At 32.7% G+C, this 54,968-nt stretch overlaps 3 protein-coding genes across 5 annotated transcripts; 2 read left to right on the top strand and 1 right to left on the bottom strand.

Annotated features, from left to right (window-relative positions):
• The first annotated feature begins 308 nt into the window (after positions 1-308).
• Positions 309-1,214, top strand: LOC148620120 (E3 ubiquitin-protein ligase TRIM45-like). Its single transcript, XM_088577082.1, has one exon. It carries the CDS (start codon positions 309-311, stop codon positions 1,212-1,214), a length of 906 nt encoding a protein of 301 aa, XP_088433208.1.
• A 10,935-nt stretch (positions 1,215-12,149) lies between these two features.
• On the top strand, positions 12,150-14,526 carry LOC148620121 (uncharacterized). The gene has a single exon (XM_088580701.1). The coding sequence runs from the start codon at positions 12,519-12,521 to the stop codon at positions 13,794-13,796; it is 1,278 nt and encodes a 425-aa protein (XP_088436827.1). The 5' UTR covers positions 12,150-12,518; the 3' UTR covers positions 13,797-14,526.
• Positions 14,527-15,049: 523 nt separating this feature from the next.
• LOC148620122 (uncharacterized) lies at positions 15,050-45,097 on the bottom strand. 3 transcript variants are annotated; one of them, XM_088580700.1, is made up of 11 exons: positions 45,022-45,097; positions 41,155-41,269; positions 38,519-38,578; positions 37,547-37,597; positions 36,030-36,089; positions 35,058-35,108; positions 27,988-28,056; positions 27,210-27,260; positions 23,749-23,816; positions 20,682-21,835; positions 18,864-19,026 (listed from the first exon to the last, which is right to left on the bottom strand). In XM_088580700.1, exons 2-11 carry the CDS (start codon positions 41,193-41,195, stop codon positions 19,009-19,011), a joined length of 1,623 nt encoding a protein of 540 aa, XP_088436826.1. In that variant the 5' UTR covers positions 41,196-41,269; positions 45,022-45,097; the 3' UTR covers positions 18,864-19,008. The 3 variants fall into 3 exon arrangements, with proteins under 3 accessions (XP_088436825.1, XP_088436824.1, XP_088436826.1); XM_088580699.1 differs by having other exon boundaries at positions 15,050-21,835; positions 23,758-23,816; XM_088580698.1 differs by having other exon boundaries at positions 15,050-21,835; positions 45,022-45,096.
• Between the last annotated feature and the right edge of the window lie 9,871 nt (positions 45,098-54,968).

Genomic DNA, 54,968 nt, shown 5'->3' on the forward strand with positions numbered 1-54,968 from the left:
ACTGTGTTGTTTTCTATTGCAGTACTCGTACACTAATTCTTAATTTAGATATAACACTAGAAAATGACAGCCTTCATACAAAAAAAAATTATGACAAAAGAGACAATTTTTGTGTTATTCCTAAAGTATTTATGGGGGTTAAATGATATTGGGTTTCACAATATCTGCTCCTTTTTCATTGTAAAACATAACCCCATTTACATTGTGTAATACACGAAATTTCAGAACATTTGACTTATTGTGAAAAATACAATAAACACTGTTGTTATGCAAAAATATTTTTTTCCGTAACATTATAGGAAACAAATATGGACAACCTTATTTCGGAGATAGAACGGATATTGCTACAGTGCAATGTTTGCACTGAAGTTTTCGACGAAGAAGACCGGGTTCCACGTGTCCTACCGTGCCATCATACATTTTGTACAGATTGCGTGAATAAAATCAGAAGTAAAAAATCCATAAAATGCCCGACTTGCATACACAAAGACTCTGAACGATTGTTACTGGATAACCTTCCAAAAGATAACATCCGTCGGGATCTAACGACTCTCATGGAACAATTCAATTGCTCTTATGCAAAGCTGATTCAGTGTCATGACTGCTATAGATATTTCGACAGCTATCTTTATTGCGTTCATTGTAAAGAAAACTTTTGCGTTTTATGTGCCAAATCTCATAAACAGCAAATTTCACAAACAATACAGTTGGAAAGGTATGATGTAGGATCAACATATGGTTGTCCCTGTCACCAGTATACGCAGTGGAGATATGTGTGTACTTCTCCACAATGTCAATTTGTCGTTTGTCCTATCTGTGCAGTCGAGGATCACAGAAATGAAGAACACCATCATCTTCAGAATATAGACAAAGTATTTGAGTCTAGTAAATCAACCTTAACTCTCAATTTGGCTCAACTTGAATCTATCATCGATAGTGTTTTAATAACTAAGAAAGAATTAACAGAATACGATACATTTTTGAAGAAAAAGAAAATGGAAATATTGTCCATAACTGATGAAGAATACAGATCCTCGCTGGGACAGTCAAATAACCATACAGTGGTCAAAGATTTCATTGCACGTATCGAATCGCTCATTGCCGAACTCATGCAAAAGATAGAAGAGACCGACGAGTTCGTGTACCAATGCATGAATTTTAAAGAGTCGATTGAAAAAGTAATGAGCGAAACGGGTATTTTAACGTATGTTTAAGTATTCTTCAAACTGGAAAGTCAATTTAAGACAATCATCGCTTTTCCGCACAATGACTTTGAATACCAATCAAAGCTTGACGAGATAAACTAAGAGTGGTTCGAATACTTGGAGCATCCACGTCAGAGGAATGATTTAAGCGACATTGAGCTTGACTATCTGAAAGATATACGTACATTTGTTTAATCTGTATATCATGTATATATAAGTTCAAAATTTTGGCGTGTATTTATTAAGGTGTTTTATACCAATCTTACAAAAAGTTGAGCGGAGAAGATGGGCTGTTAGGGGCCTAATGACTTGATTCTAAATAACGGGAAATAGAATTCAAATCTTTTCATTTGTATGTATTCACTGAGAAGGACAGGAAGAGCATACGATTTACTTAAATACAATGTGTTGTCCTGTTCGTTTCACGTTCAACCGTCCACGGCTCTTTTATTAAAACAAATAAATGAAGCGTTACAACATTTGAATTAAAAACAATAGTTTCCATTTTGTTGAAAGAGTAATCAAGGGAACCAAGATTATAGTGGTAATCAAAAGAATGTAATCCAGGGACAAAGACCAGGCATGGAAAACAGACATACACAACAAAGTATATAAAGAGTAATCAAGGGAACCAATGTTATAGCGGTAATCAAAAGAATGTAATCCAGGGACAAGGACCAGACATGGAAAACAGATATACACAACAAAGAACATAAAGTAACATAAATCATACATACAAAGTAACAAAAGTAAATGAGCATTCGGACTTCACTAAAAACTGGGAGCATGGAAAAGGTGCCCCGGTAGGGTAAGCGTCCTCTGCTTTTCTAGAAACACCCGCCGAGTTGCTCATAAAAAGTCAAAGTCCGGGGTAGACAAACGAGGAAAGGAAAACTATGACCCGTTAAATAAATCAGTTTTCATGGTGCTGATGGATACACCATAACGATCCACGAGTTCATGATGACGACCATAAAACTTCTGTAGTGATGACTTCAATCTTGTTACAACATAACCCTGTTCCAGAAGCGTATTTGTTAGAGTTCTAGCGCGATACAAAAAAATCTGCGTAGTTTCGGCAAGCTCTGGCATAACGTATGAGTTGTGATATGAACACTCCATATGCAGGAGCCGAAGGGATGTTGCCACAAATGAAAGGAAAGTTGACAATTCTGAATGAAAAGTCATCACGTTTGTCATAAAGTTTGATCAATAGTTTTCCATTACCATCGATTTCTAAGTGTAGGTCCAGGAATGAGGCTGTCTTTACAGTGTTTGTAGTATCCTTTTGCTCAAGTTCTTTTGGGTAGATGCGATGTATCAAATCCCCGAAATTAGGATTGTTTAAAGATAATACGTCATCTATATAGCGGAAACTGAGATTGAAGGATCTAGCCAAACGATATTCTTTCTTTCTGATCAGATCAGCTATAAAGTCAGCCTCATAAGAGTAAAGGAATAGGTCAGCAAGTGAAGGAGCACAATTTGTTCCCATTGGAATGCCGACTGTTTGTTGAAAAATACGTCCACCACACTGGACAAATATGTTGTCGATTAAAAATTCCAGCATTTTGAAAACATCTTCCTCTGTTTTTTTGGAAGATGATTTTGAATTACTTCTTACAAAGTAACTAAAATCATGCATATAAAGTAAAAAAAGCAAATAAGCAACTCGGACCGGTAGGGTAAGCGTCCTCTGCTTTTCTAGAAACACCCGTCGAGTCCGGGGTAGACGAACGAGGAACGGAATACCATGACCCGTTGAATAAATAAGTTTTCATGGTGCTGATGGATACACCATAACGATCCACGAGTTCATGATGACGACCATAAAACTTCTGTAGTGATGACTTCAATCTTGTTACAACATAACCCTGTTCCAGAAGCCTATTTGTTAGAGTTCTAGCGCGATACAAAAAGTCTGCGTATAACGTATGAGTTGTGATATGAACATTCCATACGCATTTGCTGAAGGTATGTTGCCACAGATGAAAGGAAAGTTGAAAATTCTGAATGAAAAGTTATAAAAATATGCCAAAACTAACGTCGGGGATGGATCATTGACCAAATACGGCCGGATCAAAATAATTATCTGGAATTAATCTTGGGGAGTTGCATAGTTACATTTTCACATCATTAAGGTGGTCCGAATTTCTGTTGTTAATACGATCAGGTATTCTTCAATTGGTACTTTTCTTATTCAGTCTGCAAAACGCGTTTCCCGGTACGCGATGTTCTGAAATCGTACACCGTCTTTGTCGTCATTTGGCGAGGAAGTAGTGTAACAAGTCTTGATTTGGGACATCAGAGTACGTCGTACAACCTCGAACTATCCCTGTTAATTGTTCATGCTCATTTATGAGTAACCGTTGCACCCGATTCTTTGTTTGTTTTCCAATTTTAAGATAGCAATTTTTTTACCTGATGCAGTAATCCAAAATATTTACACCTAAGAAACTGTAAATTGAAAAATAGTGTTATATTGACAAATCTAATTCTGTGTTTCTTCTGTTGACTAGTGAGAAATGATTTTCTGGTACAAGTACTCGGGCTGATGTTTGCAGCAAAAAATGTTAGCTAAGCTCAATTCGAAAAAAAATGCTTCAGTGTATTTGCTTTGAAACTATACAATCTTTGCTACCCAAGGTTATCAGGACCATTACCATTTGCTAACGAAAATGTGGCCTCTAATGAGGCATAATAGTTTAACTAATAGCTATTTCGCAGTGAATGTTTGTTCTTTCTGCAATCGTGATATTGTATCAAGTTACTTGTACGTACTTTCAATATCTATGAAACAACATATGATATGTTTTATATGAATTCAAAGCTGCTCGAGCATTTCCTAGGTTCGAGTAAGACAGGTATTACTGTATTATAGCCATATTACTTGATCAATATCAATTTATAAATATTTATAAAGTACAGAAGTTTTGGTATTTGATACTGAAGATTTATGCTGGATGTGTGAAACGTCCCACGTTACCTAAGCAATGCAATGAAATCAAAATAATTTTCTTAATTTACCATTTACCATTTTTTTTTTATTTCCTGCAGATTTCAGACAAAATATATCGATAATGTTAATGAGACACTGCTAAGTGTTGCATGACTTCGATGAAACATGTCTAAGATAGTAAAGCATCTTTCATATGTAAATGAGTACTTTAATAGAAAAATTCCAACTAAACGGCATTACAAATATATACATAGTTTTCCTTTCCTCGTTTGTCTACCCCGGACTTGACTTTTTATGAGCAACTCGGCGGGTGTTTCTAGAAAAGCAGTGGACGCTTACCCTACCGGTGCACCTGGTCCATGTTCCCAGTTTTCATTGGAGTCCGAGTTGCTCATTTGCATTTGTTTCTTTGTATGTATGATTTTAGCTACTTTTCATTCTTTTTTTGTGTATGTCTGTTTTCCATGTCTGATTTTTGTCACTGGATTACATTCTTTTGATTACCGCTATAACCTTGGTTCCCTTGATTACTCTATCAGATACTTAGTCAAAAAGATTTTATTCATGTTGGACTTTCCGGTTTTTTTCTCTCACGGATGTGTCTAAATTAGTTATTTTTGTATTAAAATAATGAACAAACATGTAAAGTAGTAAAACGAAGGTAACAATTGTTTACCACCAATGTCGTCTTTGGCAGGTCAAGACTTCGGGTCGCTTTTATCTGTTTTCTTAGGCTTTGTAGTACAGATAAATGATTATTGGCTATGTGATATTGGCAATACATACATCGGGAACTAAGTAACATTTGAATGTGAAAAATAAATTAAGATTAAATGACATGTACAATAGAGTATAATGCAGAGATATCTGCGTTTAGCTGGTCGAATATTTTTCGATTTGCAATGTTGAATTATACTACGCGTCAAAAACTGCAAGGACCATTCAATTTTCATTAATTTTCAATATCCTAAAATCAACGAATAAAATAGTAGTCCATATATAACTTGATAGACCTTGTTCAGTTGGTGAACAAAAGATCTATTATATTTTTGTGTTACCTTTCATAATTGTATCACATTTCTAGTGACTGCGACTTACAAGACTAATAGAAATTCATGAGGGATTAAAATCGATCGTAGTGCCAGTCACTGCTGGAAGAGTGATGACGTTCTGGCAGTTTGGTATCTTTTAAAAAAGGATTCTTGTGAAGGAGGTTCACAGCATTCTTTATTTGAAAATGACAAGAATTTCACTGGGTTGTGAAACCTTTTAAGAACTTTATGTATAAAACAATATAAGTGGACAGAATTGATGGGTCAGCATGCATGTTTTAGAAATATAAGTATTTGAAATTTTAGCAGGAAAAGGATTCTCTGGATTTTCCATCGATTTTGTCTTAGTCGTTTTTTCCTATAAAATATCCGAAAGAAGTAACAAATATCCTAAACCAAAAATTAAGGTTTGTTTAATAAAATCATGAAAAGAAAAGTTGGAGTCACTGGGCAAACATATTAATGCTATGAAAGGGATAAATCTAGAGGAGTCCGAATATCTGTCAAGAATGGCTAAGCATGAACAGTAAATATATTTTAATTTAAAAGGACTTGAATTTTTCACAAACTTAAACTTTTGCTAAGCGTTTTTGGTAACTTGAAGTATATTTTAATGTCGTATACAACAGGCGCAATGACGGGATGTCTGCAGACTTTATGGAATAATAAGAAGTTTTATTGCATTGTCGTAAGATATAATGATGATATTACATTTATCGTAGCTTTTCACAAGAACAATTTGCTACAATAACAACTCAAACGAGACTATTGACAGTGAACTGAAAAGCACGTCTTTTGTTTCTTTTTTCTTTCTTTTTCCTTTTACTTTTTGTCAAGTATTGATATACACATTAAGTTAAACATGTCTCAGCAGAAACTGTATTCAGCAATAACCTTTTTTTAAACGTGTATGATTAAAATAACCCAATGTGGTGTATATTTGTGTAGAAAATCAGATAAATAACCAAACTCAAGAGGTATCGATGATAGCAGAATAATTATGTGGAGCCAATGACCTTAAGACAGCCATAAAGTAGTAATACACAATTTGAAAGAAATCTTTAGGGCATGTTCTTTGTTTAACTCTGATGATTTATCGTATAAAATTTATATGAGTCGATACAAAAAATTAAAACATCAAAAGGATGAAAAACAGACAATGAGGAAGTCAGTTAATTTTATTTCACATGTCTTTACAAAATAACCTTTAATCCTTTTTATCATATAAGTATTATTTAAGCATGCGATTTAACAAGAAAGTTTCACAAGGTAATCACATTTATCAAAACGGTGGAAGCATTTCCGAAGCGTATTTTTTGTAATTTTCTCAGCTCTTTCTTGTTTTGAAGACTTTGTGTCATCATGCCGGGCCAGACACAATACCCTTGACATGACTCCTCCTAGAAATTATTTTAGTGGTTTTGTGTATGATAGCGATAATTGCGTATCTCTTTATTAAACTTATACATTATAGAAGAATCATTGCGTTTCAACAGACTGCAGTGCGTCCAATGACAAACACGTCATGGTTGGAAACACTACAATGATTTCTGAGTTTTACTTGACATCAAGAGTAATTGTTGATCCTATGATTCTCGAGTATGCACTTCTTGCGAGTTTGTTCATATTTGAAATGTTGCCTCAGAAATATATGAACAATAGAGAACAATGCCTAAACGATCATCTGACTTCTTCGTACTAGTCAATAGATAAAGAGGAAAACAACGACGACAATTGTCCACACGGGGTAAATTTAATTTTACGCATACATTGTAATGATTGACGCAGTGGTTTTTTTTAAGATAAGAACATAAAAACGAAAAACTTACTTTTGACTCCGGAATTTTATCATTATTAAATAATTGATGAGTAAAAGGGATATACAATGTTGCCTTTTGCAATTCGACCGGCTTGGTTTACCTTAATTGATTACAAAGCCCGATATGCTGCCCTACTAAAAAGACTAGAGGTAATGTCTTAGCCTGTAATGCCTGTACCGGCCAGGACCGATGTAGAAAATTGATTAAAATATCTGTTAGTAATCAGTCTCCGTCATTTGACTTTTTTTCTTCTAGGTAAATAGTTGTAGATATATTGTCATTTTGTCGAACGTACATGATATAAGTCAAGATTAAATGTTAACTTGTTCACGTCACCCCAAATAGTTTTTTTTTCTAAATTAGCTGTTTTCCATTGAAGAGAATATCCTTTCAATTACGACAAATGAAGTATTTATGTAAGACTTCCGAAAACAAACCCTTATTTTTTATATCACTAAAAAAAGGGTAGTAACATGTACTAATTATTTAATTTGGTACGTATCTTGTGTATACATTTAAAATTGTTCCTTGTTTCTAAATTTGTCATATTTCGTTTTTTGTGAGAATAAGGTACAATGGACAAAAAAATAGGTAGCCTGCATGTCACGAACCTACCTATCTGACGGCATAATTTCAATCAAAGATGCTTTCTTTATTTGAAATGACCATTATTTGATCTCTGCATATCTACATTTGCCCAAATATTTCAAACACTTCCAGTGCATTTCAATGAAACTATTACTTAATTTACAAAAATGATATAGAAAAAGCTTGTCTTTTCTTTTTATTCTGATTGTGCAAATAGTCAAATTAAGCTTTCAAAATGGTATTTTTTCATGCCATGTTTCATCCTTTCAACGATGGCATTCGTTAACAATACGCATTTTACGGAGTTACATCAAGCACTGTTGTATATTGTGTTGCTTTGGCAATTTCTTCCTGTTAAGATTTTCTAATCAGACGAAAATAACCCAGTTAGAGGAAATATTTGTCACAACAACGAGAATGATGTATGTACATGATTTAAATTCTCAAGAGATACCAGAAACTTCCACTTAAAAATGTCCTAAATTAGGACTTGGATAATAATTTTTCACACCGTCTCCTAAACCTTATTAGCCTGATTTTACAACTTTTTTCATTACAATAGTCGATATATATATATTGATATATAGTACTTATAACATGTATTAACTATATAAGATCGTTGCACGTGTAACCTGAAGCATTAATTCATTATCCTCTAGAGCTTTTTAAGGACCGTTGTCGCATTATTAATTTTCATTTTATTTTATTAGTTAACCGTGACCGTCTTTGATTATTTAGACAGTCAGTAGATTTGTTCGAGGGCGAGACATTGGTCGAATCCCTCCAAAACATTTACTGACTGTCTAATTAATTACAGACGGTTACCGCTAATAATGTTTTGTACGACTTTGCTTCTATATTATTGGGAAATAAATGAGTGTTTGTATCGAACAATATTTCTTCAAAGTTATTGGGAAAATCAATCATGAATTACTAGGTAAAATATCATCATGTCATCATGAAGATCGAGATCGTAAAAGCATGCTGCAAAGTAACAATTATATTTACAGATTGCTGTTGGTCATTTATGGTGTCATGCGATTCCATGGGCAAATTCAAAAAGATATCCTTTTTCTTTCCACAACTAACTTAAAACTTTATAGTTAAACATAAAATAAATTACTCGACATAAAAAAAAAATACATTTGTACAAAGTATATACATATAATATAATTTTAACAATATTTCATTTTCATTTTACATGTACATCTACTACTAGACATTTTCGTTACCATAAAAATTATGATAAATAAAGATATTGAGAAAATACGACAAGTGCCATGATTTTCTCAGATTAAGTAATTAAAAAAGTGTATCAAAAATTTCTGTTTTAAGCATATGTGGCATTTTTGTCAGACCTTTAGATATAATTTGTAAAATGCAATGAAACTTTCAAAATGATAAAATATTACAAACGGAACCCAGAACTTTACAAATACAAAGCCCTTATTCCTTTGATCTTGATTTAATACGGGAGTGAAAAATGTAGATAATGCCCGGATACCAAAATTACATGTATAAAGAAACAAAAACGTGTTTTTAACAGAACAAAATGAATCTTGGTTCTGGGTTATTTTATAATGTCTGATTTGTAGTATAAAAACAGTCTGGTAGACTGTATCAATGACTCTGAAAACCGTATTTATTTTGAATAAAATATACCAAGACGACTTGCAAAAATATGGAAGATTTCCAAATGTTGAAATGATGTAGAACCCGCTTGTTGCAAACGAACTCGTCAAAAGAATTATCTGATTCAGGCCAAGTGATTTGGCCGCGTAAGTTTTTGGATTAAGCTGGTTAGAGAATCCATAAAAAAAATCTTGTCGTAATTGGAATTCTGATTTATTAGCAAAAGAGAAAACGACATTTAGAAAAGACCTATATAAACCTTTGTGTTCTTCATCAACATACACATGAATACTTTGTAAAATGATGATCAAAGCACTATAGAAACAGCTGATGAACAGAACATTGCATGAACGCCTAAGTAGATCTGCACTCAGTTGCGTTGATCGGATGAGATAGTAACAATGAAGTTTTGCTGTCGTTGCTATACTTATCGGAATCTTCTATAGATGTATATATTTCTTTTCCAGCTGTCTTGTCTATTCTTTCTTTCAATTTCTTCGGCCACACATCGGACAAGAATATCAAACCCAGTAGACTGTACTCAAGTAAAACAGGTTCCAAGTAAGGATGAAGTTTATCTTCCACTTTTGCAATATAAGTGCTCCTGTACACAAAGTGAAATTGTACATGTTATGATTAGAATTACTATAATCTATTCTTTCAGTCCATATTGATATATTTGTTATGAAAAGTACAATCATGATGTTATAAACACAGAGTATATTTGTGAATTGAAATTCCGAAAAATACTGAATGAAAAGAGTTTGGGATGTATGAAATATCCAAGTAAACACGACAAACAAAATTTCATAAGTGTCGTAAACCTTACATTTAATTCCTTGCGCTAAATCAATGACTTTATATATCACATTTCCAAAACAAAACAGCCACAGGAAGCCAAGTTTAAGTGTATCAGTTAAATTTCTCTTTCGATGTATGCGCCAGTCAGGTTGGAAGACCGTCGCTATACCGACGACTATTACAACAACAGCTAACAAGCATGTTAAAGCAATCAACATTTTTCGGGATGCGGTAACAGGAAGTGTGCCTATCAATTCAAAAAGTCATCATTATATGAAGCTGTTCCTAGACGACATATTCAGGACTGATAAAAATAAAATAGAAAATATTAAATCAATGTCAACAAGTTGTCAGCTTTAAAAGGAAATTTGCAAATAACTAAAATGCATTTTATCAATTATTATAGTTTAAATTGATATTTAAATATTTAACTTCATATAATATAATTATTTTTGTTTAAGAAATGACTTTTCAAACATATTACTTAATTTCTGAAATGGATTGTTGCCATTATTATATTTAGAAAATCAATATCAAAGCAAAAACGTTTAGAAGGTGTAAATAATTTTCTGTATCTCTAGATATTATCCATCTGTACCTTTAGATCTAATCCTTTTGTGCCTCGAGAAATAATCCTTCTGTACATCTAGATACATATATCGCAAATCTCATCTTTGTCTAATTATTCAATGATACCCAATTTAAACTTCCTAGCATTAAGGGTTTCACATGAATGATATTTCATTAGCCAAAGCATATTCCTTAATGATTTGTGATGTTTTTTTTTTTTTTTTGTTTTTTTTGTTTTTTGTTTTTTTTTTGTTTTTGTTTTTTTGTTTTGTTTTTTTTTATATATATTTGTTAACAAAATGAATTTAAAGTTCTCCTAAGTTGTGTGAACAATAACAATGTATTGAAATGAAAACAATGTACGGCCTCCGGTTAAAATGCCATATTTTTAATCTGATTCATGCCGAATTTGTATATCGTTTTTATTTCTAGTCACTATACTTCATTCCTAATCAATCCTAATCACTTCAATTCCTATACGATGTGTTAATTACATTTCTTTCCCACTAGTGGCTCCCAAAGTGACAAAACGATGATCAGGTAGTTAATGCAATAAAAGCAAAGTAGACGGAGCCAAAGAGTTATATACTGCCACTGACCGTGTATCATCGCTAAATATCCTGTCAATGTATTTCGTTTGCAAAAATTGAACGATTGCACCGTAAAACATGATTTTTTGCTTTATTTGCTTCATTCCTAAATAATCTGTGTGTAGATTTAAAGCATGATCTTCAAATAATCATTCAAATTGAAGCACGCCAAAGAACTTTAACCCCGTTGCATTTTTTGCTCTTGTCTTAAGTCTGGAATTTTTTATCTCTTGTGTGCATTTTCCCGTTTTCACTTTCAGCTTACTTACATGTTACTGGTTTTATGGGCAACTGTTTCGCCGTGCTTGTACATAATGTCGTTTGGGGCCAGCAGCTGCAGCCTGCCTTGTGATGTAAGGGTTTCCTCCTCAATCTTTGAAGACTGGTGTTTTATTACCAGTTCGCGTCTATTTGCTTTGTTTTTAAGTACCATTCTGTGTAAGAATCATGCAATGGGTGACACATCACATCATTACCTTTTTTGCCTTAAATATATTAAATACATCTAGAAAACAACTGAACAACTATTTAAATGTATCATGAAGCATCTGTGACATAGATATTTTTGGACTGATTATATAAGGAAAAAGTGCGGGAAAATTTTCCCGTCATTTTTCCATAGTGCATTTCAACCGAATTTGACCTATCAATGTCTTAAAAAGGCAAAGTTTACAAACACTTTAACGGTGATTTCTTGGGGTTTCGAGGTATAAATACTTGAATAATGCAATAAAATCTCTGTGTATTTTTTTTCATGTGCCACTCCTTATACACATTTTGCCTGATTCTTAGACGGAGGAGTACTTAATTTCTTGCTTTCATTTAATTTCATGTCGACGTCCAAATTTTTTATTTGAGGAAGAGGAACTTAGAATGTACTTTCTTTTTATAAAAGATAAGATAATATTTGATTAAAGAAAATGTTCATTTATACGTATTGAAAGAACATAGATTAGACATTAAACTATTAAAAATGGCAATCCGTGGAGGTTTAGTGTCAGCCATCTCATCAGGAGATCCACGTGGCGATGGACTTTACCAAAATCTTGGAAGCGTTTCTTGTTGTTTTGTTTTTTCGTAATGTTCACGTCATTTTCATGTTGTACCGTCTTCGTCTCATCGTACCGCGATAGACACGACATTGTGTCAATGACTCCCGCCGGAAATGAATTTCTGGTGGTTTTATGTGTGTTTGCGATAGCTGCATGTTGTCAAATTACATTTGTTCATAACAGAAGTTTTTGTGTTGCAAGATATACAAAACTTACTAAATCAATTCGGAGAAAACTTCGTGGCTTAAAATGCGATTTTTGTTCCTTTTTGGAACTGGAGGAATATTTCATCAAATTGTTAGCTGGATTTACCGACATCATTGTTCCCGAGACGGTATCGAGAAGGGTAACTATATGGCCATGCGAGTGGTACTCATTTTGTTTTTTGTGGTCCAGACAATTTTCATACGATTTATGTTTTCCGTCGTTCTTGCCAACAATATAGTTACAAATTACGCTCTAGGAATTATTCTCGTCACCAACATTGCTGTTTGGACCCATTACACAGTGACAGACTTTTACTATACCGAGAACTACACAGGTGTTTTGAATTTTACGACTTGTGATAATACAACAATGATTTCAAAATTATTCTGGACATCAAGAGTTATTGTTGACCCTATGGTTTTGGAGTATGCTCTTCTTTCAACTTTATTCTTATTTGAAATGAGGTTTAGAAAATATGAATTTAAAGAAATTTCAAAAAATCTGGAAACATGTGAACCCAATGAATCAATCCTTTTGACTAATTTTGGTCAGAAAGTGAATAATGAAGAGGAATGTTTTCTCGAAGATGACCCACTACTGTCCACGAGGAAACATATGATATCGCGAAAAACAAGTATCTTCAGGGCACTGAAACGAAATGCGTGTGTGATTGCTGGATTATTGATCACAACCGTTGCTATACTTACCACCATATTTAATATATTTCTACAGCCAGGAAAATACACTACATTCTTAAATATTAGTTTTGTATTCAGAAATGCGTTCATGTTTGCTATAACTGTTTATGCTTTTATTCCTATAAATAGAGACTTCAGATTAAAACAAACTGCATTGACACCCAATGTCAGCGGTAATCTTCTTATTCATTCGCTTTTTGGATTGACATTCTTCATGACTTTATCGGTGTTAGCAAACATTTACAGAACTGATGATGTGGCCGAGATAATAAAAATTTCTGGTATTTGCCACGAGGTAACTTGTATTCTGACATTTTCTCTTCAAAAAGGATTCATCATTCAAATTAATAATTGTAGATCGTATAGGAGAACACAGGGCTGGTTCTGCCTGACAATAGATAAAATTTGTTTGACACTTGCTCTCATGCAGATTGCTATTTGGACAAATGCGTCATTTGTAGTCCATTCTTTTCGATGGGCACATGGATTCGAGACACAATATTACGGAGAGGAAAATTATGATATTCTATTTCATGTTTTCTGGCCCTTCGTTTTATTCTTTTACTTTAAAAGTTTCGTTTCATTTTATGGAATATATATGGAACAATCACTGACCAATTAGACAAATATACGAGCGAATAAGTTTTGCGTTACAACAATAGTTCTCAAAGACAGACGTTTGGAAATATGATAGACCATTGAAGTTTTTTCTATTACTATTTTGAACAAATGTTTATCAGGCAGGTCTTTCAAAATTTAACTTAGTTAATATACTTAAATGGAAATTAAATGGTTAAATGATACAAGACATAACTCCGTTATAAATATGAAAGGATCTGTTATGTGTATTATTGATTGATGTCTTTTTTCGGTTAATTTCACCGTTGAGCTGCCTTTAAGTAAACTTTATTGTATGCACTATGTTACCAATTCAAAATTCGGAAGGTGGGTACAGCACCTGCTGACGGAGCAGATCAATTCCTCTACCGTCTGTGAGACCGTTTGTAAAAAATTGGACATATTACTATCTTTTTGTACAGTAAACCATTTTTTCCAAACCCTCTTTTACCCTACGCTAACCCTACCGGTGCACCTGGTCCATGCTCCCAGTTTTTAGTGGAGTCCAAGTTGTTCATTTGCGTTTGTTACTTTGTATGTATGATTTTAGTTACTTTATGTTCTTTCTTGTGTATGTCTGTTTTCCATGTCTGGTCTTTGTCCCCGGATTACGTTCTTTTGATTACTCTTAATTAAAAGATTACTCATTCATTATGCTTTACGCCTTTTCCAAGGAGTAATTTCTAATCAGGTTCTTTCGATTCTTCAACTTTAAACAATGAAGGACAGACAGACATAACCATATAGTCTTTGCCTGCATATTAGAACCTGCGTAATTAGATTCAAACGTGCTGTGAAAGATTCTTTGATAGATAGTAAAATTGCATAAAGTAAAAAGACCTGTCGCATAAAGCCAGAGAAGCAGGATATAAATAAAAAAATAAAAACCTAACAAACCGAAGAATGGTCGTATAAGTACACATATGGTTACGAAACAGGTGGAAATCAACTTTGCAACAATAAATTTGGTTACATATTTAGTTCACTAGTTTAAGAATAATTTAAAGAAACATTTCATACTAATACGTAATACGCAAAATCAGGGGAACCGAAATTCGAACAGTAATCAAAAGAATAGAACCAAAGGATAACGACTAGACAGGGAAAGTAGACACATTCAACATAAAGCACGATACCATAATAACACGTTAAAAATGAGTTAATATGCAATCTAGACTAAACACTGAGAACATAGACCAGGTGAACCGGAAGGGTAAGAGTCTGTTTAAAAAAACATTCAGTCATATGATAAGTATGTTTTCCTTGAATGAATAACAACATTATTTTTTTATTGAATAATCCAACAAATTACTTAACTTAACAAAATGACAACTACAAAACAATTTTAAATAAATGGCACGTGTCAAATATCACATATCATATTGTCCATAATTGCTTAAAAAACACATATTAATTTCTAGTACATAAATTTCAATACAAATTTCAGGCAACAATTAGCTAAGTTTGGTTAACGTTGATATGATATCACAATATTTTTTCTGACGTCATGACTTCCATATAAGTTAGGTCTATCTTAATCATTGCGGCATTTCAAATCTAACCTACCTTATTAATAAATAATATAAAGTGTACATGAAGGTACATTGAGGCGACAATAAAATTGCTGCTTTTGCTCTGGAATACAGCTATTCAAAAATATGTATTTCTTCAGGAAAATATTTGTCTTGCGAGTTTGTTAAATATCTATAATCGTAAATATATAGAATACATGTACACAAAAAAAAATCTAGCAGTGTTTAGAATTCTAGAGGTTGCAATAATTTTGACCAAGGAAATCATAAAAATTATCTACCATACAATATACAGTGTAAAAAAGGCAAAAAGTTCATCTTTGCTCTAAGAATAAAATTTAATATCCAGAAGATATTTTAATAAAAAATATACTTTTGAATTGCAAAAATACTCTCGTCTTCATTTGATCGACCAATCGACTTGTTATTGAGAGCAGTGGAAATGGTTGACAAAATACTCTTCTGATTCAAACATATTTAAACAAGAGCTGGCGATAATTGAAAATCAACACTTTTACCAGTTAAATACAAATAAGAAAAAGGACAAACAACACTGCCATAAATGATATATCTACAAAGTGAGTGTCATCACTATATGTATTTGCCTTTCTTATACAATATCATGGGTAAACGCATTTTCATATCTTTGTCATATTTTAGAAAAAAATGAGTTAAGCATATATGCATTTGTAAATAACGAAAATATACAAATTTGTTTGATAAACACTGTTTATGAAACGAGAAAACAAATTAAAGAACAAAACATAAGACAATAGGCGTACTGTATGATGTCTTATTATTGCGCGTTCGCAAATAAGGCAAATAAGCGTATTTATACTTAAGTGGTATTTTATCTTCTCGTTTTAAAACTTGGTTATTGCATGTATAAATACAGCGAACCTTCAACAAAAAAATTCTTTCACAGACAACCTGAAGATTCAAGAAAACTTAACGATGTATTAAAACAAAACAATAATATATAGAAATAACATTAAATGTGCATGCTCCGACTTCCTCAATGTCATTGTAAGAATCATGCAAATTATGTAATATGAAATACATGGGCTTAACATTTTTATTTTGTTATTAAGTTGTTAAGTTTATAGATCTATATGATGGAGTGTACCATTATTCATTCTGTCTGCTCTTAAGAGATAATCCACATTTAAAGTCCAGCAGTATCTATTGTATTTTAGTGTCATTTAGAGAGTTATCTCTCTTAATTTTAAATTCTACAGTACATTCTATATATTTTATATCTCCTACGAGCACAGGTTATAATAAAAGCTACATGTTAACATCTGTTAGCTATGACATTTTAAACAAAATATTATAAAATAAAAATATGTAGGCTTTCCAATCATAAATCACATTTTGCATGATTCCTACCTTGACTGCTAAGTCAAATGGCAGATATAACATGTTATTTAGGACGATAATGTTAGGCCATTTAAAAAAAAATCCTACTTTGTACTAGACCGACACACTTAGTCGGATCTTTATTGTGCTAGTTCACAGAGAAGCAACAGCCTTCAGGTAGACATGCCATCCCACGCGGACACATTATTCTGACATCAAACAATGCCGTCACACTATCTTCTTAGATACCACGTGCTTGGCGGAGAAGCAGTGACTTTCAATCTAACGAGTAAGGAGATGAGCACTTGGCCTAGTATTACATTTTGTCTTAGCTCCCATTTACGAAAAAACAAACAATATGGCATTGACCTATTTTCTTCCATTAGTGAAAGACAGCTAAGGTTAAAGTGTTATACATGTTGTGTTGTTAAAACATATAGTAATGTCCTGAAATAATCGACAATGGTCGACTATAACAAAGCAACAATGGCATGCCAAATAGATCTTACACGTAAGGGTCAACATAAAAATGTTAATTCGGTCTAACGTCTAACCGATAATAACTGAACCGTCAATGGAATGATAAATCATGGAGGCATAAGATGTTTTCTTTATATACAGTTTTTTAACATATACTTCATTAAAAACGGGGAATATTTTACTCATAGTCTTGCTTAATACAGATGGTCACAAAGAGAAAGGTCTGATTGACCTATATTTCTTTGAAAAAATACTATGGAGAAAAGCTTGTGTTCAGGGAGTAGTTGACTACAGCAACTGATTCTTGGCAACCAATTTTTGCTTTCTATTAAACAATTTCATGCCCAATATTTAAAATTTTATATACATATACTTCTGCCTTAGAATTTTGAATAACAAACATCTCATAACACAAGGCACACCAATTTTGTAAAGCAATACATTCTCTTTTCACAAACACAATTCCTTATTTTAGTACGTATTTACTAGTACATTAAAAAGTCACTGGCAAGGTCGGAATCATCTTCATTATTAGACTGATCCATCTTGAAATATCTGACACGAGTATAAGCTTGATTAAGCAAAGCAACCAATTTGTCTGAAAGTCTTGAACAATTTGGAATAGTAATTGATCGGGTAGTGTTTTTGTATATTTTACATATATCTAAGACAATTTGATGAATACCATTTTCAATGGTAGAAACGGTAGGCTTCGAAAGAACGGAAATTACTTCTTTAAAGTTCATTGACTTTGCCAGTTGTATTGGATTGTCGGTTATCGTATTATCGATATAACTGTGATATAAGAGTAAAATAGATAGCCTGGATAATCTTTCTAGCTTTGTTTTTATTTCATGTCCGTTTAAAATGAGAATAACATTGTAAAGGCAAGATCTGTTGTTTGAATCTCTTGTGTTAACGTCAGCACCTTTATTGAGAAGCGTTATCATTGTTAATATTCTAAATTGTGATGTAAAAAGGCACGCGCAGTGAAGTGCGCTCAAGCTTTTATGGTTTTTTGCGTTGATGTTTAGATCTGTTGTAGTACTAAGAGTTTGATCTACAAGTTCAGATATCACGGTATCTTCTTCATCAAGCTCGACTAATAAATGTAGTACTGAATTTCCGCGAATGTCCGTCTGGTTTACATCTGTGCATAATTGAAGAAGGAGCCCAAATGTATTTGGTCTATTGATAATGGAATTTTTTACTAACTCCAACAAAACATTGTTACCTTTACTGTTTCTTGTTGAAAAGTCGAATTCGTAATATTTAAATAATTGACAAATTTTACAAAGCACTATATCAGCAGTTTTTGATTGAATGCACACATGCAAGGGAGTATCGTTATCTAGATTTTGTACCGAAACATCTTTGCTTATTGTCAAGATGTACGTTGCTATCTTAAAATTGCAATTTTCCATGCATGCAATGTGCAATGGTGTATTTTTATTTTTGTCACATTTTTCAATGATGAAAGGATCAATTCTGCGGAGATAATTTATTAGAGTAGTAATCATTTCTATCTGTTCTGTTGAAGAAGGTACAATACGGACAATTTCATGAAGTAAAAGTACATTATGTTCAAGAATGTTTCTTGTTATTCCTTTATCGTCTAGTGCTCTTAGAATCTCACTGGTCAGATTTCTATTTAAGATAAGGTTTCGTAAAATCGCGCTGTTGAACGAAATTGTTTCGGAATCCTGTAATAGTCGCAGTAAAACTTTTTCTCGTCTCTGCTTGCACATTGAAGCATGTTCGAAAGGAGTTGCTCCTGTAGCATCTGCTTGATCAAGATCCGAAGAAATTGATAAATATGTCATGCAAAGAGCAAGGGCCTGGCTGTCATCGAGATAGTTGCATCTACAACAAAGATGTAGACAACTTTGCCCGAAGGTATTTAAATTGGTCAATAAATCCAACGGAAATTTACTATTACGTGTAATTAAATTGACGTCTTTACTTCTGTCTTTCTTAGCAATTAAAGCCGACATTAAAATGTTGTTACCGTTTTCGTCTTTATGATAGAACATATTTTCTGGCAAATGATGTAAAAAGAGTTCTAACATTTCAGAAACGTCATCTCTTTCAGAAATTAAAAGCTTTTGAATTATGGATAATCCATGTTCGTATTTTATGCTAATATCTGCCTCAAAGGATAGTAGACACTGCGTAATCTGAAGATTGCACAAATGTATAGATGCAATTGATAAAGGGGTTTCATTCTGTATATTAAATTCGTTTATATCAAGTGTTTTTCTTTGCAATAATTCAGTCACCATATCAAGTTTTGCGCTCTCTTTCATCTGGCAGTAAAGGCAATCATGAAGTGGAAACTTTGAAAACTGTTCTAATAGATCTTCATCAAATTGTGACTGTGCAACAAGTTTCTGTGTAAAAGTATTTTCACTGACATTAACAAGTTCATACTTTGCACCATACTTAATCAAAACGTTTTCAATTTCTCTTTTTTTCGATGTCAGAATATTAGATTCTAAACATAACTGAATTAATGTTTGACCCCTTTTTGTTTTTTGGTTTGGATCTGCTTTAGCGTCAAGCAAGAGATTCATGACCTCCAAACTACAACCGTTTTTACCGATTGCCATTTCCAACGGAAAAGTACCATCTTTGCCTTCGTTATTCGGATTACAATTCTCCATCAATAAATAGCGTAAACAATCTAAAGCATCCTCTGTAATTTTACTTGTGTCTTCTCTAAAATGATTTAAAATTACTTGCACTGTATTATATCCGATTGAGTTTTTCACATTTATTAATATTCCAGAGCATAAAAACGCTTTGATAATGAAACGATTAATGAACTTATTTTCTATAAAAGTAAAAAAGATACAACGTAAATCGTCAAGGTCTGAGATACTTTGGATTAATTTGCACAACGCTTTAACACCATCGCTCACATTGGTCTTTGATTCATGGCCATTGTTATCATCATGTCCTAATTCAATATCAATCGCACAAATTAAACTGTGACAAAGTAAAAGGCTAGACTTTTTTTGCCCAAGTTCTGAAACGAGTTTCCAGTGTTTCCACCTACAATGAGGTATAATTGCCCCTTTTTTAAGAAGGAAACTGAGTGCATTCAAGTTTTCCGACTTTATAACTGACTGCAGTGGACAGTTGTGGTCCACAAATTTTGTTGCTGTTTTATTTTCGCTTCCGAAATTATGTTCATCAGTGCATGCAGGACAAAAGTTAACATCAGCTCCAAATTTATGCACTAAATCTGTTATTAACTCGGTGTGTGTAGCATGCAAACAAGCACCTATTAAAGCTTTTGAAATGATGTTTTTTAGACAAAAATCTGTAATGCTTACTTGAAAAGTCTCGTTTAGAATGTACTTCCGTAGCCTTTGAATAAGTTTTAAAAGATAATTACAAAAAAATCTTTTTTGAAACGCCGCCGCCCAAAAAACAACCCCTTCTGTTTCCTTTATGTCATCTGCACAAAATAATGTTTCCAATACTTGAAAAAACCCGTATTTGTTTTCTCTTACGTTTTCTTTGTTCAATTTGCGCATAGATGTATCAAAGCTTCGTATTCCATTGCTTGGGTCGTCAAATAAAGGATGTTGTATTGCCAAGGATATATGTCCACGAATCAACTCATCCAACAGTCTGTCTGATAACCAGGCACTTTCTTTGATAGGATAAACTGGTACGGGTTTATCCCCGAATATCTTTTTTCTTTTTCTAACATCAATATACTTTGTAACTGTTATTAATGACATATCTGGTATTGCTTTATGTGAATACGTTTCATACAAATATATATCTGATGCTATTAACAGGTCTGGATGTACAAATCTATACGCCTTTAAAGAGTCATCAAAAGTGAGAAATGGTTTCATACTTTCAACTAAATACGACAATACTTTGTTATGGTTCAATTTTCCCATAACAGATTTTTCAATTTCCGAAACACATCTACGAGAGAGATCATTTGGATCTAAATTACCGCGATGTATTGACATCAGACAAGCAATACACATTGCAAATTTTGATTTTTGAACTTGACTTTGGAATATTGAAACAATTTGGGATAGAGGTTTTTCGAAATATTGAATTCCCAAAGATTGAAAGTATTTCGTAAATAAATATATACAAATGGGGAATCCGATTGGTTCAGTACATCTAGAGTATAAGTGCATTAATGTTTGTACTTTATTCATTTCTACTCTATTTTGTAAATGGTAATGCAAAATATTCGAACGATCGTCTTCATTATACGAATTATCAACATTAACAATTTCATAACTGAAAGGAAGGTATTTTGGAAATACATCAATCCTTGATGATAGAACGAGCAGAATACGTCTGCTTATTGATTTCATTTTATAAATTTCCTTTATCTTTTTATTCATAATTTGCCACTTCGAACGCTCTAGTTCACATAGTTCTTTTCCGAATGCATCTTCGTAAAGCAATATTTGACTCTTACATGTTTCTGCGTTTATATGATGCAATATTTTTGTCACAGAAAATACTTCATTTACTAAGAAATCTTCTGTCCTGAAATGATGGAGTATCTGTTGTCCAAGGGTACTTTTACCACAACCAGGGTGACCAACTATGACCAAAGTATCGCTGTAGTCCAATATTTTCAGAGCATTGGTGAAGGCTTTAGTCTTTACTCCACAATTTTTAATATCTAAAAAAAGAAACCTTTTTATATTGCATTCGCGTTCTTTAAAGAAGTTTTAGGCGATTATGAATAATAAGAAACATACATTTCATTTCAACAGACACGAACAACACTGGCAACCGTTAAGTCTTTACTACGTTTCTTCATCATTACGAAACTTTGATACAAATATACATGAATTTGCGGGTTCTTAATTAAATATTGTATTGTTCACCCAGAGTTTTCCAGAAATATAGGCTATGCAGCATGATCTTTCAAAACAAAATCCGATGTGTTTACCTACTTCCCTTGACACATATATTTGATCAGGAAATGATTTTTTAAATGATTTTCTATCTTTAACCTAATTTTCACAAAAAGAGATATTTGACCCCTAATAGCACCGCCATGTAAAAACTAAGTCATGTTTTAGTATTGCATTTCATCATCCAGTCTATACGCTTGTGCATTTCTAACACTTCACCATTACCGCTCTTTTTTATATTAGTCACTTATTCGTTATTCGTTACAATACTTGTTCTTTATTCATCAATTATTCAATACTCCCATACTAATTTCTTCTTTCTTTTTTTTTTCATTCAATACTCATTAAACACTTTCTGCTTATTTTTTTTATTATTTGTCATTGATTTTTTATTCAATGTTCCATTTTTACATATCTGTCGTCTAAAAACTAGAACCAAAAGAGTTTGTATCTTTCCTGCCGGTGTTTTGTCGAGTGATCACGGTAGTGTAACATATTATAAAATATCATTTCAGAAATTTCATTTAAGTAGGTAGAACTAGGGTAAGGGACATAACTCGTGAAATCAGCGATATGTTTGTAACACATTCAATTTCACAAAAGTATATCAAGCATTCATTTGAGACAGAATGAAATCAATATAAGTTACTTAGATGCTTACATGAGATTGATGTAAAATGCTAAAAACAAATTTGTAGGAGTTGTGTCCCTTACCCTATGTCTACCTCCTTCAGTAAACCAAACAAAAACTCTTGTCTTCAATGCGACTATGGTTCCTTGGCGTTATCGTCTGAAGATTTATTACGTTCTATCATACTAATTAAGAAAAGAACTTTTTTATTCAAGGTCCCACCAAGCCAATTATAATGCATATATATATATATATATATATATATATATATATATATATAATATAAAGGTCTGAAAAATACCCAACGATGTTAGAACTGTCAAATTTGCGATGCAAATTTTTGGTTGTTCTCTCCGCGGGACTCGAACTCGTACCGCTGTGACATCTATGGCAACACCGCCTGCACATAGACCAGCGCCCTAGACCACTCGGCCAGCTAGGCTATAAAAATATAGCTTTCGCTGGCCTGGTCATTCCTCCTCGTAGGATTAATCTAGGGCTATAAATAAGTCCACGATGTATGGTAGTACGAGACAGCTCGTTTAGATGTTATTATGTAGGATAGAGGATCAAATTAAGGATGCATGTCACAACAAATCAATAATATACAACGTCTCAGAATGTGACGACTCTATTCGCTACACTGCTCCATCGGATCAAATTGATACAGAGAAGATATGTAAACGTATAGAAAGGTCTGAACAATTTCCAACGATGTTAGAACTGTCAAATTTGCGATGCAATTTTTGGTCGTTCCCTCCGCCGGACTCGAAATCGTACCGCTAAGACATCTATATAGCCTAGCTGGTCGAGTGGTCTAGGGCGCTGGACTTAGTGCAGGCGGTGTTGCCATAGATGTCACAGCGGTACGAATTCGAGTCCCGCGGAGGGAACGGCCAAAAATTTGCATCGCAAATTTGACAGTTCAAACATCGTTGGGAATTTTTCAGACCATTCTATAACTTTAAGTTTTCTTCCCTGTATCAATTTATACATATGTTAAAATCAGTACGTTCGTCAGCATATTCTAACGAATTTAATTACCATACAAACCAGTTTCCTCGTCGCAATTATCAAACTCCAAGTATGGTGAAGATAAATCGGAGCCTTCCCTGTTAAAACGTCAAAGTTAATGAGTTTGTGAATACTAAATTATCGCAATTATATCATGTTGACATCCAACATGAAAATCGATATTTTGATGTAAAAATTAAACTGAAAAGGATATTGTTCTGCATAACAATATAAAGTATAAGCCAATTTTTTTTTTTTATCCTAACTCATATTGAAAAATTTTAGGACTGAACAGTCATACAATGCGAATGCGACAAAGTGTAAATAAATACTTAACATAGTACACTTGTTGTCAAATCAGCTTTTAGTACGGTTGTCATTATAACGCCCATTCAAATCAAGACACACACATGTGTAACCTGATATTTAAGCACGATATCCAAAATTGATATACTTGCTGAATTTTCTTTCCTCCCCAGGGAACTTTACAAATGTAGAAAATTACTATATAATAAAGAAGCATGAAATAATTTGTTTTCGCCATTAATTACACATGTATAAATAGCAAAGTTTGTTTGATTCAGTTTAAATAAACTTAAAAAAGTCACTGCTATATTAGGTACTAAAAGGGTCACAGAAACAAAATTCACTTAATTCATGATCGGCTAAGCATTTAAGAATAGCGCAGCGGACAAAGAGGTGTAAACAGGATAAACAAAGAGTGAAAGCTCTAGTAGAAGAATCAATAATAATATACCCTAATTTAAACCATATTTTTAAAAGAGTGTGTTTTTTTTACATAAATTTCCGAAATGTTCATTTTTCGACAAAAGTTTTGATTTGCTTTTTGGTGGCAACTTCAAAACGGAATAACAGGCAATCAAAATGAACAATATCAAAAAGTATAGCTAACACACGCAAAATGAAAGAATAGCTAAAATCAGAGTGCTCCCATTCTCCTGACTGTGAGCCATTTTGTATGTGTATATGAATAAATAAATAAACATAATAAAGTAATTTGTTAATTTAACTTATATTTATAATCTTATCTACATTTTGTATGTGGATAGTCTCTTCTTCTTGTTTTCATATTATTGTCATATACATTTGTATTACATTGGAGTAGGGGTTTTTGTCAGTGCAGGGGTTAAAAATATTGTTAATCCATGATTAAATATATTCAAATATGTATTTTCAAGGCGACAAATCCCGAAGCGTCAAACATAGGACAATTCTGTGACATCTAAGTCATCGAACATGACTTAAACATGAAAACATGAAAACAGAAAAAAAAGGAATAGATGAATACACATTTACAGTGATGTTAGACACCAGTCACTTGCAGGTGGGTAAATACGTCTACCTACACAATATAAGCTCACCGACTTTGACTTGTTTTGTTTCTTTACTTTTAAGAAAAGGGAAGTATCGATCAAACTGGTTTACTGTCTAATTGGAGCAATGGACAGAAGTAAACATCAAATATTTGACTTATTGTAGCTGTGGCAAGTACTGGTTACTTTTAAATAATTAATTTCAAACAATTTAGCTTCTTATCGAAGTGTATAAAGTTTAGGTTTCAAAGGAAAAAATATTTACTGTTCTTATTTTCCCCAGTGTTGGTGGGGGTTATACCCCTTTGATAAACTTGCTACAATGGTTTGCATTCCGTAAATATGCACAACAATATATTGGGGAATCCTCGTACAATTTAGACTTATGCAATAGCATTTACTTTAATGAGTATGATGTGAATAATATGGAAATGTCATCTTAATACACAAAACAATTTACTAAACCCTCGGATGCTGGACGGTTGACATTAAATTTGATAAATATATGTTAATAAATATACGAAATTAACAACCTTAGTATCAAGAAGAAGAAGAACATATTTGTCGGATTTGTAAAAAATGGTATGCATGTCTGTTTTCGCATTGTTCGTAATTGTAGTAAGATTAAGCTGTTAGGAGAAAATGTGTTTGCTCTGTTGTTAGTCATAAGACCCAGATTAGTAGCTCCTAAAAGGAACTCTACACTACTGGTACAAGTTCAGCGGTTTGTATGCCATACGAATACAGGAAGAGATCAACCAACAAATGTGCACAATTTGATTTCATGGGTATGCAAATGTTCTGCTGAAAACCGGTTCCTTTACATCCGAGAAACTATCGACCATCAATTCAAATATTTAAACAAATTTTTGTTTGAATCAGGACTTTTTTTAATAGTTACCCCTTATGTAAGAATCCTGCTTTCAAATTGGTTAATAACAAGTATTTATTACACTTTATTTAGATATCAGTGTTTTATCGAATGTTTCCAGTGTAATAAATTTCGATAGTTCACACTGTGAAATAAATTCGGTAATTTCACTCTCGCGAGTTCTCCCACCAAAACGTCAGAACTTTGAAATCAATCCGTCAATCATAAAATTTCAAAATTCATATTGAAGATATCGATAAATCATGAAGAAAATCTATATGATAAATAGGATAATCAAAATAGTGCCAAGAACGCTTGAGAATTTAACTCGTGCGCGGAACAAGTTCCACACACTCGTTAACTCTAGGCGTTCTGTGGCACTCGTGATGATATTTTCACTCTTTCCAATTAATTATCCCATTAATCTTAGACATATTTATTTAAAGATTTTGGTAAATTTAACAGCTGTCGGGGTACGTGCATAAAATATGCCTTTCTTGTTCTCTGTCGTGGTATTTGCCAAATGGTATATGCTTTTTTTACCCTAGAGAGTGACATCCTGCTATAAGGAAGCTTTTTCTTTAATTTATAGAAAAGAAATGAACGTGTTTAATCGATTTCGTAGTAATCAATTAATCAGTAAACAAATACGGGAAACTAATGGACGGAACTATTGGCCAGTTTTGAAAAAATGATATTTGGTGCAATTAAACAGATATATCCTAACAGGGTGGCGTATTTGCGTGAAATACCACTCCCTGCCACGATGCATCTGTTTATAAGCCTTTTTGCTCTACCTTATATTAGAATGGCATATCCTTTAAGTTTTCAGTGGTGAATAATATCATGCAGAACTGACTTTAGATTGTGTAGCAGTATTGTGTGCAAGGTAAAGGGTCAGAGGTTGTTTTTTCCTCCTGTACGTCTTACACTTTTTGAGAATCTACTTTGTTTTATGCCACTTATAGAGAAGGCCTTTTTCTGACATAGCATTGCTAGTGTATTTTTCACACCAATCACATTCAATGTCGCAGAGATTTTATTTGTAAACGATTCTTTAATTTAGCACAAAATTTGGAAATCAATGTTTTAACCTGCAGTTATCATACTAAAATACAATTTCAAAGTGGACTGAACATAGAAACTAAATTGCTAAATTACTGTACAATCTAGGAAATATTTTTGCTCGAAAACAAAACGTTGTATCAAAATATTTTCCTCTATTATTTATTATGTAAATGCGTGACGAAAGATAGTTGCAGTAATTTGAAAAAAAAAAGAATTACCATTCAGTAGGGTCATTTGGTTGAATAGGTGGTACCACTCTGTACGCTGATCTGAAAGTAAGAAGGGACTATTAAAACAAAGCTATTACGCTGGTGTAGATTTGGGCGAATTGAAACTTGTTTAAGCAAACAAACAATTGAGAATTTAGTATGAAAATGAGAAAAAATCATAATGTTTTGTTTCAAATCTTGAATTTGTTGTCAAATGTTTAGATTATTAACATGATCAGGAAAATCAATTGTAATGGACGATCGGGTGGAAAAGCTGACTGACGATCAAAGCCGCTAACACTGATGAAACTTTATTACATTAATTCGTAGAGAGGGCAAACCAACAATATGTGTTCCACTGGACAGATAACACATTGGAATATACGGAAATTTATAACGTACAACCCGTACATAAACATGATATGGTTAGATTTAGCCAAAACCTTTTGTGGGGTATTGTTGTGGTGTATTGTTGAATTGTATGTATCTTTTGGTACCGACAAATGTAGTCTACGGGATATCTAAGGTTTGCATTATAATTAACAATCTACTACAAATCTCAAATGAAATAATCTGACAAATTATTTTTGACAGGTTCTTCAAATTATGTGTGTTTTTCCATTTTCTCATACAGAGGGAAAAATCATGCAAACCGGAAAACGATAAAATAGATTTAAAGATACAAGACCTAGATAAAATGAAATTAGTTGACATGGCCATGAATTGTACTCCTCAAGATAACAAATACGAAAATGTATACATACAAACATGAACTATGTATACTTACAAAACTGAAGTCCGACCTAAATTGTTTAAAAAGTCTTGCTCCCTTTGTAATGAATCGGAGTTTTCGTGACTAAATGAGAAATAAAATTAAAAAGGTATAAATAGTTAACATTTTTTGTAATGTGGTAATATAATTTCCTGGTATGGCAGTAAACCCAAACAATAAAAAGTTTAATTAATTGGTAAAAAAAAACTGTAGTTAACAATACTTATTATGCATAATGGTCAACAACTCTTAGCAATGGCAGACGATATCAGATATTTATTTAAGTAACAGTCGTTCTTAAAAAATAGACTAAAGGTGATTTATGCATGTCAAAAACCCCATCGAAGTTCTTGTTTAGAAAGAATAAATTTCATCACATAACCGGTCTTTATTTTTCAATTTTGTTTTTGCGCATTTGAGATAAAAAAAATATATATAGATTGTACATGAAATGGACACTCTAAAGAGTTACCGTTATTGATTTAGTTCCATTTGATAAACTTGATTTAAAGATACAAGACCTAGATAGAATGAAACCAGTTGTTAAAATGACATGGCCATACATTGTTCTCCTCAAGCTAACAAATACGAAAATTGATACATACAAACATGAACAACTATGTATACTTACAAAACTGAAGTCTGGCCTTAATTGTTTAAAATAGTAATCAATGGAACCAAGGTTATAGCGGTAATCAAAAGAATGTAATCAAGGGACAAAGACCAGACATGGAAAAAAAGACATACGCAACAAAGAACATAAAGTAACTAAAATCATACATACAAAGTAAAAAAAGTAAATTAGCAACTCGGACTCCACTAAAACCTGGGAGCATGGACCAGGTGCACCGGTAGGGTAAGCGTCTTCTGCTTTTCTAGAAACACCCGCCGAGTTGCTCATAAAAAAGGTCAAGTCCGGGGTAGACAAACGAGGAAAGGAAAACTATGATCCGTGGAATAAATAAGTTTTCATGTTGCTGATGGATACACCATAACGATCCACGAGTTCATGATGACTACCGTAAAACTTCTGTAGTGATGACTTCAATCTTGTAGCAACATAACCCTGTTCTAGAAACCTATTTGTTAGAATTCTAGCGCGATACAAAAAGTCTTGATCCCTTTGCAATGGATTGGAATTTTCATGACTAAATGAAAAATAAATGAAAAAAAAAAAGATTTAAATAGTTTTAATATATTTTGCTTGTATGTCAGGTACAATAAACTCCAAAAATAATTAACTTGTAATGGAAACCTGTAGTTGACAAGTTTTACAATACATGATGGTTCACAACACTTAGCAGGGGCTATCATATATATACTTGAGTAGAAGTCTTTCTAAAAGTCAGATAAAAAGTGATTGATGCATGTCAAAAACTCATCGAATTCAGTTTTATTTCTTGTCCAGAAAGAGTTTTTGATCTCAAAAGCGCAACAACCAAACGAAAAACTAATAATTGTTATGATAACCAGTATGTTTTCGTTTGGTTGTTGCGCTTTTGAGACATACTTTATAAGGATTGTACATGAAATTGATACCCTGTAAGAGTTATCATTCTTGTTTTGGTTCAATTTGTTTGATATTAGTGTGAAATGAATGGATTTTCTGACTAGTGCAGATCTGATTACGGAAATGAGTATTGTTATGTGAAAATTTAGAATAGTTAGACTGAAAAACAATCTTTGTTCGGTGGGTTTTTCAACACCATGGATCTCTTAACCATTGGTAGTGTCTGAATTGTTTCTGGATTTGATCTTAAGTTTGTAAAGTTATTATATGACTTTAACATGTTTAAACAAAGATTTATAAATGTTTATTGTATTAGCCTTATAACATTTTTAAGAAATTCAACTGCATGTAATTACATGTAAATGTCATTCACTCAAGTTTATTATGTTTTATTGCTGCGTATACATTACATTTTGAATTGAATACATGAATTTTAGAGATTAACTTATATTCTTTTTTAATCCTGTTTTACGAAGTTTTACACATTTAATATGTCGGCGACATTGGTGCCCTGCCGAAACGGCAGATGAAAACGAAGAAGAAATCCATTCGAGTAGGACGAAAGAGGGCAAGTCCCAACGCTGATATCGAAAATTCAGGACGAGCTGAAGAAATCCATAGTTATGGAGAAACAAGGAGAAATTGAAAGTTTGTAGGATATATTCAAGAAGAAACGAGACATTCTTTCTTATCATGATAGTGAAATTCTTGAGGCATTGTATGATTCTATAGAGACCGAAATAAAAGAAGCTGACAGGTATGATCTTGACATAAACCTTATTCAGACTAGAATCAAAAACAATTTAGACACACAATAACAACAGTAAACCAAACATACACGTACTAAGTCAGCAGTATCTTAATTCCAAGCAGAAAAGTACATCTACTTTCAATCTTTATCTCACAACGGAGTAAATCACCAAATGTCATACCACCCTAACAAAGTTTATCACACGCCAGTACATTTCACAAGTTACCAAAACGAAACCTACCGTACTTAGACGAGAATCTATTGAAATGGCAACCTTTCTGGGATATATTTCAATCTTCTACCAAAGACAATCTAGTGTTTACAGATGTACCGAAATTATCATATTTACAAAACCAAATTCAATACAGTGCCGCACAATGCACAGCAGGACTTCTATTAAAAAGCCATAACTACTACCAAACAGTAGCTTTACTTCAAAAGAGGTTTTGTCAGAAACACAAAATAGAAAATGCTTACATTCTGAGTTTGACAAACTTATCTCCCCCAAAATCTAACGTTGACAGTTTGAGAAACTACTTCGATAGAATGTATATAGTATTCGTGGTCTTGAATCGTTAGATATACATGTGAGTCACAGCCCTTATACCTAAACTTTAAAGTAAAACTCCGCCCCATGTAAGGAAAAACATAACACGAAACAAGGCCTCGAACTTACATTAAATACGCTTAACATTATAAGAGACTTATGCTTTGAAGGCGCATTAAAAATAGTAAGCACAAGTCAAGACGCGTTCAATGTCATGCCAACAGCACCAATTTTAAGAGTTTCACAAAATACCAGTAGAAAAGCACCACATCACTAAACCACTATCGATAGGGAAAAGCAACGAAGATCTCTACCCAAATTCATGTAAGAACATAACAGACATTGAAAAACGTATGCCTCACATGAATCTCGAAATTTATCTAGCAAAGGTGGAATTAACTTACGCTTATTGAATTCAAACAGCCTGAAGCTACAAGATATAGCACGAGGGAAGAACATGTTAAGCACCGATGAACAAACTGGGGAACTCAGATTGAAATGGAACACGAATACTGACAAATTGATATTTCAACAAAATTAAGACTAGATTAAACAAAAATGTTTACAGTGAAAGCTTAAATCGTCATCCATCGAATTTGACGAATCATACAATATGGCTCAAAGAACTGCAATGGATTACAGCTGAACGGCAATAGTGCAACAGCTTCAAATTCGGTATAGTTACTGGGATTACGAAACAGTGAATGAAAAAAGCATCATGGAACAACGAGAACCTTGATTCCCAGAGGGATGTCGGAAAAATCTTATATATTGATGAAAACAGCACACTTCTGTACGTTTATTCGAATAACAGCATATGCTATGCGATTATTTCACAACTGTAGTGTGGAAAAAAATACAACGCTACAAATAAAGTAATCAAAACATGCAAGTGGATATAGGACATCCAATGGAAGACATTCAGAGACGAAATAGCTTGTAGTATACACAAGGGAAAACGTTCAACATTGATACCACAGTTTTCCTCGACGAACTCGACATTCTACGAAGCAGTGGACGTATCGAACATGCAATTGTCTCAGAAGACTGAAGCATCCCTATTTGTTACCTGCCAGAGATTGTTTAATAGATTTTATAATCTTGGAAGCTCATGAATGAACCATTTTGGTATCCACAGCACACTTACCAATATTCAGCAAATATTTTGGATTTTGTAATTGAGAAACACCGTGAAATCAATACTGAACAAATACGTTACATGTAAAGTCATTGGGAATCATTATGCTGTCCCTATTTACTTGTGCCGTGACTAGAGCATTGCGCCCAGTTTTGAATCAAAACCTTATTGAAAAGTATTTGCTACAGAGCTTTCGACAATTTGCAAGTCCGCGATCATTACCTTGTGTAATGATTTCAATTAATACATTTGCATTAAAACGCAGATCATGCAAACTTGCGAATTTATGCAACTCCGACGATGTGAAGGAAGAGGAACGCCAATGCGGAACAGAATGGAGATTCATACCAAATCGAGTTCCTTTGTTAGCTGATCTGATCCAAAAGAAAAAATATCGTTTGGCTAGATCCTTTAATCTCAGTTTCCGCTATATAGGTGACGTATTTTAAATCCTTTCGAGGATTTGACACATAGCATCCACCCCAAAGAACTTAAAATAAAGGATACTACAGACACTGTGAAGTCAGCCTCATATCTTGACCTGCATTTATAAATCGATGGTAAAGGAAAACTATCGACCAAGCTTTATCACAAACGTGATGACTTTTAATTCAGAATTGTCAAATTTCCTTTCGTCTGTGGCAACATCCCGTCAGCAACTGCGTATGGAGTGTTCATATCACAATTCATACGTTATGCCAGAGCTTGCCGAAACTACGCAGACTGTTTTGATCGCGCTAGAACTCTAACAAATAGGCTTCTGGAACAGGGTTATGTTGCTACAAGATTGAAGTCATCGCTAAAGAAGTTTAATGGTTGTCATCATAAACTTGTGGATCGTTATGGTGTACCCATCTGCACCATGATTACTGATTTATTCAACGGGTTATATTTTTCCTCTCATCGTTTGTCTACCCCGGACTTGACTTTTCATGGGCAACTCGTCGGGTGTTTCTAGAAAAGAAGAGGACGCTAACCCTTCCTGGTGCACCCGGTCCATGCTTCTAGTTTTTAGTGGAGTCCGAGTTGCTAATTTACTTTTGTTACTTTGTATGTATGATTTTAGTTACGTTATGTTCTTGATGTGTATGTCTGTTTTTGCATGCCTGATCTTTGTCCCTGTATTACATTCTTCTGATTACCGCTATAACCTTCGTTCCATTGATTACTCTTTCGGAGGATGGTTGGAGAGATTACCAGGACTAACTTAAACGTCATTGAAAAAAAGCTAGGACGTGCGCTTGTGGTCGAGGAAACTTTTAGAACCATTCTGGCCGAAATCAAAGCAACATTACACATCTTTTAATCGACAGTCTAGATCAATAACCACTCACACCTTCTCACTTTCTACATGTGTATGAACGTGTCCGTGCCATATTTGCAAGATGACAACTACAACCAAAAACCAATAGTTGTACATTCACATCTTTACCTTAATAAGCACGCATGGAATCAAATAGAGTTGCTTAAAAATTTCAGATCACGATGGAAAGGAAAATATTTTGCGTCACTTCGAGTCTATCACCAGAGGACAGGTGTATCCATGCGCAAAATCCAATAATTGGACTTGAAGGAGTTGTGATGGTCTGTACGAGAACTAACAGACCAATAACACGAAGTTACACCCACTGGAAGTTAACTTGATGGACTCAACGCGTAGTGCGCGTAACATGAATTAGAAACTCAAAAAATCATTTTTTTTATTTCTTTTATTCATGGACATTGTGTGTTAAGTTTTCTTTGTGAGAAAATTTCCTTTGATTGGAGAGACTTTCATTTTTTTATATTTAATACCAGCATTTCTAGTAGTTGTCGCATCACCTTGATTACCGCTATTATAACATTTGCTGGCGTTTTTAAAAGCATTGACGGATGAGACGGTGTGTAAGGTAGAAAAGTAAAAATCTTTATACCGTAACAAATGGCTCTTAAAAGAAAGACACTTCGTCTTTATATTTTTAATGTTCACAGCTTATTCACCTAAATTATAGGTCAGACTTTAACAAAGTATCTCTTGAGTCAATATCAAACCTACCGCAAGTAGAGTAGTAAAGAGGTTTGGAACATACTTCTGCTTGAAGAACGCTGTGAAGAGCTTCGGGATCAATAAATATAGGGGAGAGCTATATTATAATCATTTGAAGTATTTCTGAGTGTTATTAAGACAAACATGTAAATTTACATAATGTCCTCTTTTTGTAAAATGCTAAGGAAATATGTTGGGTTTCCCAGTTAGTTGTCAAAGCCCATTTTCTTAACTAGACAATTTGACAGTCAACATGGTATCATCGTTTATTCTTATGTGTCGCCAAAAACCAAAACATGAAAAGTTTGAATTGGGTCAGCATGCTGGTCTGTTTTCTTTATCTAACAAATAGTCTTTTTGATTGGTGTATTTGGAACTTGCATTTCCGAATTTTTGTATCCTAATTTTGAATGTATGTATTCTTACAGAGGTCGTCCACGAACTTCAAAAGTCCGGTGCAATAAAATGTTGAGTTTAAACCATATTCGACTTTGTCAATATTTTTTTTATGTATTGTAACAGTTCCTTGTTTGACAATTTTTGAAAAACCACATCCTTTTACGGCACTTGAAAGGAGGGTTTACCAAAGTAACTTTTTTCAGTCTATCTTTTACTGTCATAAATGGAAGTGTTAAGAGTTACATAGAAACAACGATTAAAAACGAAATGAAACGTAAAAGATTGCATATCGTTGTTAGTGTATCTTGTAAATTATTATTGAACAGAAAAAAACGTATTGTGTCTACTTTTTTTGATTAATTAATCAATTCAATGTCGCAGAATTGTATATGTGAAGGATTTTTTATCCATTTTAGAAAGGGTTCCGTAAGTATCAAATATCATGTTAATTTTACCCAAATAAGTACACAATATGGAAATCAGGTTTTAAATCTGCAATTACCATGGTGCAGTCCGGTTCAAAATTTGATTGAACATAAAAAAAATTCTTGATTGCAAAATACTTGACCAATCTTCGAAAAATTTATTTTCGAAATCAAAACGCTGTATTAAAACAATTACTTTTCATTTTTTTATCGTCATCAGCTATTTGTGAATTATGATACTGTGTGTTGTGTCGATAAATGGTTGAAGTAATTAAAACAAAACACTTACTATTCAGTAGGGACAGTTGTTTGAATAGGTGGTATCACACTGAACGATGATCTAAAAGAAAGAACACACTATCAAAAAAAAAGATGTTATGCCTTGTGGATTTGAACATTGATATTGTTTAAGAGTAATCAAGGGAACCAAGGTTTTATCGGTAATCAAACGAATGTAATCCAAGGACAAAGACCTGACATAGAAAACAGACATACACAACAAAGAACATAAAGTAACTAAAATCATACATACAAAGTAAGAAAAGCAAATGAGCAACTCGGACGCTACTAAAACTGGGAGCATGAATCAGGTGCACCGGTAGGGTAAACGTCCTCTGCTTTTCTAGAAACACCCGCCGAGTTGCTCATAAAAAGTCAAGTCCAGGGTAGAAAATCAAGTGGAAATTTGTATGCAAATTGTAAAGATCCTACTGTTTCATTTCAACATTTTAATAAGTTGAAAATGTCAAAGGTTTCGATTTTTTTCTTTGCCGTATCAACAGTATAAAAACAACCAATTCTGATGGAATGGCAGACGGACAGTCAAAGAGGCTTACATTGGCAAGACATTTATTCGCAGAGAGGATAAAACATAACTATTCATCCCTAACGACACATAACTACAGAAATATATACTGACGTTTCTTATAAACAACTAATACATGAACATGTAACAGTTAAATTTATGGCAAACGTTTTTGTTTTGTTGCATTCAATTAAAACACTTCGGGTGGTATATTTATCTTTTGGTACCGACAAATGTGGTCTGTGAGATATCTTATTAATTTTGCTTTATAATAAAACAAAAAATACTACATAGCTCAAATGAAATAATCGTGTACATCTGACAAATATATATTTTTTTGTTTGCAAACCGAAATTCGATGAAGATAGAAGATCTAGATAGAGGGAAATTAGATTTACCTCTCAATGTAACAAATACTAAAATAGAAACATAATAACATGAACTATAAATACTTACAAAACGGAACACCTGCCGGAATAGTCTTGATCCTTGTGTAATGGATCAGAATTTTCGTGACTAAAGGAAAAATAAAGTTAAAAAGATTTAAATAGTTAACGGTTTTTTTATTATAATGTGGTATATATTTTGCTTGTATGTCAGGTACAATAAACTAAAACATTTAATCAATTGGTAATAGAAAACTGTAGTTATCATTTCTTAATATGCATAATGGTTCACACCTCCCACCAGTTACTGACAATATCAGAGATTTACTTAAGTAGCAGTCTTTCTAAATGTCAGACAGAAAGCGATTGATGTATGTCAAAAATCCACCGAATATTATGTTTTATTTTTTGTTTAGAAAAGGAATTTCTGATCACATGACCAATAATGTCTTATTTTGACATTTAGTTGTTGCTTTTGAGATAAAATTTATATAGATTGAACATGAAATTGGCACTTTGCAAGAATTACTGTTCTTGATTTGGTTCCATTTGGTTGATTTAAGTGAGAGATGAATGTATGTTTTATCAAAAGAGGAGTTCGGAAAAAAAGCATAGTTTGTTCGGTTGGTTGTCCACACCATGAATTATTTTACCATTAGCAGTGTCTGTATATGGATTGGTACTTAAGTTTGTAAATTCGAGTATAGAGTAATGATTTGACTGAAAAGAGAGATTTATATTTTTGTTATTGTTTTTTTTCCACATTAGATAATTTAAACAGAATAAAACTCTTTTCTTTAAAAGTGGCAAAGTTGACTTGTGCCAGATTTCATTTAAATCAGTCAATTTGAACTGTTTATGAAAACGGCGGACAAAGAGGTATAGAGTAGGACATCGCAGAGGATACCCTCTTTCATTGGATTTGGTAAAAAAAAAAGGGCAATAAAAATGAAAGTCTATTTGACACCACTTGAAAAAAAACCAGATTCATTGATTGTTAATTATTGGTGTTTAACGCTCAAGCAGCAATATTTTAGCTATATCCAGGAGTTGCAAATTAAATGAATGATAAAATTAGCCTGAAAAGATGATGACATAAAGAATGGGATAGGACACAAGGACAATAGGCTCGACAAATTTTGATTGCAACTGTAAAAGGGAAAAGTGGATGAAATTGGTCAGTTAAGCCCCTTTTGGGGGTGCACGACGGTTTCTTCTCTTATTGAGTACCACAACACGGTTCTTTAATATACTATGAACATGGCAATTTTCCAACACGTTGGACCACCATTATATTCTGACTACCCTAGCATGTAGTCTGCCTGAGTATCCCTTTCAACTACCTGGGACACACAACCAAGTTGCTCTGTGGACAGAGCGCCCAGGCACCGACCAGAGTTCTGGACGCTTTTTATTTGCCTTGTACAAGGTCAGCGCTGCTTCGTTCCTTTTCGTTTGAACAGACACCAACAGTAACTGTATTAAAACAATTACTTTTCATCTTTTTATCGTCATCAGCTATTTGTGAATTATGATACTATGTGTTGTGTCGATAAATGGTTGAAGTAATTAAAACAAAACACTTACTATTCAGTAGGGACAGTTGTTTGAATAGGTGGTATCACACTGAACGATGATCTAAAAGAAAGAACACACTATCAAAAAAAAGATGTTATGCCTTGTGGATTTGAACATTGATATTGTTTAAGAGTAATCAAGGGAACCAAGGTTATATCGGTAATCAAAAGAATGTAATCCAAGGACAAAGACCTGACATAGAAAACAGACATACACAACAAAGAACATAAAGTAACTAAAATCATACATACAAAGTAAGAAAAGCAAATGAGCAACTCGGACGCCACTAAACACTGGGAGCATGAATCAGGTGCACCGGTAGGGTAAACGTCCTCTGCTTTTCTAGAAACACCCGCCGAGTTGCTCATAAAAAGTCAAGTCCAGGGTATACAATCAAGTAGAAATTTGTATGCAAATTGTAAAGATCCTACTGTTTCATTTCAACATTTTAATAAGTTGAAAATGTCAAAGGTTTCGATTTTTTTCTTTGCCGTATCAACAGTATAAAAACAACCAATTCTGATGGAATGGCAGACGGACAGTCAAAGAGGCTTACATTGGCAAGACATTTATTCGCAGAGAGGATAAAACATAACTATTCATCCCTAACGACACATAACTACAGAAATATATACTGACGTTTCTTATAAACAACTAATACATGAACATGTAACAGTTAAATTTATGGCAAACGTTTTTGTTTTGTTGCATTCAATTAAAACACTTCGGGTGGTATATTTATCTTTTGGTACCGACAAATGTGGTCTGTGAGATATCTTATCAATTTTGCTTTATAATAAAACAAAAAATACTACATAGCTCAAATGAAATAATCGTGTACATCTGACAAATATATATTTTTTTGTTTGCAAACCGAAATTCGATGAAGATAGAAGATCTAGATAGAGGGAAATTAGATTTACCTCTCAATGTAACAAATACTAAAATAGAAACATAATAACATGAACTATAAATACTTACAAAACGGAACACCTGCCGGAATAGTCTTGATCCTTGTGTAATGGATCAGAATTTTCGTGACTAAAGGAAAAATAAAGTTAAAAAGATTTAAATAGTTAACGGTTTTTTTATTATAATGTGGTATATATTTTGCTTGTATATCAGGTACAATAAACTAAAACATTTAATCAATTGGTAATAGAAAACTGTAGTTATCATTTCTTACTATGCATAATGGTTCACAACTCCCACCAGTTACTGACAATATCAGAGATTTACTTAAGTAGCAGTCTTTCTAAATGTCAGACAGAAAGCGATTGATGTATGTCAAAAATCCACCGAATATTATGTTTTATTTTTTGTTTAGAAAAGGAATTTCTGATCACATGACCAATAATGTCTTATTTTGACATTTAGTTGTTGCTTTTGAGATAAAGTTTATACAGATTGTACATGAAATTGGCACTTTGCAAGAATTACTGTTCTTGATTTGGTTCTGAATTGTATATGGATTGGTACTTAAGTTTGTAAATTCGAGTATAGAGTAACGATTTGACTGAAAAGAGAGATTTATATTTTTGTTATTGTTTTTTTTCCACATTAGATAATTTAAACAGAATAAAACTCTTTTCTTTAAAAGTGGCAAAGTTGACTTGTGCCAGATTTCATTTAAATCAGTCAATTTGAACTATTTATGAAAACGGCGGACAAAGAGGTATAGAATAGGACATCGCAGAGGATACCCTCTTTCATTGGATTTGGTAAAAAAAAAAAGGGCAATAAAAATGAAAGTTTATTTGACACCACTTGAAAAAAAAACCAGATTCATTGATTGTTAATTATTGGTGTTTAACGCTCAAGCAGCAATATTTTAGCTATATCCAGGAGTTGCAAATTAAATGAATGATAAAATTAGCCTGAAAAGATGATGACATAAAGAATGGGATAGGACACAAGGACAATAGGCTTGACAAATTTTGATTGCAACTGTAAAAGGGAAAAGTGGATGAAATTGGTCAGTTAAGCCCCTTTTTGGGGTGCACAACGGTTTCTTCTCTTATTGAGTACCACAACACGGTTCTTTAATATACTAGGAACATGGCAATTTTCCAACACGTTGGACCACCATTATATTCTGACTACCCTAGCATGTAGCCTGTCTGAGTATCCCTTTCAACTACCTGGGACACACAACCAAGTTGCTCTGTGGACAGAGCGCCCAGGCACCGACCAGAGTTCTGGACGCTTTTTATTTACCTTGAACAAGGTCAACGCTGCTGCGTTCCTTTTCGTTTGAACAGACACCAACAGTAACTGTATTAAATGAAAGCTGCATTTATAGTTTAGTTGGCCTAGTGGTCTTGAGCAATTTTGCCAATATTTCAGATGAGAATGGGGGTCTAATCCGCTGAGTCTAAAAAAGCCGTACGTTCTATCCGATATTTGAAGTTAAGTGAACATGTATTTTATAAATAAGTATAATCAAATCTACAAATATTGATATAGATTTAAAAATTGCTTGAAAGAATTTCTGTTACTTTTCCATCAGTCTACTTGGCGTCTACAAATATTGAAGTGTTAATAATGGGACGATATAGTTACTTCAACATTTAGTAACGAACAAATATTGAACGGTATGATGTGAACGACTTTGTAGTAGTACTTTGTTCGTTCAATCAATAATCAAGAATCTAAAGTCGCCTATACAGAAGATTCAAGTAAGACTACAGTGCATATTTAATATGTAATAAAAAGATATGTTTCCAATGTGTAATGTACATATGCTTTCTACATCTTCAAAACAAAATATATGTTCATGAGGAGACATTTTATTCTCTTGGCTGATATCCATAACAGGAAGTATACTTGTTTCATAGATAGGCATAGTCAATCAAACCCACTTATTGTCTGTTTGGCATTATCTCAATAAATGATACTTGTTTTTTTCTTACTTACGAAAAACATAGAAGAAAAAGTGAACATGTATTTTGAACAGTAAATTTCAATTAGAAATTTATCTTTTCACACAACACTTTAAATGAATTCAATTTCAATTTTAAATTTAAATGTATTTTTTTTTTTTTTTTTTTTTTTTTTTTTTTGTCTTTTCATTATCACATTTTGTTACGTACCAGTCTATATGCAAATCAGATATTGACCATATTAAAGTGACTCATAGTCAAAACACTACAATCAAATTTTTTAAAAATCTTTATAGGCTATATTTTTCCCTAACAGTTGTCTTTCCCATACTTAGATCTGTACTTTTGAGGAAATCGTACATTAATATCCCACTACTAAAATTAACCAAATCGATAAAAAACAAGAACGATAACTCTTGAAAAATATTAATTTCATGTACAACTTATTCAATTTTTACCTCAAGAGTACAATACCTAAATGAAAACCTATGACTCTATATGTGGTCTGTAACTGATTTTGAATACATTAATTGAAATCGATGGGTTTTTCACATGCATGAATCATCTCTTATCTGATGTTTATAAAGACTTCTACTTAATATTGTTTTGACGGTTTATTTTTCAACATTCCGTTTTTACCTTATTTTCCGAAACTGTAAACGCTGAGTCAATGTAGTATTTATAATTAAATGTAATGTAATCAGCAAGTTTTGAAATTGATAATAAACAAATTACCTGCACGAATTTTGGTTCCTTTTTCTTCCGTCGCCTTGCATTTTCGACTACACACGTCTTTGCTTTTGAAAACCTTTTTCTATAGTGTATGTGTATATGCTAGCAATCAATTACACTACAAAGAGAAAAAATGTTTTTATTGCTCATCGATTCATATTTGTATGCAGTACCAAACTCACTGCAATGAGCAAGTACTGTTTCCCTGTTTGGTGTCTAGTTTTGATTGTTCAAAGAACCAGTTGATAACAAATCAAACTGACACTTGGGTAAATAGTTTCAGTTTAAACCTATTTTATTTATAATAAACAAAATGGATCAGACACAAGTAAAATAACATACTTATGAAGTCTTCTCTTGAAATAATAATAATTGCAATAAAGTATAGGCATACAAACTCACTTGTGTTATTTACGTCTTACAAACATAAGACGAGACAGTAACAATATAACATTAGGCGATGTGTTGTGATGTGATGTGTATTAATTCAGCTCAAGAATAAGGAATCTTTTCGTGCATTTAACAAAGGAATATACACGGTCCAACACAAACTTATATTGTTTTTCTGATAGATTTTCTGAAAGACCAACAGGTAGATGTAGATCTATATTGCAAAATTCAAGAACCCACAAACAGGTACCAGTACTTTTCCATAAGTTTAATCGGGATTAAGTACTCGTCAAATCGACACCTTGATTTTGTCATTGTTATTTATAAATATGTATTTGTTCTGATTACAAAAAATACTGCGCTTTATCCAACACAATTGTCATTTGGGAATTCGATTAACTATGAAACAAGGAAAGTTAAGTTTGGAATACTAAGTTGAATCGGGATGAAGTAAAATCAACCCTTTTTTCTTTCTTTCACATTTTTTTACTTGTATTAATTACAAAAAAATGTAGAGCTTAATGTAGTAAAATTGTCATTTGGAATTCGAGTTAAACTTTTAGAAATTTCAAAACATGTGTGTATGTGTTGTTTACCTCTTATTGTGCGTGGTGTTGAAGAATTGAATGAAATAGTAAATCTAGGTGTTCTTTTGTATTATTATGTGACTCGTCTCTTGTCAATAATTTATTTTTTATCCATTTTATTATTAAAACCTTCTAATTAATCAAAGAGTAATCAAGGAACAAAGATTATAGCAGTAATCAAAAGAATGTAATCCAGGGACAAAGACCAGACATGGAAAAACAGACATACGCAACAAAGAACATAAAGAAACAAAATCATAATTACCAAGTAAAAAAAAACAAATGAGCAACTCGGACTCCAATAAAAACTGGGAGCATGGACCAGGTGCACCGGTAGAGTAAGCGTCCCCTGTTTTTCTAGAAACACCCGCCGAGTTGCTCATAAAAAGTTAAGGCCGGGGTAGACAAAAGACGAAAGGAAGTCTATGACACTTTGAACAAATTAGTTTTCATGGCTCAGATTGATACACCGTAACGATCCACGAGTTCATGATGACGACCATAAAACTTTTGTAGTGATGACTTCAATCTTGTAGCAGTATAACCTTACTCCAGAAGCTTATTTGTTAGAATTCCACCGCGATACAAAATGAAATAAATGAAATTGCATATAGGTAATAGGTATAATTTAGAGACAATTATGATAAGACTGCTTGTATAAACATCAAAACAAGTTATAGGTAATAAGCATTGTGTCTGTTAATTTATTCAGTCTGGTATTTTGATATCCCTTTGATGCAAGATGAAAGCACAAAATAGGAATTTACAATGGCACCACATGATTTATATATTGTATTACGAACTATGCAATGTACAAATGTAAATGTTCTTTAAACACATTCTGTGTTTTTACCTGATACCATGTACGGTTATTTGATGATGGATTTGACTTCCTATTTCGATAGTTTCGGTTTTGAATACTTCTTATTAACTATTTATTATTAGATTAAGATCTTCTTATTTAATTTTAATGCTGTTGATGAGAGGTTACTCCTTGCAACACGTGATCAGCATACCGAAATTTGTAGTACTAATATGATCGGCACTGTTGTTTTAAACAAATGTTTAAGGTGTCATCAAAATCGATGTAGCAGTTTTCGAGAAGTTTCGGAAATGTAGATTGCCCTTGGTGATCTAATGACAACGTCCATGTTTTGCATCAGAAAAAAATAAAAGTCATTCAGAAATAGAAGTTGCATAATGTTATTATCTGATATAGAATTTGTGAAAGATTTGTTGAAATTCTATTCAGCGGTTTTAGAGGATTTTCAGGTAAGATGTTCTCCCCCTTTTTGTCAAATAGTGAATAAGTCAATTTTTTGCTTTAGAAAATATAAAAGTCATTCACAGTAGTTGCGAATTTAAAGATGGTCCCTTTTGGTCGAGTAATGACAAAGTACCTGTTTTTTTTATAAAGAGTCCATAAAGTCATACGCATTCAGATGTGACAAAAAGAGGCATAGATACAAGCCTTATATGTAATACTTCCAATTAACAAGTACAACCTTTTAATCAATGGGAGATTGAAGACAACATAGCTAGCTTAAATCATGAAAGCCAAATTTAATGTCCAAAAATGCAAATTAGGTTTTATTAGGTCCATCATTGTCCTTTTGACAAATATGGCTTTATTTCACAAAAGTTGTCCTTCTGACTACAGACCAGCTTTTACAACCAGAATAAAATCTAGGCAGAGCATGTTCTGAGTATGAGAAAGTTTCGTTTACTTTATGTTAAATCAAATAAAAAGTATCCTTCAACTTATTAATACGTACGTTATTATACACATAAACAATAGAAATAGTTGTTTGATTAAAATCTGAAATGGCCATTAAGATTTCAATTAGTATAGATATTCTATTGGTTTTCTTTATTTGAATTTTTTAAGGTGAATTTTATAAGCCCTTTATATTTCAGAACCATTTGAATATCTCACCCTTCCCTCTGTCTTACACACACAAAAAAGGAGAGTTAAACGATTTAACTTCCTAATAGAAATTGAACTAATTTTTATACCACATAACTTTTGTTTCAAGGTAATGTATATATAATTTTATCATATATATATATTGATTTAAAACGACAATGGATGGATCAGAAATGAACTCAAAGTTCCGTTACAAAGCAATTTTTGCGCAAATTAAAGTATTAGGTCAACTATTTAGTACCATTCTGTGTAAGAATCAGGCAATGGGTGGCACATCATTTTCCCCAATTTATTTATATTTGCTTAAAATATGTTCATTACATCTAGAAAATAACCAAAAAATTATCTAAGTTGATCCCGAAGCATCTGTGACGTAAATATTTTGTATGGAAAGTGTGCGAGAAAATGTTCCCGCCATTTTATCCGTAGTGTATTTCAACTTAATTTGACCTATCAATATCTTAAAAAGGCAAATTTTACAAACACTCTGATGGTTATTAATGGTGGTTACCAGGTATAATTAATTGGTTAATGCAATAAAATCTCTGCTTTTTTTCCCTTCATGTGCCACACCTCATCTACATTTGCCCTGTTCGTAGATGGAGAAATGCTTAATAACTTTCTTTGTTTCTATGAAATTTATTTTCCTTTAACCAGTGCAGTTAATCAGAAATCATCATTAAACTTTGAGGTGACGTTTTTAAATCAAATTTTAATTGTTAAATGGGTGACTACTGTTATTGATTCTGAGGTGTATATAAGCTTTTATGTTTATATCCAAACTATCGTGTAAAAATGAATTGAATAAGATAACAACCACATAAGCTGTGTCCTATCACATTTGTCATATCAATAAATAAAACCGTTTCAAATAACCGAAACAAGTACATATAATTACAATTACAATTAAAGTATATTTACGATAATGTAATAGCTCTGACATTGATATTTTCATAGGCAACTTACTTTACCGTCAGCGTGCATGAAATGTTATTTACGGAAGTATAATTTAGCACCATGGTATCAGACGAAATATTGGAAACAGGCCAATAGAATTCGTATTTAAATACCATAAGTATGTATGATAGAAGTTAGATAAGTAATGAGTAATTATATGACTATATATACTGTTAAGTTTGGTTTGTTCAATCGGTACTTTATGGTCATTTGTACATTGTGATAAGCACCGAGCAAAGTGGAATGCAAAGTATTCATCATATGTTAAAGCTTCAGCATGTAACCAAACATTGTACCAGGTTGAATCCTATCGATTATTTTAGAAAGTTGTCATTTATAATTGATCGAGGTAATAAGACGGCTTTTGTCGACAACAGTTGACGTTTACAGTCATCCAACTCAGATGGTTTAGCCGGTTGGTCCGAGCGGCGGTAATTTGCAACATCAAAATGACGATTAAATATAAGCAAATGAGCAACTCGGATTCCACTAAAAACTGGGAGCATGGACCAGGTGCACCGGTTGGGAATAACATTTAATTTAATTTGGTCTTTTTTGCCTAAGTTGATTCAATACATTTACATTTACATTTGCATATACATTTACAAAGTAATCTCCAAATGCCAATACATTTATACTGAAGCATCTTTGACAAAGATATTTTGGACCACTAATATAGAGAAAAATATGTCCTGCCCTTTTATATTACACTCTATACAAAAGTCACAAACTGCTTTTATATTAGCGTTATATGTTATTTTTGTCTAAAGTGTGCGAGAAAATGTTCCCGCCATTTTATCCGTAGTGCATTTCAACTTAATTTGACCTATCAATATCTTAAAAAGGCAAAATTTACAAACACTTTGATGGTTATTAATGGTGGTTACCAGGTATAATTAATTGGTTAATGCAATAAAATCTCTGCTTTTTTTCCCTTCATGTGCCACACCTCATCTACATTTGCCCTGTTCGTAGATGGAGAAATGCTTAATAACTTTCTTTGTTTCTATGAAATTTATCTTCCTTTAACCAGTGCAGTTAATCAGAAATCATCATTAAACTTTGAGGTGACGTTTTTAAATCAAATTTTAATTGTTAAATGGGTGACTACTGTTATTGATTCTGAGGTGTATATAAGCTTTTATGTTTATATCCAAACTATCGTGTAAAAATGAATTGAATAAGATAACAACCACATAAGCTGTGTCCTATCACATTTGTCATATCAATAAATAAAACCGTTTCAAATAACCGAAACAAGTACATATAATTACAATTACAATTAAAGTATATTTACGATAATGTAATAGCTCTGACATTGATATTTTCATAGGCAACTTACTTTACCGTCAGCGTGCATGAAATGTTATTTACGGAAGTATAATTTAGCACCATGGTATCAGACGAAATATTGGAAACAGGCCAATAGAATTCGTATTTAAATACCATAAGTATGTATGATAGAAGTTAGATAAGTAATGAGTAATTATATGACTATATATACTGTTAAGTTTGGTTTGTTCAATCGGTACTTTATGGTCATTTGTACATTGTGATAAGCACCGAGCAAAGTGGAATGCAAAGTATTCATCATATGTTAAAGCTTCAGCATGTAACCAAACATTGTACCAGGTTGAATCCTATCGATTATTTTAGAAAGTTGTCATTTATAATTGATCGAGGTAATAAGACGGCTTTTGTCGACAACAGTTGACGTTTACAGTCATCCAACTCAGATGGTTTAGCCGGTTGGTCCGAGCGGCGGTAATTTGCAACATCAAAATGACGATTAAATATAAGCAAATGAGCAACTCGGATTCCACTAAAAACTGGGAGCATGGACCAGGTGCACCGGTTGGGAATAACATTTAATTTAATTTGGTCTTTTTTGCCTAAGTTGATTCAATACATTTACATTTACATTTGCATATACATTTACAAAGTAATCTCCAAATGCCAATACATTTATACTGAAGCATCTTTGACAAAGATATTTTGGACCACTAATATAGAGAAAAATATGTCCTGCCCTTTTATATTACACTCTATACAAAAATCACAAACTGCTTTTATATTAGCGTTATATGTTATTTTTGTCTAAAGTGTGCGAGAAAATGTTCCCGCCATTTTATCCGTAGTGCATTTCAACTTAATTTGACCTATCAATATCTTAAAAAGGCAAAATTTACAAACACTTTGATGGTTATTAATGGTGGTTACCAGGTATAATTAATTGGTTAATGCAATAAAATCTCTGCTTTTTTTCCCTTCATGTGCCACACCTCATCTACATTTGCCCTGTTCGTAGATGGAGAAATGCTTAATAACTTTCTTTGTTTCTATGAAATTTATTTTCCTTTAACCAGTGCAGTTAATCAAAAATCATCATTAAACTTTGAGGTGACGTTTTTAAATCAAATTTTAATTGTTAAATGGGTGACTACTGTTATTGATTCTGAGGTGTATATAAGCTTTTATGTTTATATCCAAACTATCGTGTAAAAATGAATTGAATAAGATAACAACCACATAAGCTGTGTCCTATCACATTTGTCATATCAATAAATAAAACCGTTTCAAATAACCGAAACAAGTACATATAATTACAATTACAATTAAAGTATATTTACGATAATGTAATAGCTCTGACATTGATATTTTCATAGGCAACTTACTTTACCGTCAGCGTGCATGAAATGTTATTTACGGAAGTATAATTTAGCACCATGGTATCAGACGAAATATTGGAAACAGGCCAATAGAATTCGTATTTAAATACCATAAGTATGTATGATAGAAGTTAGATAAGTAATGAGTAATTATATGACTATATATACTGTTAAGTTTGGTTTGTTCAATCGGTACTTTATGGTCATTTGTACATTGTGATAAGCACCGAGCAAAGTGGAATGCAAAGTATTCATCATATGTTAAAGCTTCAGCATGTAACCAAACATTGTACCAGGTTGAATCCTATCGATTATTTTAGAAAGTTGTCATTTATAATTGATCGAGGTAATAAGACAGCTTTTGTCGACAACAGTTGACGTTTACAGTCATCCAACTCAGATGGTTTAGCCGGTTGGTCCGAGCGGCGGTAATTTGCAACATCAAAATGACGATTAAATATAAGCAAATGAGCAACTCGGATTCCACTAAAAACTGGGAGCATGGACCAGGTGCACCGGTTGGGAATAACATTTAATTTAATTTGGTCTTTTTTGCCTAAGTTGATTCAATACATTTACATTTACATTTGCATATACATTTACAAAGTAATCTCCAAATGCCAATACATTTATACTGAAGCATCTTTGACAAAGATATTTTGGACCACTAATATAGAGAAAAATATGTCCTGCCCTTTTATATTACACTCTATACAAAAATCACAAACTGCTTTTATATTAGCGTTATATGTTATTTTTGTCTATTCCTGTCTAGATCAGCCACCTAAATATTGGATGGTATTTACGATATATCACTACGACATGTCACCCTGATATTTCACCCTCATCACAATATATCTCCCTCTTTCTTGACTGGAAATACTGGAAGTCCGTATTCGAATCATTTAATTTATTTAAAGGTGAAAAAATAATTTTTTTTTAATTATTATTTTTTTTTGTTATTTTGCTATTGTTTATTTATGTATATGAAAAAAATATTTGTAAAATTTATTCCAGTTAGCCATTCATTATATCTCAGTATTGCAACAACCATGAGTTTCTAAAATAAGTTTGATGCTTTGAAAGGGGAATGCAGTACAATATTACACATATTGCCCGCAGCAGTGTGTGGAACACCAAGTAACACTCTCGGAAAATACATAACCATCGACTACGTACGGGTTACATATCTACCTTTTGTTATACTTTGGCGTGTCACCATCCATTGCAAACAATATGTGTATTATATTACATTTTAATGAAATTTGAACAATTGATATATTAAAACAGCAATTTCTACAAACACTCTGAAGATTACTCCAAGAGGTTATGAGATGTGAAACGTGAAAAATGCAATAAAGTTTCTGTTTTTGTTTTGTTTTTTTTCACGCGCCACACTTAATTCACATTTTGCCTGATTTTCGGACAGAGAAATAATTACATGTTGGTATGAAACATGCACTTGTATCTTGTGTATGGTATTGTGAATTTTTGGAGATTTGGGGTTTTTTTGTATGATTGTTGAAGCAACAATATTTCTTCTATGATATGTCTTATATTTTAAAGACCTCATGCAATGGTTGCTGGCTCTAATACGTCAACATCAAATTAAAATGCAGCTTTAACGTGAATAAATGATAAAAAGACGACCTGCATACACAATGTATCGAACTGAATAAAAGGAATACACATAAAACTGACCACCAAGAGAACAAGACATCACACCAACAAAAAAGTAAACTAAAGCACTACCAATATAAACTCTACAAAAACTGGGAGTGATATCAGGTGCACAGGGTAAGAATATCCTGCTCCATCAGAGTTACCCGCCATGTTGTAAGTGAGTATAATCCGGTAATAGTCTAGCAAAAATATGCACTTCCTAGACACTTGTCAATTATTCGATGAATTTTATTGAAGTTTCTTTCGAAAATGGTACGTATGAAAAGGAGACCATATCTTATCTAATAATTCATTATTTGAAGAATACACGATGTTCTTTTTAAAAGTGTGTTTTCGTTTTACACAAATATTTAAGGGAAGACTTTTTCATGAAAATGTACTAGACATAAAAAAACATCTTTTAAACCTACAAACTCATTTTTGCATCTCCACCGAGAGAATCGTCATAAAAATCACGTCTTTTGTGCATTCATTCACAGGGAAATAATTAGGTACCAAAGGTCAACAAAGCCATGCAAATGATTTACATGAGGCTCTTTCAAAGTTCAGATTGAACTTAGAAGAAAGGGGTTACAAAAAATCGGAAATTGATTTATGTTATTTCTTCTGACGATCTAATAAGGAATAGAAACTCTCTTATCAAAAACAAAAGAGAAGTCAAAGGTGAAGCAAATTCTTTTGGTAATGACAACGAAATACAATCCTTGTATAAAGAAGTTGCATAAAACTGTAATTATAAATATAGGCCCTTTATTGGCGATGATGTAGTTTGCAAAAACATATTCAAAGAAAAGCCGATGATAGGTTATAAAAGGAACAATAATTTAGCGGATCTACTAACATCAACAAAAATAAAAGAATGAACCTAGATGTGCATTGAATTTTTTTATGTGAATGACATAAATAGTAGCAGTCATAAATTACCACCAAAACACTAGACTAGTGTAGGATTGATGCACATAATAAATTATGATAAGGACATATAATAGATTTTTAGATATTTAATACTAATTACTTTGAGGAAGTTCAATGAACAATAAATATAATCAAAACCTATCAAATAGCAGGAGAGTTATAGAGAGGCAAGGCGTGGATGATGGGTTTTATTTTTGTTTGAATCTTTTAAGTCTCATATAATTATTGCATTCCATGAACCTGTATAGCACACGGCCGTTTTATAACGAGTGAGGTGCGCTACATTCCATGTGATGAAACCAAATAGATTAAAGTTAAAGTAATTGAAATTTGAATGAAAAAATATAGGATGTTAGATGATCATGCATTATTGCAGTTTGGAAAGCAGATGCATCTTAATGGTTACAAACAAAACTTTTTTTTCTAAGTCCTTGCATCAAGCTTAATCAATCCATGCATAAATTCTCCTCTTATTTTTCATACGAGGATTAACCTACATATTTGGAAGTCCAAAAATGCCCTTCTTTCTTGGTGCACTTGTAATGTTGTATTTTAATATTCCAGATCTCAATTATGCACAAGAAATACAGGGAATATTCGTATCAAATTAAGTTAAATTAGCTCCCGACCAGTGGGCCTACTAACATCAACAAAAATAAAAGAATGAGTTTTTATAAGATATATGACAATCCCTGAAGATGGTGGACCTAAATGTGCATTGAATTTTTTATGTGAATGACATAAATAGTAGCAGTCATAAATTACCACCGAAACACTAGATTAGTGTAAGATTGATGCACACAATAAATTATGATAAGGACATATAATAGATATTTCATATTAATTACTTTGAGGAAGTTCAATTAGCAATAAATATAATCAAAACCTCTCAAATAGCAGGGGAGTTATGGAGAGGCAAGGCGTGGATGATGGATTTTATTTTTCTTTGGATCTTCTAAGTCTCATATGATTATTCATTCCATGAACCTATATAGCACACGGTCGTTTTATAACGGTTGAGATACGCTAAATGTCATGTGATGAAACAAAAGAGATTAAAGTTAAAGTAATTGAAATTTGAATGAAAAAATATCAGAAGTTAGATGGTCATGCATTATTGCAGTTTGAACAGCAGTTGCATCTTAATGGTTACAACCAAAACTTTTTTTCATAGACCTTGCATCAAGCTTATTCAAGTCATGCATAAATTCTCATCTTATTTTTCATACCAAGATTAATCTCCATATTTGGAAGTCACAATATGCCCTTCTTTCTTCGTGCACTTGTAATGTTGTATTTTAATATTCCAGATCTCAATTATGCACAAGCAATACAGGGAATGTTTGTATAAAATTAAGTTAAATTTGCTCCCGACCAGTGGGCCTATATCCACAGTTGCATCGTTATAAGTACAACAAAACTATATTGACCATACATCCCAACGGTTGTGATTATGATCAATAACATTAAGCTTTTATAGCAAGTTTAGCTTTGTATGTTCCAGAGGTCTTATGTAACTGTTTTCTAATAATTTGTTCTTAATGAATGCCACACACAACCCTTATAGTTAAATTCCATGTTTTTTTTTCGGTCAGTTTAAAATATAATTTTACGGGTAACAAATTTGTCCTCAAGGCACATTAAAATACTTCAAGACCCTTTATTAGTATTTTGTTGTTTTACTCATCTTTATGAGTATAGCCTTAACCTTACTTATTTCATGTTGCCATATTTAATGTGTAGGTCAATAAGCATTTTTCACATGCATAGTTGTACTACACACAGTTACTAAACAGCCATATGAAAAAAAGATTAAAACATTGATCACTGAATTATAATTATTGTTATTTACAACTGTACAACATTTATAATGATAAACATACAACTGAGGCGCATCGTAAAACCCTGAAATTTACGACTTGCACAAAACAAAACAAAAAAAAAACAGGTAACAGCTCAACTTTTTTCCATTTTTCAATCAATTTAATTACCGTACAGAACAAGTGTCTTTCTATAAAATGATAACTTACAATTATTGAAAGAATTTATATATCCGTTTATTCTAAGTCGAATTATGTAATGAAAGACTACTTGTATAATGTTTTCGACAATTCAAATGTATTGCAAATGTAACTGCATGTGATGGTATTTGATATGAATCATACCTCAGTTATCACTACTAAACAACTGTAGAAAGTTTAAATTGAACAAAGTCAGCGCTATTGTACTATGTAAACAGACATATATAAATATATACTTGATTATGGCGCACATCAAAAATAATATTATAAAATTTGTCGTTTTCCTTGTTATTTGATCATAGTTAAGTCATAAAAGTCATAAAACTTGTACATATTTGGTTTATGTTGTTCAAGAGTCATCAAGCGAAACGTTGGCACACAAAGATACAAATGATATTTGATTGAAATTTGGTACGTATCCAACGATTTGAACATCTACAAAAAAGGTTTTTTTTCTATTGGTCCATAGCAAACTTCCTTTATCTTACATCATTTGGGTGCAAAATGGGAAAAGGATACCACAGACACTGTGGCCAGCTCCATATCTTGACCTACACTTACAAATCGATGGTAAAGGAAAACTTTTGACCAAACTTAACGACAAATGTGTTTACTTTCATTCAAAATGGTCAACTTTCCTTTCATCTGTGGCAACACAACTTCAGCCCTTGCCAATGAAGTTTTCATATCACAACTCATACGTTATGCCAGAGCTTGCCGTAACTACGCAGACTTTTTGTATCGAGCTGAAATTCTTACATGTAGACTTCTGGAACAGGTTTATGTTGCTACCAGATTGAAGTCATCATTATAGAAGTGTTATGGGCGTCATCATAGATCGTCACGATGTATCTATATGCACCATGAAAATTAATTTGTTCAACGTGTCATAGTTTTCCGTTCCTCTTTCGTCTTCTCCGAACTTGACTTTTTATGAGCAACTCGGTGGATGTTTCTAAAAAAGCAGAGGACGCTTACCCTTCCTGGTGCACCTGGTCCATACTTCTAGTTTTTAGTGGAGTCCAAGTTGCGCATGTACTACTTTTGTTGCTTTGCATGTATTATTTTTGTTATTTAATCTTCTTTGTTGTGTTTGTCTGTTTTTCATGTCGAGCCTTTGTCCCTGGATTACATTCCGTACATTTCCGCAAGAATTTTAGTTCCCTTTATTACCCTGTCACACATATAGACAACATATGTTTTTGTAGTAAATTGCAAATATGACTTTAAATACCATAATTCAGTTTCATTTTGACCTTTTATGATAAAAATAAACACACATAATGCACATAATGCACGTGCAATGCATAGATTTAGGTGTGTTGTTTCCAACATGATTTCCATCTTGCAATGGGAAACTCTATTAAGATGACGAAAAGATTGTAGGTTATTTTTACTGCACAAAATTAACTTTGGTTTATTAGACTACATCCACATTTATGTATTCATCTTCAAATATCCGTGGCTGGAATTATAAAGCCTTGAATTCTTTAAAAATAGTATGTCCACACTAATATTTAAAGGAATATTACATTAACACAAACAATTGCAGCAATCACCGGAGATATTGTAGATAATTATGATACCAAACGAAGTGGTGGAACATTTTATTTTGGTATTGTATCTTTTTGTTCCTTTTTCCTTCATACCTTTACTTCGGAGGATCTCAGCTACGTCTGAGTAATATCAAATCAAATTTGGCATTACAATCAGACACAATATTCTATTGTTCAACGTGTGATAAAGCGTAAAAAATCCAAAATGACTGCCGTTTAAAGACGAAATAATATCTTATATCTGGGACAAAGTCGTAAAGCCTTGATATTTGGTTTAGAAAATGATGACAATTTGCCTCTCTAGAGGTAATACCAATAATTAGAAAAATGTTGGCATTCCTAGATGATCGCCCGTCAAATACATAAGTTTAATTTGATATTAATTAATTGATGCAAAACAGATCATGCAACTTATGAAACTGGTTATAAGGAACGATTTGGGAATATATGTGTTGGTTTTCAGCACAATTACAGCGTATTAAGTACCTGCTCATTTTTAAATCTTAACCGAAAGCTAACGTTCTACTACTCCTGTATTTTAAAGAAGATAAAACAAACTACATTGAAAGACGACAATTTGTAACTGTCACCTTTGTAAGGAAACCCTAGCTTTTACGTCTCCGATTCATAAATATGCAAGCGATAACTGATTTGCTCCGGTAATAGGAACTACGAGTATAATTTGGTTATCTCATTTAACAGAATTATAAATACACTTGTAACTTGCCTGATACGTACTATTTTTAATGCATCGATCGACTGTTTTGTATTGATAGAGGTTATCTATGGTACTATGACAGCGCACATTTGATTGAAGTAAATTAACATATATTATGAAATTAAAAAGTATTTAAATTAACTCATTTACAGTAATACGTGACTACACAAGACACTTTAACACTATTTCAAATATTCTGTATTTTATTTATTTATTTATTTTGTAAAGCGAACACCTGTATAAACTGAACAAATTTTAAAAAGCAAAGGGGGTTCGAATAAGACAGGTGTCATTGTATTATAGACATGTTACCTGATCAAAAATCAATTCAAAAATAACTATAAAGTACAGGAAATTTCTTATTTGATGTTGAAGATATATCCTGGAGGTGTGA

This window comes from Perna viridis, chromosome 4 (assembly GCF_037379345.1).
Source record: "Perna viridis isolate PV_CMFRI_1.1 ecotype Kerala chromosome 4, ASM3737934v1, whole genome shotgun sequence".
Classification (NCBI taxonomy): domain Eukaryota; kingdom Metazoa; phylum Mollusca; class Bivalvia; order Mytilida; family Mytilidae; genus Perna; species Perna viridis.

Coding starts and splice junctions, on each gene's coding strand:
- LOC148620120 (XM_088577082.1), top strand. CDS start 309: ATGGACAACCTTATTTCGGAGATAGAACGGATATTGCTACAGTGCAAT.
- LOC148620121 (XM_088580701.1), top strand. CDS start 12,519: ATGCGATTTTTGTTCCTTTTTGGAACTGGAGGAATATTTCATCAAATT.
- LOC148620122 (XM_088580698.1), bottom strand. CDS start 41,195: ATGCAAGGCGACGGAAGAAAAAGGAACCAAAATTCGTGCAG. Junction 38,579..41,154: donor AGGAACCAAAATTCGTGCAG/GTAATTTGTTTA, acceptor TTTTTCCTTTAG/TCACGAAAATTCTGATCCAT. Junction 35,109..36,029: donor TCCGGCAGGTGTTCCGTTTT/GTAAGTATTTAT, acceptor TCTTTCTTTTAG/ATCATCGTTCAGTGTGATAC.